The 71,333-nt window shown below is 42.7% G+C and overlaps 1 protein-coding gene across 2 annotated transcripts; it reads right to left on the bottom strand.

Moving 5' to 3' along the window:
- Positions 1-41,285: 41,285 nt before the first annotated feature.
- Positions 41,286-70,230, bottom strand: SOCS5 (suppressor of cytokine signaling 5). 2 transcript variants are annotated; one of them, XM_033144916.1, is made up of 2 exons: positions 69,970-70,230; positions 41,286-46,083 (listed from the first exon to the last, which is right to left on the bottom strand). In XM_033144916.1, the coding sequence occupies exon 2, from the start codon at positions 46,069-46,071 to the stop codon at positions 44,473-44,475; it is 1,599 nt and encodes a 532-aa protein (XP_033000807.1). In that variant the 5' UTR covers positions 46,072-46,083; positions 69,970-70,230; the 3' UTR covers positions 41,286-44,472. The 2 variants fall into 2 exon arrangements, with proteins under 2 accessions (XP_033000807.1, XP_033000806.1); XM_033144915.1 differs by having other exon boundaries at positions 70,006-70,230.
- Between the last annotated feature and the right edge of the window lie 1,103 nt (positions 70,231-71,333).

Below are 71,333 nucleotides of genomic sequence, written 5' to 3'. Positions count from 1 at the left end.
TCCACACTGTTGTGCCCGGTTGTGTTGCTCTGCAGTATCCCATAGCCTGCGTTTCTGGGAAAAACTTGTGTTGTGCAGACAGAGGAAAAACATCCATGCCTAACTGTGGCAACCTTCTGGGAGTGAGTGGGTGATGCACTGGTGGTGGGTGGGACCAGAGTCAAAAGGGGGTGGAGCAGTTAATGTAAATTTTACCTATCTACAGTAGGCAAGCTTCTAGTTAAACACCCCTCCCTCTCCTCTATCCTGGGGAGCAAGAGTCAGAGTTTAAGGACACGTTCCAGCAGTGCGAAATCATTCAAGGAGAGTGCAAAGCAGGGTGAATAGCAAGGGGGTCTAGTGAGGTGGGGTGGCCTGGGGAAAGCTTGGAGGGCCAGGACAGAGAGACCTGGAGGGCTAGATTTAGAGTCTTGCCCAGCCCTACTTGGAAATGAGAGTTTTTGTTGTTCTTCCACAATCAAGCCATATAGAAATGTAATGAATGAATGAATCAAATAAATCAGGCATATCCAAAGTCTGTTTTGGGGGCGTAATCTGGCCCGCCAGTCGGTTTAATCCGGCCCCTGTGGCAGTTTATTTCCTGGGGAAAAATCCTTAAAAAACCTCAACAACTCCAATCCTAAAAAAGGTGAACGACTTTGGTCACTTCATCAGATTTGGCCCTCTTTGAAAAAAGTTTGGAAACCACTGAAATAAATGAAACCTAGGATCCTCTGCATGCAAGGCAAGTGCTGGTTCTTAGAACACATTTGGAAGGTTAGGAACCAGATTTTTATCTCCATAGATGCACAAATCCCCATCGCTCTCACTTACAGTTCTGCTGCATTTAATCCAGGGCAATAGGAGTATAGCGTCTAGATCAAGGGAGGTAATAGTACCACTATATTCTGCTCTGGTCAGACCTCACCTGGAATACTGTGTCCAGTTCTGGGCACCACAGTTCAAGAAGGATACTGACAAGCTGGAACGTGTCCAGAAGAGGGCAACCAAAATGGTCAAAGGCCTGGAAACGATGCCTTATGAGGAACGGCTTAGGGAGCTGGGTATGTTTAGCCTGGAGAAGAGAAGGTTAAGGAGTGATCTGATAGCCATGTTCAAATATATAAAAGGATGTCATATAGAGAAGGGTGAAAGGTTGTTTTCTGCTGCTCCAGAGAAGCGGACACGGGGCAATAGATTCAAACTACAAGAAAGAAGATTCCACCTAAACATTAGGAAGAACTTCCTGACAGTGAGAGCTGTTCGACAGTGGAATTTGCTACCAAGGAGTGTGGTGGAGTCTCCTCCTTTGGAGGTCTTCAAGCAGAGGCTTGACAGCCACCTGTCAGGAATGCTTTGATGGTGTTTCCTGCTTGGCAGGGGGTTGGACTGGATGGCCCTTGTGGTCTCTTCCAACTCTATGATTCTATGATTCTATGATTCATTGCAGCCATTTTGCACCAGTATCCCTTTTCCCTTCCGTTTTTTGTTTGTTTGTTTTTAAGGATGTCCTGCATTTTACTGCCAAAGTCAAAAGGGTGTATTTAGCTATAAGGATCAGAAGAAAGCGCACATATTTCTCCCCAGACAAAACTAATCCTTTTGTTTGTATTGGTGATACTGGGTGAAACTTCTCAGCGTTCGACTGAATCGTGGCGGCTGCTAAACGGAAAGGCCAGAATGTCACTCTGACAAATTATGATAAGCGCCAGGTTTGTTAATGCATATGGAAAATTACCAAGGGCGCAGCAAATTCTTGAGTTTGGATAACTTTCCGGTGGGAGGGAGGCAAAGGAAGGGGAAGGGCGGTGGAAAACAGAGCAGTAAAATAATACTGATTGCACCGTGTACGGTTGCTGGCTCCACGTTTGCAAATGGACTTGGTTCCGGCTTTACTCAGGACTGTTTTGTTTGCCCTGCTTTTTCTGTGACATCCTCACTCTGACGCTGAAACAGAAAACTGCTGTGTGACTGTAGCTGCATCTACACACACACACACACACACACACACACACACACACACACACACAGCATCTGAGTGCACACACACTACACACTTAAATCACGTGACTTTCCACCCAAAGTATCCTGGGAACTGTAGTTTGTTAAGGGTCCTAGGCACTGTAGCTCTGTGTTCCTAATACGTACAGTTTCCTTTGGAAATACCAGAAGGGTATGCATGGAAATGACAGAGCTTGAATTTGACAACATTTATTCATTTATATTTGTTAAATGTATATCTTGCCCTTCCTCCCAAAGAGGCCAAGGGCAGCAACAGCAAGGGCTGAAACAGCAACAAAACTATTTAAAACATCTTAAAACAATTCCAGTGCAGATGCAGATTGGGAAAGATCTCAACTTTAAAAAAATAAATTTAAAAAATTGTTGGGAAAGGAAGGTCTTCAGTAGGTGCCAAAAGGATAACAGAGACGGCGCCTGTTTAATATACAATTCTGCTTCTACTGATGAAGTGCCTCTTGTCTCCTTCGTTCCATCACTTATTGCCTAATGGCTGCCCAACTTCCTGTGATGTGTTACTGTTTACAGTGTGCGCCTCTTTCTTATTTACTCGTTTATTACATTTCTTTCTAGCTTTTGTCCAAGAAACTCAAGACGGTGTATATGGTTCTTACGCTTTTCAATTTATCCTCACAACGGTCCTGCAAAGTAGGCTTGGGTGGGAGACAGTTGCTGGCCTGAGGTTCACCCAATGAACTTCATGGATGAGTAAAGATATGAACCCTGGTCTCCCAGGTCCTAGTCTGCCCGCCCCCCCCCCCCCGGCATGACACCACACTGGGTCTCCCTTTTCACTGGTGTAGAGAGCCTGAGATGGCAAGGAGCGCCAACCAGCTCACGGCTATATTCAATGTCTTTAGCAAAGGCTGCTGGGAGTCTTTGCTGACAAACGGCTACCTCTCCAGGCCAAGAGGCACGATGAAAAAAGTGTGCTCTTTCCATGGTCTAAAACGTTGCTGTATCATCCTTGTTGAACTTGGAGCGGTGCCACGAAATGAGACAACTTTTCCAGTGGCTAATTGACTTCATGAGGACTCCTGGAATAACACGAGCTGGCTGCAGTTGCCGAAAGTGACTTTACACTCGCAAAGTAATTACTCGGGTCACATGTTTTCCTTATGAATATAGGCATTGTTTTTTTTCGGATTCCCCCCTGCCTCATGCATATATGACAGCTAGCTCTGTAAAGGAGCTGCAGATTTGTGCCAGGCAAGGCATAGAATGGGCTTAATGCCTCTCTGTGCAATTTCTGATCATTTGATCTCAAAGAAATGGTGAATGAAAAGGAGGAAACCAGAGCAGCTGCAGATGTGATGGCTTAGTTGGGCTGGGTTGTGACCCAATAACTGGCCATGTGATGATACCCAGCCAAAGTGAATCATATTCAGCCTGCCTTGATTGAAGCCTGCATTTTTAACCCTCCCATTGGAACAAATAATACTTAAATGTACCTGCCTTTTGCTGGATTATGCCCACTGAACTACATGTTGTATCAAGGATGGAGAACCTGTGGCCTTCCAGATATTAGACTCCAGCCTCTGTTACTCCTGACAGTTGATCATCATGACAGGGGACGGTGTTGTCTGTGTTGTGCCCAGACTGATGTCACACAAATGCCACCCTTCCTTGAAAACTGGATCTCTCCCCCTTTGCCCAATTGAATGGGATGTAGTACTAAATGGGTTTGCGAAGAAAGGTCCCCTGCTCCTGTTGTGACTTTCTGTGTGAGTCCAATCCAAGCAAAATGGCTTCCTCCAAGAAGCCCTCCTCCAAGCAATGGTGAGTTTCAGGCAGAAAGTACTAAGTAGTTTCTTTGCGAAGGGAGCAAAGCACTTCCTCATACACTTTTCAGGGACAGAGAAAAAAAAAAGGCCTGAGTTTGAGCCACAAGGAGAGAGAGAAGCTGAGGGGAAATTCACATCAACAGGAAGACTGCTATTCATCAGCTAATAAAGTCCCAAACTGAGATCTTAAGTACATTGCAACTACAGCATTCCACCTCTGAGGTAGGGAGGCTAATGATGCAGTGTGGTGCAGTGGTTAGACATGCAAGGCCAGCATTCAAATTCCCACTCAGCTATGAAGCTCACTCGGTGACCTTGGCCCAGTTAACCATCTCTCAGCCTAACCTATCTACCTGTGGAGGACAAAAACTATGCGTACAAGATTGAGCTCCTTGGAAGAAAGGGGGGATATCAATTAAAAGAGGACAAAGTTTACAAAAATAAAAATGCAAATACCAATTTATTTGTATAGATACAAATTAATAGAGAATCACTTTAATTTGAATATAAATATGACACATCTTGCTATGGGGTGAGGGGGAGACTGTGACCCAGTGAGCTCTGTGCCTGCTTAGTCTGCTGTGTGGTGCTCACCATTGATGGTCAACCTCAACTTCCTCCTCTGCTTTCTTGTGGTTCTTTGTCTTTAAACCAGACTGTCAACTTTCAGGGAGCACTTCCCACATCAGCTTGGCTGTCAAGCAACCCTTTGCTATTGCAGAGCATTCCAGGGCTTGTCCTAGACCAGGGATGACAAGCTTATGGCCTTACAAATGTTGTTGGGCTCCAGCTCCCATCAGCCCCAACCAGCATAGACAGTCGTCAGGGATGCTGGACTTTGAAGTTCATCAGTATCTGAAGAGCCACAGGTTCCCTACCCCTGTTCTGGGCCATACACCAAGTTTGTTCTGGGCCCCACTTAGCACCTGTGTGAATCTAACCTGTTGTTGTTTAGTCAATTAGTCGTGTCTGACTCTTTGTGACCCCAAGGACCAGAGCATGCCAGGCACTCCTGTCTTCCACTACCTCCCGGGGTTTTGTCAAATTCATGTTGGTCACTTCTATAACACTGTCCAACCATCTCGTCCTCTGTCATCCCCTTCTCCTTGTGCCCTCAATCTTACCCAACATCAGAGTTTTTTTTCCTGAGAGTCTTCTCTTCTCATGAGGTGGCCAAAGTATTGGAGCCTCAGCTTCAGGATCTGTCCTTTCAGTGAGCACTCAGGGTTGATTTCCTTCAGAATGTATACATTTGATCTTTTTGCAGTCCATGGGAGATGGGCGGGGTAATAATAATAATAATAATAATAATAATAATAATAATTTATTATTATAAAACTCTCCCCTGAACTCCTTTGTGCAGGGCAACGTCAGCAGTGTGCGTCTGTGCATATAAGCTACCGGTCTGTTGTCGTTGTTTTGAGCATCAGCTGATGTTCTGTTCTGTACCAGACTGGAGTGCACGGGAGTTTATCAGCTAAGGATAGCACCTGTCCAGGATCACCTGGAGACATTCAGGACCATGGACAGATCATGTGACACCTGGTTTCAAGGTCAAGTTGAGGGGAAGGCCAGACACAGAGCTTTGAAGTGGTGCTCCAGCAATACTCTGGAGTCAGCCGTGAGCTTGTGTAGTACAGAGAAGCAAGTAACTTATCTCTTGCCTCCTCAAAGGGAAACCGCTGGTGCTTAAATTTTCAGGAGCATGTTTCAGTGGAGTTGGAAAGCTTCCTGCTGCCTCTGGGCATGTTAGTTCAGGTGATAAGTCCTAAGGGTCAGAGTAACAGGGCAGAGTTACTTCCTCAAGCAGAGTATGGAGGCAACACTGGCTGCAGGACATTCCTTTCTGTGAGACAATTGCCAGAGCATTTGCTTCAGGGATGGTCTCCAGGGATGGATCCTGAATGTAGCTTTCCCCATTCTCTGTATCATCAGACCCTCTCCTCTGAAAGCAGAGTGTCCTGGACCATAAGAACTTACTGGGATCCAGTGTGGTGTAGTGGTTAAGAGCAGTAGACTCGTAAACTGGTGAACTGGGTTCGCATCCCCACTCCTCCACATGCAGCTACTGGGTGACCTTGGGCTACTCACACTTCTTTGAAGTCTCTCAGCCTCACTCACATCACAGAGTGTTTGTTGTGGGGGAAGAAGGGAAAAGGAGATTGTTAGCCGCTTTGAGACTCCTTAGGATAGTGATAAAGTGGGATATCAAATCCAAACTACTACTCCTCCTCCTCCTCCTCCTCCTCCTCCTCCTCCTCCTCCTCCTCCTCTTCTTCTTCTTCTTCTTCTTCTTCTTCTTCTTCTTCTTCTTCTTCTTCTTCTTCCTGGAGAACCCTTCCAGTGCACCTCAGAGTCTTTTAGAACAGTCTGAAAACTATAGCAAAAGAATGGAAAATTAAGAACCTTAGAATGTGTGGCAGTTGCCCACAGGAATATGACAAGGAATGCCCACAGAATGATCCCCAACAATGCTGGTTTCAAGGTTTTGACCTCCTTGACCAAGGCAACATCACTCTTAATTTGGATACGGTTGGGTGTGTGAACTGAAAGTTATCTCACATCACTTTGCTCAGTGCAAAGTGAGCTCCATTAGTGGAATGGGTTCTTGGAGCCTGGGCAAATACCCAAAGTTACCTTCCTCTTGAGATAGCTCTGATTCAAGCTAGACAGCAACATAAAACATTCAGTTGTACCCTTACCCTTCAGGGCCTTCTCTGTGCTGGTTCCCAGGTTATAGAATGTTCTCCTCTCAGTGGTACATCTCGGACAATTATTGAAAAGCACATGATGATAGCGCAAGGCACAATATATTTGGGTGAGTGGCTGTTTTCCATCCTCCTGCTCTGTGTTACTATTCTGTAAGTTTTATTTTGGCTGGTTCTGAGGTTTTTAATTGTCTGATACTTTATCTTGCTTTTAATAGTGATGTTTTTCTAACCTGCCCTGGGACTATTCAGTGCATGCTACCTGTATAAATAAAGGAATAATATCCACAAAACTTGTAAAAAGTGCTGGTCAGGGTGGTTTTCTTCGCATCCTTTGTTTGCACATCAGAGGCTTGAAATGCAGCCCAGATTTCTTGAGATGGTTAACAGTGAGATTCTTAACAGGCAGAGCACCGTCCAAAGGCAAACCAACCTTTGCTCTTACGCCCACCAATGCAGCACATCCTCATTCCGTTCGCCTTTTCCCCTTTTGCAAAAATTCTTTAAATTCTTAAAATGCATCTTCAAGCTCCATCTCTGTCTCCTTTTTACTGAGAACCACACTGGATATGGAAACAGCTCGTCCATTTGCTCAGCTCTAAGCAGAGGTGCTGTGGGTTAAACCACAGAGCCTAGGGCTTGCTGATCAGAAGGTCGGCGGTTTGAATCCCCGTGATGGGGTGAGCTCCTGTTGCTCGGTCCCAGCTCCTGCCCACCTAGCAGTTCGAAAGCACATCAAAAGTGCAAGTAGATAAATAGGTACTGCTCTGGCGGGAAGGTAAACGGCGTTTCTGTGCGCTGCTCTGGTTTGCCAGAAGTGGCTTTGTCATTCTGGCCACATGACCTGGAAGCTGTACGCCGGCTCCCTCGGCCAGTAACGTGAGATGAGCGCCACAACTCCAGAGTCAGACACGACTGGACCTAATGGTCAGGGGTCCCTTTACCCTTTACCTTTTAAGCAGAGGTTGGATGGCCACCTGTCATGGAAGCTTTAGCTGAGATTCCTGCATTGCAGAGGGTTGGACAAGATGACCCTTGGGATTCCTTCCAACTCTACAATTCTATGGTTCTGTGAGGCATGGAGGCATGTCTTTTTCAGAGCAGATGGAGTGCACAAGGGTGAGTGTGATAAAATCCTCCCCCTGCCTCTTGCTCACCTCCTTACAGGCCATCTGTGGTGCCTTCCCCATACACTTTTCTCCTCTGTTAGGCTCCACTGCCAGACGTTGACTCAACTGAGAGAAAAGCAGTTTGGGGAAGAGGCTACAGGACCCTTCCTCAACCTGGTGCCCTCAGAAGCTTCAGACTACAACTCCCATCAGCCCCAGCCAGCATGGTCAATGGTCAGGGATGATGGGAGCACAGGGCAGGATTAACTATTAAGCAAAATAAGCACATGCTTAGGGCATCAAGGGAAGGAAGGCACCACAGAAAATTTCCATTGCCAGATTTTTAACATTAATGGTCACAAATTGCTCAGCTGAGCATTCATCTTCTCAGTTGAAGCATATTAAAAATCCCGACAGAACAACTGCACAACAAGGCAGGGCTGGGTGACTTATTTCTGCTAAGTACAGAAGCAGATATGTTACGTAGGATTCGTTTTGAGGATCTGATCAAAGACCTTGCAATTAGAAAAAGTAGGAGAAAATTCTTCAAATATAGTGGAAGCATACAAAAAGAGACATTGTTTTTCCATCTTACCGTAGGTTTTGTTTCATTTTGAAAAAAATATTATGATTTATTATTGTTTATAAAGTGGCACCTCGGTTTTCAAGCGTCTTGGAAGCCGAATGTTCCGGTTTTCGAATGCCGAAAACCCGGAAGTAATCGCTTTCATTTTTGAAAGCTTTTCAGAAGTCAAATGGCTTCCGCTGCGGTTCCCCCCCCATTTTCCCCATTGACTTGGCTGACCACCCTTTGCTCCTCGGTTGTCGAACCATTCGGAAGCCGAACGGTCTTCCAGAACGGATTACATTTGACAACTGAGGTAGGTACCACTGTCTTTTGAATTACAGTGGTACCTTGGTTTGCAACCATTTTGGATTACAACCGTTTTGGATTGCAACCGTTTTGGATTGCAACCACGTCAAACCCTGAAGTGTGTGTCCCTTTTTTTGGATTACAACCCTTTTTTTATTATTACAACCATTTATTTTTTTTAAGGCTCCACTGACGAAAGCGCACCTTGGGTTACAACCTGTTTTGGCTTACAACCGGACCTCCGGAATGGATTATGGTTGTAAACCACACACACACACACACACACACACACACACACACACACATGGGGGCACCAAAATCTTTTAAGTGCTTAGGGCTTCTAAAAGTCTTAATCTGGTCCTGTGGGAGTAGCAATCCAAAACTTTGGGAGGGCACCAATTTGCGAAAGGGGCATGTGAGGAGGTTGCAGCTGCCCTCACCTTTGTGCTTCTGGTCTTTTGCTCCAAAAATCATATTCATACATCTCTTCTTCTTATGTTCTTGGAGCATACCCAGTTTTAAACCAATGGGTTTGCTGCTGTCATGCCTAGTTTGGAAAAGAGCTTGAAATCTGACTTGCAGCCAACCACAGTCGGTTGATTGCCATCCTGGCCGGCATACAGCCCCGGTCTGCCTGCCCCATCTGCTTCTCATAAGCTTCCTGAATCCCCTTTGCAGCAAAGACAGCTCTGCACCTGAAGTTCTGGACGGACTTCAGTTGCATGGCTGTTCCAACCATCCGGTATTTTATTAGCCTTATTAAAGCATGAATGCCAATTAGGTTTCTCTTTTCTTTTCTTTTCGCTTTCTCCCATCCATCGGGAAACTATCGCGAGAGAAGGAGAGGGATGAAGTAGTCGAAGGACTTCAAATACATGTGTCCTAGTTAAACAAGACTTCCACTGTGATCTAATCAACTGCTCCAAAATGAAAATCATATATATTTTTATTTTTATTTAAAGCCAAGTTGCTAAAAGCCAGCTAAGTGTGGTGGCTAAGAAGGAAGGTGGCATTTAAAAAAAACAACAGCAGCAACAACAACAAAAACCCAACAAGTTCCATTTCTGAGTTTGGCCAAGGCTTTTGAACTTTTAGAAGACGTTGAAAACATTTTTGTATTTGCTTGTGTTTTCTCTTAACAACACTGAAAAGCAGTCTGTCAGACAGAATGCTAGAAAACTGTAATTAAAGTCATGAATAAATATGAGCTTGTGTTCCCTTCTTCCCCCACAAATTATTTCCAGGAATGTGAGCACAATTTGACTTAATAATTCAGAAGTACAATCTTCCCTGTGCCTAGAATGTGGTGTGTATGTGACGGAAAGGTGAAGACAGACCAACTTCTTAAATGAGATGGAAGTAGTCTGAGCACATTCATTTTCTGCCCTGAACAAAACTCTTTGAAGTTTCGAACTCAGAACCACATCCACAACCCTGTAGAATGTATGCCTGTCTTCACTCATAACCCTGATATATATTAATAGGGACATATCCAATCAGATGAAGGCTCTTGTTTTTTCAGTTTTACAAAGAACACTGAGATGGCCCTCAACAGGTGGGCAATTTTTAAGGAAACACATTTCGGTCCAAGCACACCTTAGAACAAAATAACGTGATTGGGAATCACCAATCATTAATCACACATTTGTGAGGATCATGGGCTGTAGGTTCTGTACATGTTTGCTGAAGTTCTTTTAATGTAAAGGTGACAAGCAGAAAGTTCACATTTGCAGGGAAACCAAACTGTTTGTTTGTACTACCAACCTTACTGTATGCTTGTGAAACATGGACCACTTATAAACGCCATTTCCAACTCCTCAAAAGATTCCATCAACACTGTCTCCAAATTTTTTTACACATCACTTGGGAAGGCAGGCAAACTAATGTCAGTGTACTGGAAGAAGCAAAGATCACCAGTGTCGAAGCAATGATTCTTCAACATCTACTTCGCTGGACTGGTCATGTTGTTTGGATGCCTGATTATCGTCTTCCATAGCAACTTCCCAACTTAAGAATAGAAAGCAAAATACTGGTGGAGAACAAAAGAAGTTTAAAGATGTTCTCAAGGCAAATCTTTTAAAAATGTAGTTTATGCACTGATACCTGGGAAACACTGGCTGCGAGTGTTCCAACTGGAGAACAGCCTTTACCAAAGGTGTCATGGACTTTGAAGAAGCAGGAACTCAGGGCGAAAAGGAAAAACAAACTAAGAGGAAGGTGCATTTGGCTAACCCTCACCGTGATCAACTCCCACCCGGAAACCTATGTCCCCACTGTGGAAGGACGTGTGGATCCAGAATTGGCCTCCACAGTCAGTTATGGACTCACTGTTAAGACCACATTCATGGAAGACAATCTTACTTGGCTATGAGTGATCACCAAAGAGGAAGAAGACAAGCAGAAAGTTCTCCAGATGTTATTGGAGTCCAACTCCTACTAGGCAGATCCAGCATAACAAATGGTGTTATGACTCTGGACCAGGACTTGTCAGAGACAGAGTCTTCCAGCAACTGCAGCCCAAGAAAGAGATGGATCTGCTCCCTGGTCTGTCCCTTGTGGGTCTGCAGACCCCTGAGTCTCCCTTACTCCCTTGATCTCTAACTCATGGGAAGCTGTCTTACATCAGTTGAGGCTACATACACATCTTCCCCAGTGTTGTCATCTCGGACTGGCAGTGGCTGTCCAGGGTCCCAGGCAGAATCTACTCCACCGCTTGTTACCTGTTCCTTTAGCAGAAGGTGCCTACATTGAACATGGAATCTTCTGCATGCAAGGTATGCGCTCTACCATTGAAATGTGGCTGCTCACCGTGGAAGGCATTTACTCAAATGAAGCTCCAGGATTTAGTCCTTGCAAGTGACTTCTGCGAAACCACTCATGTGGCTGAAAACTACATCATGAGATGATGCACAATGGATGAACATGCTGTCAGCCCAGCCATCCTTCTAAATTATTATTATTATTTACCGCTTTATCTACTTAGGTAGATTTCTTTCCCCTGGGAATGAATCACATCCTATTTTGTTCCCGATTTAAGTAACTCACAGGGATGGGGGGTTGGATTGTAAGATATCAGTGGTGTCCAGTTAAAAATGGGATATATGAACTGTTTCCCTCATTTTTTAAAAGTAAGTTCATCTGTAGTTTCAAAGGCATATTCATCTTCTGTAACTAAGACTCAGCTCCCATTGGAAGTGATGCAGTCCTAAAATAGACGTGGAGCAAAAGTTTTGCCATTTGAGATTTTTGCAAGGATAATATGCCTTCTGGAACATCTTCTGGCAGAAAGCCTCTCACAGCTAGGCCTTCACTAGCACAGGGGGGAAAGCATGTGCGCATTTCCTGAGGAGAAAATGTCATCTTTTCCCTGGAGGGACCAGTGCCATTTTTCATAGCGAAAAACAACTCTTGCCTTTTTTTCATTTTGTAAAAAATGTTAAGTTTTAACTTGCAGGTGTCTGCAAAAATGGAGTCTTACATTTGTGTGTGTCAGGCAGGATGCGAAGGGCTCTGTGTTAGTGGAGAGTTTTTTTTTAATATATAGATGCAATCACAACCAGATTTTTTTTTCAAAAAAATTGTAAACCTTGTTAAAGGTTCGACAGAATGAAGAATGAGGACAGAGGATAGGGTGGCAGGAATTGGTTGCCGGCACAGGTGTTGGTTTGGCTACGGGAGCAACCTGAAGAGGTACAAAATCATGGCAGGAAGCCTGCTGTGAAAAGGCACTCACTGTGGCCCCATCTGCACTAAACATTGAAAGCAGTATCACACCACTTTAAACAGACATGGCTCACCCCAAAGGAACATGGGAGCTGTATTTTGTTAAGGGTTTTGAGAGTTGTTTGGAGACACCCCTATTCCCTTCACACAACTACAATTCTCAGTGGTTTAACAGTCAATATGTATTCCCAGGGAACACTGAGAATTGTAGCTCTCTGAGCGGAATAGAAACCTCCTAACAACTCTCAGTTTACACAGAATTGTAGCAGTTGGAAGGGATCCCCAGGGTCATCTAGCCTAGTCCCCTGCAATGCCAGAATCACAGCTGAAGAATCCCTGACAGATGGCCATCCAACCTCTGCTTAGAAACCTCCAACGAGGGAGAGTCCATCACTTCCCAAGGTAGTCTGTTCCATTATCAAACAGCTCTTGCTATTAGAAAGGTCTTACTGATGTTTAGTCAGAATCTCCTTTCTTGTGATTTAAATGCAGTGGTTTGGCTTCTACCCTCTAGAGAAGCTATAAATAAGCTTACTGCATCTTCCCTGTGACAGCCCTTTAGATATTTGAAGATGGCATCATATCTTCTCTCACTCTTCTCTTTCCCAGATTAAACATACCCAGCTCCCTCAACCATTCCTCATAAGGCTTGGTTTCCAGACTCTTTATCATCTCTAGCTTATCAATATCCTTCTTAAACTATGGTGCCCAGAACTGGACACAGTAGTCCAGGTGGGATCTAACCAAGGCAAGATAGAACAGTATTATTACTTTCCTTTAATTGGATACTAGACTTCTGTTGATGTAGCCTAGAATTGCATTACCTCCCCCCCCAACTGCATCACACTGTTGACTCATGTCAAGATTGTGGTCTACTAAGACACCTAGATCCTTTTCAGATGTACTGCTGTTAAGCCCATGTGTTTCCCATCCTATATTTGTGCATATCATTATTCCTACCCAAGTGCAGAAGCTTACATTTGTCCCAACTGAAATTAATTTTGTTAGTTTGGGCCCAGTTCTCCAATCTGCTGAGGTCATTTTGAATCCTGATTCTATCTTCTGCATTACTAGCTACTCCTTGCAATTTGGTGTCATCTGCAAATTTGATTATTTGCAAATTTCCTTCATCCAGGTCATTTATAAAGATGTTGAATAGCACTGGGCTCAGGACAGGACCCTGCGGCACCTCACTTGCCACTTTGCCTCAGAGTGATGAGAAACCACTGGTGAGCACTCCTTCAGTTTGGTCAGTTGACCAGTTTCAAATCCCCTTAAGAATAACATTATTTAGCCTATAGTTTACCAGCTTCTCCACAAGGATATCATGGAGACTTTGCCAAAAGCCTTACTGAAATCAAGATCCACCATAAAGAAGGCTGATCGCCGAAGAATTGATGCTTTTGAATTATGGTGCTGGAGGAGACTCTTGAGAGTCCCATGGACTGCAAGAAGATCAAACCTATCCATTCTTAAAGAAATCAGCCCTGAGTGCTCACTAGAAGGACAGATCCTGAAGCTGAGGCTCCAGTACTTTGGCCACCTCATGAGAAGAGAAGACTCCCTAGAAAAGACCCTGATGTTGGGAAAGATGGAGGGCACAAGGAGAAGGGGACGACAGAGGATGAGATGGTTGGACAGTGTTCTTGAAGCTACTAACATGAGTTTGGCCAACCTGCGGGAGGCAGTGAAGGATAGGCGTGCCTGGCGTGCTCTGGTCCATGGGGTCACGAAGAGTTGGACACGACTGAACGACTGAACAACAACAATGCCCACAGCATCCCCCTGATCCACCAAGCTTGTCACTACCCAAAAAAGAAATGAGGTTCGTCTGACATTTCTTGTTTTTGGGAAACCCATCCTGGGTATTCGTAATCTCAGCATCCTTTTCTAAGTGCTCACAGACAGACTGTTTCATTATCTGTTCTAGGACCTTTCCTGGTATCAACGTCAAGCTGACTGGTCAGTAGGTAGAATATAGCCAACATTGAGAATAGAATATAGCCAGCTAGTAGTCTTTGAGGTGTAACTCCTCCTGCCCTGCACATTGTGTTAACTTCGCCAACATGGACATGTGAACAAATTAGTTCAGAGGCATTAATGATTGCTGGGGAATAAGTGGTTGTTGTTGTTGTTGTTGTTGTTCCACTTATATCCAGCCTTCCCCTTACCCAGGAGCTCATTGTGGTATGCCTGGTTCTGTTCCTCCCCATTTTATCCTCACAACAGCCCTGTGAAGTAGAATGAGAGACAATGGCTGACTCTGGGTCACCCAGTGGGCTTCATGGCTGAGTTCACATTTGAACCCAGGTCTCACAGATTTGAGTCAAGCACTCTAAACGCCGCACCACACTGGCTCTCCATATCCTTGCAAGCATTACCCAGCAAAACTTCCAGAAAATTCTTGAGGCACCATGAGAGGCTCCACCAGAGACTGTACCAGAGCTGGCTTTTATTTTCTCAGAAGATCTGATTGTTGTTTAAAAGCCCGTTTGTTTCCTGCCCATGGCAACGTTGCAAGAAGGCAAGAATCCCCCAGAGTCTTGTGGAGAACCAAGAGTGAAAAGAGGACAAATGGATCTGGGTGTGTGTTCAATTAAACCAAGGGTGGGGAACGTTTTTTCAGCCGGAGAGTCGCATTTTCTTCTGGGCAAGCATCTGACAACCACATGCCATTGGTGGGCGGGGCCAGAGGCAAAGTGGGTGGAGCAACAAATGCATATTTACACTTTGTACAGTAGACTAGTTTCTATGCACAAACCCTTCTGTATTCTCCATTGTCAGAGTACGGGGACATGTTCCAGCCAGGCAGAAACACTTGAGGTGTGAATCTGGGTCAGTGAGGCATGTGGCCTTGGGAGAGTTTAAAGCACATTTAAAGCAAGAGCCATGGCTTCCCCCAAGGAATTCTGGCAGCGGTAGTTTGTGAAGAGTGCTGAGCATTGTTAGGAAAGCCCTGTTCTCCTCCCAGAGCTACAGTCACCAGAGGCCCTTGTATACCTGAAGGAGCGTCTCCACCCTCATCGTTCAGCCTGGACAGTGAGGTCCAGCTCCTAGGGCCTTCTGGTGGTTCCCTCACTGGTGAGGTTACAGAGAACCAGGCAGAGGGCCTTCTTGGTAGTGGCACCCGCCCTGTGGAACACTCTCCCGTCAGATGTCAAGGAAATAATCAACTTTCTGATTTTCAAAAGATATTTGAAGGCAGCCTTGTATAGGGAAGTTTTAAATGTGCAATATTTTACTGTGTTTGATGTTTCAGTTTGTTGGAAGCCCCCCAGAGTGGTTGGGGCAACCCAGTCAGATGGGCAGTGTTGTAAGAATTTTAAGGGCTTTTATTTATATATAATAATTGTTATTAATGTACCAAAACAAATAAGGCAACATGTCTGAAAACCAGCACAGGAAGACAGGCCTGACTCCCAACTGGCCAAGTATTTCTTTGTCTCAGGAACAAAAGGGGGGGGTTGCCCCTCCAGCTACTCAGCAGCCCTCTGGCTGAGTGATAATCTCTGGCATCCTGATACCTGTGTCAGACAAAAAGGTGTGATTAACTTGGCTGGGATATAGGGAAATGTAAATATCTTTTGTTTCACTTGATGGGTTTTTTGTGGAGGGCAAGAGGCATGGGGGCAGGGTCCAACTTGCCACCAGACCCTCCCAATTTGTGATGTAATTCTAATGTATGGAGGGGTGGTCTTGAGCTGGAGGGGGGGAATTTCAAAAGTCTATATAGGAGCTTGCACACCTTTATTCGGGGTCTTTTGCTTGCAAGACACCCTGCTGCAGCAGTAATAAAATACAGGGCAATTGCCTTGCTTTGGGAGATTCTGTATCGTCTCTATTTTATTCATAAGTGCTCTTGAGAGGAGGGGAGCCCGACTAAGGCTCTCCCCCGGGTTCATGGACTCCCTTCTGGGGTTGAACCTAATTTTTATAACAGCAGCATATTATTATTATTATTATTATTATTATTATTATTATTATTATTAGCCCACCACTCTGGGAATTGTAGCACTGTGAGGGGCATGGGCCCTCCTATCAACTCTCTGCACCCTTAACAAACTACATCCCCCAGAATTCTTTGGGGGAAGCTATGACTGTTCAAAGTGCTATCATAGTCCTTTAAGTGCATAGTGTGAATGGAGCCATGGAGGTTCGCATTAGGTACTGAGGCCTGAGGTGCCCCACCCTTAAATTGAACGGAGCACCCACAGTCAAGTTAAGCAAGACAAGAAAAGTGGATTCAACCATAGACTCTCAGACGAGTCCCTTGCTGTGTCTGCTCTTAAGACATTTAAAGCTAACGAATGTAAAATGTAGCATGGCTTTTCTGCATGGCTGGATCTCTCGTCTTAATCAGCAGTGTCACCGCTGCCATCTGTGGGGAAGGCGCAGAAAGAAATCCATTCTGTCTTGATCACAGTCACTTGTGCCCAATAAAATTACTTACGTAAAAAAAAAAAATGCCCATAATGATGGCTAACTTTACTCAATTTCACATTCCACTGGGGTGCAATGGCAAGTGTGAGAGAGATGACACTGTCTCTCTCTGGAGGTGCAGAACCAGCAGGAAAGCCTATCCCTATCTTGCTTCTCCTGAAGCTTGCTTGCACAGGATTCGAAACACGACAGAGGGGATCAGGGACACTCCCTTTGCCCTTCCTAAAGGGTAGGAAAAACCCGCTACCCACTGTGCCCTTCCGAAATGACGAAACTGACTTCCAGTTAGGTGGCGGTCACTTATGTATTGCCCCCAAAGAGGAAACACATCACCAGAAAGGAGAGGAGACTGATTCTCATACAATGTATGTGCTGTAATTGACAGAATCGATGGTAACTCTCTTGTGACTTGTTTGCAAAGCGTTTTGAGGATAAAATTGCTTGCATCTGCTAGAACCTTGACTCCTTTCAAATAAAGGGCACTTTCTAATAGAGGACAGTCCTCTGTAACATGGCCAACCTCCTTCCCATGTCACCTTTGGCAAATTAAATCATTCTCTTCCTCACGTCTAGTACCCTAACAATTCCTTTGAGACAAAGGCACCAGATTTGGACAAAAAAGAAAACCCCACTTTCTCTTTTACCTGAGCTCTTGACTGACCAAAATGATCTAGAGGCTGCAGCAACTCTAGCTATGAGGAAACGTGACAGCATTTGAGATATTTTAGTTGTGGGGGTGGGGCAGTGGAGATGAGTAAGGTGTATAAAATTGTGATTGAGGTGTATAAAATTATGCATGATGTTTAGAAAGTGACCAGAGAGACATTTTTCTCCCTCTCTCGGAATACTACAGCCTGGGGTCATCCAATGAAGTTGGCAGATTCAGGGGAGATGAAAGGAAGCATGTTTCTCTTCACACAGCACAGTTACACTCTGAAGAAGAAGAATTCTGGATTTGATATCCCGCTTTATCACTACCCGAAGGAGTCTCAAAGCAGCTAACATTCTCCTTTCCCTTCCTCCCCCACAACAAACACTCTGTGAGGCGAGTGGGGCTGAGAGACTTCAGAGAAGTGTGACTAGCCCAAGGTCACCCAGCAGCTGCATGTGGAGGAGCGGAGACGCGAACCCAGTTCCCCAGATTACGAGTCTACCGCTCTTAACCACTACACCACACTGGCTCCTGGAAGAAGCGGCAGTGCCCACCAACTTGGACAGTGTTAAATTCGAGTTATGTGAGGGACTCAACCAACAACTCTCAGCACACTTAACAAACTACAGTTCCCAGGGTTCTTTTTAGAAGCCCGTGTGTAGCATGGGTTGCCAGCTTCCGGGGGCCACACAGAAGAGGGTGGGAGGGAGGGGAACAGACAGATTACACATGTGCTTTCAACTGCCTAATGGCGTCCACATCACCCAGGAAATTGCAGCCACAGAGATAAGAAAAGTAGAAACAAAATAAAAAATTATTTCCAGTAGCACCTTAGAGACCAACTAAGTTTGTTCTTGGTATGAGCTTTCGTGTGCATGCACACTATCTGAAGAAGTGTGCATGCACACGAAAGCTCATACCAAGAACAAACTTAGTTGGTCTCTAAGGTGCTACTGGAAATAATTTTTTATTTTGTTTTGACTATGGCAGACCAACACGGCTACCCACCTGTAACAAGAAAAGAAGAGTCATTTTGGAGTGTCTGAAGAGGTCACTTCCTGGTTCGCATGGAGAAGGCATTTTTAACAGAGCTCAGCAACGGAAGTGTGCAGCTGTATTGAGGCAGCACCAGGTGCTCACATTTTGTGCCCCCTAACAAATTTGTGCCCAGGGCAACCACCCCTGTGACCCCTCCCCCCAACACTACGCCACTGGGGGAAGCTATGATGACAATTAAAAGCAGTGTGAAGAGCACTTCAAGTGTACAATGTGGCAGATGTGGCCCACTGTGGCACAGCCCACTCAGATCCACCCTCCCATCTGCATAGCAGCTGTGGAGAACCCTGGGATGCACATGGGAATGGCAGTGAACACATGGGGCAGTGCACTGTAAGAATGAGCAATCCCCACCCCCATGTTATTGCATCTTGACTCCCTTTCCGCAGCCGTGCCTCCTACGCTGCCAGTTATTTGTATGAGGCCACAGGAATCTTCTTCTGTTCATGCACCCTCGGAGCTTGCCCTGCTACTATTCATAGGAATTTTCTTGGAAAACTCTCTGGTTAAGGTTAAGGCGCCCAACAAAGCAAAATGCAAGCGTTCATTTAGCAGCTGCATTATCTGAGGCCATCAGACATCAGCAGCCGGTTCAAGGAGTTATTCAAAACTCATCAGGATCATCAGCAACCTTAGGATGAGGACTGTTTGTCCTGCGGAGAGCAACATGAAAACAAAGCTCATGCATGTCTAAGAACATAAACACATGTAAATGATTTTGACCCATGAAGCGCGGCTTTTATTCCTGCAATGTCTTTAATTACGGATCTGTGAGAGACCTGCCCAAATGAGACAGATGAAGAGCTACATTCCTTGGCAAATGCACCCAATTAAGAAGAGGGAGATGAGTCACTGTCAAGTTTGACTCCCAAATGAGGACACAATGGTTGTATTGTTCACTGGCCGGAGACTCGCTAATTGCTACAAGAAAGAAGCCCCACAAACTTTTATTCACTCTATGGAGTCAGAGGACCACCCTGAATTACATGGGCTAGGAAAGGAGGAATGAGCACGGGCTCCTTCTGTAAACTGTATTAGGTTATGAACCACCACCAGCACCAACCTGGGGAACCTGAGGGCATGAGTGAAGCACTGAGATCAACCATCGCACCAACCACTGTCCCAATAGGTTATGTACTTTAAGTAAGGTCACTTCCAGATGACCTGTTTATAAAGTATTCATCCTGATTTGTTTGCACAATTTTTGCAGGGAGGTTAGGCAGCATCCTAGCAGTTTGAAAGCACATCAAAGTGCAAGTAGATAAATAGGTACTGCTCCGGCGAGAAGGTAAACAGCATTTCCCTGCTGTTATGTACTGAGTTGAATAGAATCCAAAATGCAGCAGTCTGATTGGTCCTAGAACAATAGGATTGAGATTGCAGCAGTCTGACTGGTCCCAGAACAATAGGATTGAGATTGCAGCAGTCTGATTGGTCCCAGAACAATAGGATTGAGATTGGAATAATCTGATTGGTCCGCAGGAGCCATCCAATCCAGCTCCAGGTAGAAGTAAATCCGCACTCCGATTGGCATACAGGAGTATCCCGGAATTAGCCAATCACGTGGGGCCCATTGTGTAAATAGTGTATATAAAGCAAACGTTTTGGGGCAACTGCATTCCTCACTACTATGAGCTGAATAAAGAACATGAAATTCACACTTGACTCCGAGTATATTTCACCTGCGCTGCTCTGGTTCGCCAGAAGCGGCTTTGTCATGCTGGCCACATGACCCAGAAGCTGTATGCCGGCTCCCTCGGCCAGTAAAGCGAGATGAGCGCCGCAACCCCAGAGTCATCCGCGACTGGACCTAATGGTCAGGGGTCCCTTTACCTTTTAGACAGCATCAGTCAAGGATTGGAGTAGCATGCAACATTCTGATCATTATTACTGAGGAACAAAACAAATAATTACACATGCTTGAGATGACTCGCAACTTACAAACAGTTTTTGGAGATTGCAACCAAGCACAGATATGGCTGGTTAAGATTTTTTTATTTATTTATCTGATTTCAAAGCATTTTACAAAAGACATAAGGCACATTTGGGACATACTCAAAATACAACAGCACAAATTAAAACCACAATTAAACAAAAAAAAACCAATACACCACTTTAAAAATAAAACACCAGCTGGGGTTACAAGAAGCCACATCTTTTCCATGACTGGGAATAGGTTCAACACATACAAAGGAGGAAAATGAGATTTATGCTTTCACGAAACAGATCCTTCGTTTTGGCAGGCAAATGCAGAAGGTGGGGAGGGAATCAGCATTCCCCTGCCAACTGAACGGGTTTTTCATCCATACCCAACTTTCTAGGATCTAGCTATATAAAATTAAGATTCCTCTAATTAATCATAACAGCTGGAACACGCCAACAGGCATCCAAAGTCCATTTCCCTCACATCAATCTCTGAGGAGGCAGCCAGTACCCTAAGGTGTTTCCAAGGCCCTGCCTACCACCTAGGGTTTCATAGGCCCTATTGGTTCCCATGGCAACGTATCACTGGTCTTTGCCTAAGAAAGAAATGGAACAGGCCAGACTAGGTTAGTCATGTATCTTACTTTACAGTCCTCTGTTTGAAGGGTTGCCAGTTCTCCATTTGATGGACTGGTGGGTCCAAGCCCCGTTTAAAGATGAAGAATAGTGCAAAAGGAGAGCAGAGGCCTTTCACAAGGTCACTTGGCATTGCAGGCCACAATCCAGAGAAAAATAAGCCACACTTAAGTTCCAGAGGGCCAGTTAGTTGTGACTTTAGCACAGGAACCCCCAAACTCGCCCCTCCAGATGTATTGGGACTACAACTCCCATCATCCCTGACCACTGGTCCTGTTAGCTAGGGATGGTGGGAGTTGTAGTCCCAAAACATCTGGAGGGCCGAGTTTGGGGGTGCCTGCTTTAGCATAACTAACTTTCTTTCGACTTTGGGCCACAAATTTCAAGCGGCGTTGCATCTAGACTGGGATATCGGAAAGGTAGGTCACATATTGCTTCAAGGGAAGTAATAGTACCACTATATTCTGCTCTGGTCAGACCTCACCTGGAATACTGTGTCCAGTTCTGGGCACCACAGTTCAAGAAGGACACTGACAAGCTGGAACATGTCCAGAAGAGGGCAACCAAAATGGTCAAAGGCCTGGAAACAATGCCTTATGAGGAACGGCTTAGGGAGCTGGGTATGTTTAGCCTGGAGAAGAGAAGGTTAAAGGGTGATATGATAGCCATGTTCAAATATATAAAAAGATGTCATATAGAGGAGGGTGAAAGGTTGTTTTCTGCTGCTCCAGAGAAGCGGACACGGAGCAATGGATTCAAACTACAAGAAAGAAGATTCCACCTAAACATTAGGAAGAACTTCCTGACAGTAAGAGCTGTTCGACAGTGGAATTTGCTGCCAAGGAGTGTGGTGGAGTCTCCTTCTTTGGAGGTCTTTAAGCAGAGGCTTGACAGCCATCTGTCAGGAATGCTTTGATGGTGTTTCCTGCTTGGCAGGGGGTTGGACTGGATGGCCCTTGTGGTCTCTTCCAACTCTATGATTCTATGATTCTATATTTAGCAGGACACAAATTAAATCAGGGGTTGGGCACCTGTGGACTACAATCCCCATCACCTCCAGCCAACATTGCTAATGGTCAGGGATGGGGGAGTTATAACCCAAGCATGTCTAGATGTCTGTCTTCATAGGGCAGTCAGGTACCATCTCAGTGACCTACCAGCACCTGGTGAAACAAATATAGTTTCACCTTATTCCTATTACCATTTGGGATACAAGCTAAGACACTTACAGAGCACACCTATCTGGAGAGCTCAAAGGCAGGGGTCAGCAAACTTTTTCAGCAGGGTGCCGGTCCACCGTCCCTCAAACCTTGTGGTGGGTGAGTGGGACTATATTTTTTTGGGGGGTGGGGAATGAACGAATTCCTATGCCCCACAAATAACCCAGAGATGCATTTTAAATAAAAGAACACATTCTACTCATGTAAAAACACACTGATTCCTGGACCGGATTTAGAAGGCGATTGGGCCGGATGCGGCCCTCGGGCCTTAGTTTGCCTACCCCTGCTCAAAGGGCTTTTGCAGCGGAGGTGGAAAATTCTGAGTGTGGAATCATCCAGCGCTTTCAGTGATGAAACAAAATACCGCACCACCAGTGATTGGAAAGGAAATGACTCTTCCTCTTTGTTGAGTCTGCCAGTCAAGTAGAGAGGAAATTAGGTCAGACCAAGAAGGAAAAGAGGCAAGTATTTGGAGATCTCTTGACCTTTAAAGAAACACACCAGCGGCATGAAAAGCTCACTCTGTTGCAGGAACAAGAGTTAGTTTAACTTCTGGCGCAGAAGGGACTTTCAGAATTGCTGCATGGACTGAAGTAACCTTCCTGGTGGCTGTTTAGAAGATGCATTCACTGTGTCCTTTTATTTTCTGGGTTTCAGGGTGCTGCTGTATGGAAGGAGCAGACCCACTTATTGTCTGAACCAAAGTTTAGTTACAGGAAGATGTCCCTATAAGATCAATACAAGCTTCCTATAGAGTTTGTATGTTCTTATAGGGACATCCAGGGTGCTTCCAGACAACCTGTTTCTTGATCCGTTTGCAGGGAGATTAGACGGTGTTGGCTATTTAATTGTAATTTATTCTGATTTGCTTGTGGGGAGGTTAGATGACACTATGTCAAACCCCAAGTGTCACCCCACAGATTCCACTGCATATTCCTGTCACTTTCCAGGTCACGAAATGTCTGATATTCTGGGGAAACAGGAATAGTGCAAGACCTCCCAACTGACTATAACTGCACAACCTGAATTTTCAGGTATGTGAGTAAATCCCACCTGAAAATAACTTAGGAGAAGCTTGACCATCAGATCCTTTAGGAGCAGCTTAACCATCAGATGCTAGCAAGTCACAGCACTTACAGTTTCTCTGCAGCTTGGAGAGCTCCATGTGCTGGTTTCAGGACACCAGGTTGCTATAAAATATATAGGAGCGGGACAAGTTTTACATTTAGGTTTCATAGCCACAGGAGTATAACCCTTGCACTTCTCTTGCAGAGCGAAAGGCTCAGAACTGCTGTTGAAACTATTTCCAGCAAAATCAGTCTGCATTTGTAGCCCAACGTGTCTTCTTAAATGCATCATGATTCATTCACTTTGGTTCAGGCAGACAGGTGTGTCGTGGAGCAGATGGGGTTTTGGCAATTAAAGAGACAGGAGCCCTGTTAAAATTATTCTCATCATCCTGAAGATATACTTAAAAGCAGACTTGTGCTTGAAACCATGATTCTGGAAATGATGCCTTATGAGCAACGGCTTAAGGAGCTGGGTATGTTTAGCCTGGAGAAGAGAAGGTTGAGGGGTGATATGTTAGCCATGTTCAAATATATAAAAGGATGTCATCTAGAGGAGGGAGAAAGGTTGTTTTCTGCTGCTCCAGAGAAGCGGACACGGGGCAATGGATTCAAACTACAGGAAAGAAGATTCCACCTAAACGTTAGGAAGAACTTCCTGGCAGTAAGAGCTGTTTGACAGTGGAATTTGCTGCCAAGGAGTGTGGTGGAGTCTCCTTCTTTGGAGGTCTTTAAGCGGAGGCTTGACAGCCATCTGTCAGGAATGCTTTGATGGTGTTTCCTGCTTGGCAGGGGGTTGGACTGGATGGCCCTTGTGGTCTCTTCCAACTCTCTCATGGTTCTATGATTCTATGATTCCATTGGTCTAAAAACATAAAATACACACGCGTGGCTATTAGATGTAAATTAACTTTGTTGCAAGGCCACGGCATATAATCATTAAAAGTTATATTAGTCAATATACTGTATGATCCTATGCGTATTTATTCAGAAGCAGATGTCATGGAAATCAGTGATGCTTTCTTAGTGGGAATAAGTGTGCAGTCTTAAAGAAGTTTTAACTGATTAAAATAGTGCACCACTTTAATTAAGGCAGCAGGTTTCACTTTTTAAAAATTGTTTTTAATGTGGCTACTTACAAAAAAAAAAAAACTACAGACGGCAATGACCATATTAAAAAGGAATTACCCCTTCTCTCATATAGCAGAGAATGCCTCTTCTAAGTTGGCTGTTATAACACATACATGTATTATATATTTTTTTAAAAAATATGTTTCATGCTTTGCTCATTTCCCTGTGTGAAAATTTAAAATAGATTAATCAACAAAAAATTAATCAATTAATCAACTCCAATTTCTTTAATTTCTGTGGATAATGACATTATATAGTTTAGTCACTAGGTGGCACTGGACTTAGCTGCATTGGGTGGAGTCAGGAATTTCCTGTTGCTGATTTCTTGCAGCTGGGGCAGATGAAGGTGTCTGGTTGTGCTGCTGCAGATGCACCATGGTGTTTATCTCTCTGCGCTGCTCGCAGCCATCATTCCTCCTCTGGTCACTGCTATGGATACATGACTTGCCTCCCTGTCTCCAGGCACTGCAGTCGTCTGGAAGGGATTCCCACACGGCGAGGTTGATGTTGCCAGCCTTCATGTCATGTCTGCAGACATTTTTGTAATGCAGAGTTGTTCTGCCAACAGGCCTGATGCCTGAAGCCAGTTACAGTCATACCTCGTGTTGCGTACGCTCCATGTTGCGTACGTTCGGGTTCCGCACCTCCACGACCCGGAAGTCCTCCACAGAGCGTGCGCGCAATGCATGGGTGCGCAGAAGCATTCTGCGCAGAAGTGCAAAAAACCATGAACTTCCAGGTTTTTTCTTTTTGTTGTTGTTCGTTCGTGTTAAGTACGCCCGGGTTGCGTGGCGCGACCCAGAAAGGATCGCATACGTAACACAGGGTACCACTGTATCTGTAAAGCACATCCTTGGGGATCCTGCCATCTTCCATTCTGTGGACATGACCAAGCCAGCGTAGATGTCGCTGAAACAGGAGTGCGAACACCCGGGGAATGAGGGCTTGGGAAAGCACATCTTGGTTTGAGACTCTACCTTGCCATGTGATGCCCCAAACAACACATCTATCCTTATTGGGGAAGACTCTGAGCTGCCACTGACCTGCCTACCTGCTCATTCTGCTCCCTAGGTGCTATGGGCTGATGGGCAATTTCTAAGCCCTTCTTGTTCTCCTTTCTTAGAGTCTTAGAGTTTCTTAATAGTCCTTTATCTATGGAGAGTCCTTCAAACAAGAGGACACCCTCAAAGTGAAGGCAGTCCTCTGACAGCCCTTCAAAGTAAAGGTAAAGTTTAAGGTAAAGCTGAAGGACCCCTGGACGGTTACCGGTAAGTCCAGTCCAAGGCGACTATGGGGTGCAGCGCTTATCTTGTTTTCAGGCCGAGGGAGCCGGTTTTTGTCCACAGACAGCTTTCCGGGTCATGTGGCCAGCAGGACTAAACCACTTCTGGCGCAACAGGACACCGTGACGGAAACCAGAGCGCATGGAAACACCGTTTACCTTCCCGCCGCAGCGGTACCTGTTTATCTACTTGCACCGGTGTGCTTTTGAACTGCTAGGTTGGCAGGAGCTGGGACAGAGCAACGGGAGCTCACTCCGTCGCAGGGATTCGAACCGCCGACCTTCCGATCGGCAAGCCCAAGAGGCTCAGTGGTTTAGACCACAGCACCACCCTACTGCATCTTCCACTTGTTTTACTCAGCTCATTTCTTCACCGACAGCAGGGAATGTCAGCTTCCAAGTGCCTGCATGTTGCACAGCAACAAGGACAATGATCTTCTAGCCATCAATCCTTCATGGAAAAAAAGAAAAAGCCAGCCATGTGTGTAGTCCATTAAAGCAATCCCGCTTTGCGGGTTTAATTCCAAGAAAATTTGGGCTTCAGGAAGACAACTCACTGTTTTCTCATAAATAAGCCACGTCACTTTTGTGCCAAGGCCTCCGGCCATCCCACCCCCTCCAATCTGTGTCCATTTTTTCACTCCTCTGGGGCACATTGAAATGAAAAGAGGGGGGGGGGGAGAGGCTTAAATTTAGATTCAGGCTTCTGCTGCCCGTCACCCCAAAGGAGGCCTTGTACAGAGCCGGTTTTGATGATGTGCATTCTTATCAGATGACAATCCCTCTATTGTCTTTCTGTTCAGAAAATAGAAGGCATCTCTTTTCCAAGTTTATCTGAAGGACAGCCTGATGAGACTTTTAGTCTCAGGGTCGTGGGTTTGAGCCCCATGTTGGGCCAAAGATTCCAGCATTGCGGGGTGTGTGTGTGTGTGTGTATTACATGACATTTGGGGTCCCTTCCAACTTTACAATTGCTGTATATGATTCTAGGCCAAATTCAGCCATGAAGTATACTGAATGACCTTAGGCTGTCTCTCAGCCCAACCTACCTTACAGGGCTGTTGTGAGGATAAAAAAGGAGAACAGGGAGAATCATGGATGCCACTTTGAGCAACTTGGAGGAAAATGCAATAAATAAAGGGATAGTTTTAAGGGGGGGGGGGAGAGAACTTCAAGGAGAAGACCTGATAAGAGGTTTATAAAATTATTCACGGTGTGGAAGACACATTTTGCTTAGCGTATTAAAAAGCCTTTTGATATCTGAAAATGTTTAAATGTGTGGCATGACTTTATCACTTGCATCAATAAAATGAAAAGAAAATACAGTAATATTTTCATCAAATTAAGCAAGGATTTGAAATGAATAATAATTCCAGTGATTCTGATTACATATGGTTTAATAGTGACTTTCCTTTTAGGAGGCTACTGGATTTACTAACACCACTACTGCTTGTCTCTCTAAGCTGTATGGGATATGGTTTCCATTTTTTATATCACAGAGCTTTTCTTTTTTCATAGGGAGTTGTTTCTTTTCTCTGTTTTTTAATATGTATCTCCTTTGATATACAAAAGGTAAAGGGACCCCTGACCATTAGGTCTAGTCGTGTCCAACTCGGGTTGCGGCGCTCATCTCGCTTTATTGGCCAAGGGAGCCAGCGTACAGCTTCCAGGTCATGTGTCCAGCATGACAAAGCCGCTTCTGGCAAACCAGAGCAGCTCACGGAAACACCGTTTACCTTCCCGCCGGAGCAGTACCTATTTATCTACTTGCACTTTGACATGCTTTCGAACTGCTAGGTGGGCAGGAGCTGGGACCGAACAACAGGAGCTCACCCAGTTGCGGGGATTTGAACCGCCAACCTTCTGATCAGCAAGCCCTAGGCTCTGTGGTTTAACCCACAGCGCCACCTGCGTCCTATTTGATATACAAAGCAAAGTGCAAATCAATAAAGATTTTTTTTTATGTCTATAAGGATTGCCTTTTTCAAAGGTTGTTATTTCCTATTCTTAAAAAAACAAACAAACAGAAAAAAACAGATGGGTCATCAGACCAACTGCAGCAGAGCCACTGCTAGTCAGGTGTAGACAATCGTTGGAGGGCCAATGGTCTGACTCAGTGTAATTCTGTTTCCTGTGCTTTTCTTCTTATACATGATGAAGCAGACTTACGGAGGGAACCTGAACAGTGAGCATAAAACCAAGATGGTAGCTGTGGGAAATTTCATGGTCTTGCTGGGAGCAAAGTGCATCGGGGTCACATATTGTTTGTTGGCTTGTTATGCAGCCTGGTCTCCACACTGCAGCAGCAGAGAAGATATAGAAGACCCACCCAATCTGGAAGAAGAGGAAACAGGCACTTAACAGGAGGAGGGATGAGACCTGCTCATTGGGTAGAAACAAGCTGGCTCTCTAAGACTAGCTTGTTCAAACAGTAAAGAGTATGTTTAGTGAAGTGTGTCTGCAAAATATTTATACCAAAATAGAAAAGGTGAGTTTGCAAAATAAATAGGAAGGCCAAGTCACCTGTCGTCGAAAGCCCATCCTTGCTGTTTATCAGAGGATGCAGCCACACTACCAAAAGTCTTTTGCAGGGAGAGCTGATGTTTCAATGGAGCAGGTGGGGGGGGGTCGCTTTGGACCTCCCCTTGTTGCTGAACTTCAACTCCCATCAGTCCTAGCAAGCATCTCGTTCCCTCCCTTAGTTCTTTGTGGGCAATCAGTTTGAAACATAGACCTAAGGGGAGGTGGACCCTGGATGAGAAACCTGACAAACTTCGGACAAATAGGCCAACAGCTATTGTGCCAGGTGATTTTAACCCTGGTTAGTACAAAACTGGCGAAGTCACATGTGAAACAATGGGAAGAACAACTTGGGTTTGTTCATTTCAACATCCCTGCCCCTGATCACAGCAATTGGGGCTGGTATCAGAAAGTAATTTGCAGTGATTAAGAAAGTCAGACCTTTCTCTAACTATGCAAGATCCCTCCCACCTCTCTGAGCTCGAATCATTTCCTCGGCCAGTGGTGTTGCTTCTTAAAGGGTCAAGGACAGCCATGCATTTTTGAGTAAATCTAAAGCCGCAGAGCCACTCCAAAGTGCAGAAGTCCCTGATCTGCCTTGAGATGCCTTGCTAATGGCAAGACCTGGCTTGGAAAAGCAAGAACCTTCTCTGAATCACCCCAATTTGCCTTTGTAATTTGGGGCACGCACAGAGCTGATGGCACAGCCTTAGCTTATCCCAGATGCTCTGAGCTGCCTTTTACCTTTTGCAGCAAAGACAGCACCGCACACTCCTCCCCACCGCAGGAGGTTGGGCTAGATAACTCTTGGCGACCCTTCCATCTCTACAATTCTATGAATTAATATATTTAGGACTTTTGTTACAGCAGTTCGCTCAGGTGTTCCAAAAGGAGCAATTGCAATTCAAGAATACACCTCATCAGTGCCGTTGATTTAAATGCTACTGACAAATCAAGAGACACATGCTGGACAAAAAAAAGCAACGACTGTCTCCAGCAAACGGCAAGATAAGATTTAAACCACACAAAAATCTAGGGGAAATCATCCAAAAAATAAAATTAAAATACATGAGGCAATCATGTACTCCATTTTTATTCCCTCTGAGTACTTCATAATCTTGTTTTTATAGCTTTGTCAAACAACCAAGTTTCCAATGGATTTTTACCACCTCCAAAGTACTGTGGTGGCTCCAAACTGAATTCTTCTTGGAAACCCAGAGATTAAGATGAATCCAAAATACATCCACGGACAAATTTATGGTGGAATTGAACTGTTTTATTTCACATTTGAACAAGGCGAACCACAGGTGGGTTCCTACAGCATATAAAATCTTTTGGCTGCTTTGATTTCTGACATTGTGTTGTTTGTTTTTCTTTTCTTGTGTTGGATCATCTGGATTCTCCCTTTTCTCTGATGTGCTGTATAACGGCTGCATTCCGTGGTGTGTCATAGTTACAAAGAAGGAGCGTTTCTTTTGTTTTGTATTAGTCGTTCAACTTTTAAGAAGAAAAACCATTAAAACAGTGCTGTTTTTTCGGGGGGGGGGGGAACGCAGGGGGATGCATACCCCGAAACATTTTGTGAATCTTTGTACTTTTGTCCATTTACTGTATTTATTTTTCCTGATTTGAACTATAAAATGGTGGTTTTCTTGAGACAAAAGGAGAGTACCCCCTCAACATTTTTTAAGGAAAAAAAGCACTGCATAAAAATATATTTAGCTTTGAATAAAACGAAGTAACGTGCTATGGTAAAAGGTTGGTTTTTTTCCATGTTCACTACTACACTTGGTGCAAATGTCGACTTCTGTGGTGTTATGTCACTCTGACCATGGAGCCATTATGGTTTGACCAGTTTCATAAATCCCACCATTGCAATCACAGAATCAGATGGTTGTAGGGACTCTGAAATCTCATCCAACCCAATCTTCTCTGCCCACCACAGCTGAATTCACGAAAAGACATCAGTTAGCCCCTTTGTTTCTTCTACTGCAACAGACCGACATGCCTAGCCTTCTTGAAATTCATCCAAAGCAGAAACAGGAGAACTGTCGGGTGTGGAAGAACAGCTCGACCCATTCCTCTGCCTTTCACAGCTCGTCCAGAGGTCTGCAAAACCGGCACAGGAAGTTTCCCAACAGCGCAGAGATAAGCTGTAACTTTTGCAAACGACTGCAAATCCCAGCACGGCTAAAGGCAAATAAATGGAGAAAGGGTAGGGCAGGGGACGGGGGGGGACGGGACGGGACAGAGATTGGCAACACACTGTGCCTGCCCAGCTTCCTTTCTTGGCCCAATATTCTACAGAAGGTCTGATGCTGCATTTCCCACCAGTTGCCACTTCTGAATAGTTTTCCAAAGCAGCTCCATATAACCCCCCCCCCCCAATTAAAAGTAGCCGGAGCCTTATTTTAAAATGTAAATAGTCTCCTAGAAATGCCTGCACCGCCCTTGTGATCTTACCTTTTACCAAGCCCCTTGAACCGAATACTGTACAATCTGACCTGCTCTTTCAGACCCTCGAGACTTCAATGTGGGCCTTTGTCATTCTTGCAAGAGAACCGGCTCTCCATCCCATGGGCTTACTTGCTTCTTCACTGCTGCCTGAACACAGTGACCTGGCAGAGACTTTTATAACCTGCATCCCAGGGTTTCTGACAAAACTCTTTGCTAAATGAGTGCAGAAGCCTTGCATTTGAGCAAGCTGGAGAGTCTCAGCGATCTAGGGAAAAGCTTGCCAAGTTCCTTGGAGAATGGTGTTAAGTGGAAGGAGAGGCTGAAAGCTGACAACCTACACATTGTCCACTTGCTTACGGGACATGTCAGCATTTGAACTCGGGTCATCCAGCTGCAAGCCTGCTGGGATGAAACTAGTCTCTTGTAATCAGCACCCTATTTGGTTCAACTCAAATGCGTTTCTGGACTGTGCTACAGCAAATGTTATGCGGTGTCAGTGACCAGGGCAGAAACTGACCATTAGGGCACAAAAAGTCACTGTGCATCCTAAAGGCCAAAGTTTACTTTATGATGATAGACATATCTCTTCAGGCCGGCTTAAAACAGCACATTATTTGCTTTCTATAAGGACGAGAATAAAGTTATTGCCAGGCATTCAGTTTTAATCAACAGCAGGTTATTAGTCTCCCGAGGAAGTAGCTTGGAGTGGTTTGGCTTTCAAGGCAGACTTTGTACCCACCTCCCTAGAAAGCTCCTGGCTTGCAGCTCCGCTCAAGGAGGCTAACTGGAAATCTCCGTTTATTAGTTTGCATTTTAAGCACCAAGCACATTTTCAATGTTGACTCTCTGGAATAAGGCTTAAAAAAAAAAAAAAAAAAAAACTGCAGTTAAGTGTTTCCAGATGTAGATTCATGTTCAGACTTTGAAGGAACACTGCAATCTTTGTCTAAGGCTGGGATGGGGTGCGAGGGAGAGACCAAAGATGAAAGCTTCTTCTTTTTGAAATGAAGCATACTGAAAAACCAAACTACGTAGAGGCTACAAAAGCATGTGTAGCTACGGCGGAGGATCTCGTATGGAATGTGTAGATATTCTGGACTTTAGGCCTGCAGATTTCTCTGTCTGGCCCTCAGAATTATCTCCAGGAAACATCTCCTTCCCAAGGCAACAATGTCACTGGCGCCTGCTTCAACCCCCGTGTTTTTGCCTTGCTGGAATCTGCTCTTTGTAGGAATGGATTTTGGCACTAGGAGTGGTTACATTGTTGTTATTTATCCCTCCTTGCTCATGTGAGTGAGATCGGTAGAATACCGTACTTTGCAGCTTTAAACTTGGAAGCTAAGACAAGGTTGGGTTAACCTACTAGAAACAATAAACCAGGATGCTTTAAGGCGGACTGAATTTTCCCTGGCGTTACCCCTTTTCTCCCCCTTAAAAATAACAATCACAAACACATTGTTTTGTGAAGAAGTAAAAGTAATGCTTAGTTACATAATCTAGGACTTGAAGCAGCCATTAGCAAAACGAGTTTATAACTACCATCTAAATTACAAAAGTACGAAATCTAAGTTAAAATGGTTTTGCACAAGAAAGCTAAAAACATCCAAGCCCGCGTCTCCTTGCTTCTGCAAAGTGCACAATTCATACCTCTCCCCAAATCGAGTCAACACTTCAGGCCACAGAAAGCAGAAGCGACAGATTTGTGCCAAAGTGAATGTGCTGCAAAGCACATTACACAGGAATATATTCCATAATTAAGGCCAACCCACACACTGATTGCTAGCTAATCTTGACCTTGGGGTAAAATATATATTCCTTTCCCAAATATGGAGAACAGTGAGGAATTTTTTATTTTTAAGCAGCAGCTCCTGGGGGAGAAAAATGAAGGTGGAATACACACCATTGCCAGAAAGACAGGAGGTATGTTGCAAACTATGATAGGGGTGTGTGTGTGTGTGTGTGTGTGTGTGTATCTCAAACTGAAGCACTTGCAGATAAACCAATCAGGAAGTGCACCAGAGAAGCTGATTGACCACTGTTATAGATGGTGGCATAGACTTTTCGCTGCCCTTGCCTCCAACAAACAGAAAACCAGCCACTAATCTGGGAAACACCACAGTGGTCTCAAGTTCCCACTATCTTGTATACCCGGCTGCAGACGGAACGCCCACGTCCACTCGCAAGTGCATTTATGCAAAGGCTGAAGCATGGCATGCATGGGGAAGAGTAGATAGAAAGTTTTTCTACCTCCCTCATTAATATGAGAATTCAGGGCCATGCAGCGTAGCCGACTGTTGGGAGATTTGGGAGAAGTATTTATTTATTTATTTTTTACACAGCTCAAGGAATTTGCTTCCACAAGATGTAATGGTTTCTCCCAACTTGAGAATGAAGAGAAATTGATGGCTACTTGCCACAAGGCTTTGTTGTTCTGTCTCAAGGGTCAGAGGCCATTTGCCCTACTAGTACCAATTGGCAGCCGCTGTTGCCATGAACACAACAGCACTCTCCCAGAAATCTTCATGGATTTGTTGTTGTTCAGTCGTGTCCGACTCTTCGTGACCCCATGGACCAGAGAACGCCAGGCACGCCTATCCTTCACTGCCTCCCGCAGTTTGGCCAAACTCATGTTAGTAGCTTCGAGACCACTGTCCAACCATCTCATCCTCTGTCGTCCCCTTCTCCTTGTGCCCTCCATCTTTCCCAACATCAGGGTCTTTTCCAGGGACTCTTCTCTTCTCATGAGGTGGCCAGAGTACTGGAGCCTCAACTTCAGGATCTGTCCTTCCAGTGAGCACTCAGGGCTGATTTCTTTAAGGATGGATAAGTTTGATCTTCTTGCAGTCCATGGGACTCTCAAGAGTCTCCTCCAGCACCATAATTCAAAAGCATCAATTCTTCGGCTATCAGCCTTCTTTATGGTCCAGCTCTCACTTCTATACATTACTACTGGGAAAACCATAGCTTTAACTATACGGACCTTTGTCGGCAAGGTGATGTCTTTGCTTTTTAAGATGCTGTCTATTTCCTCCATGAATATCCTTGGTCCTTTTTAAAACCATCCCAGTCGGCTTGTGGCAAAGCCTAGTTGGCTTTGAAGCGACTTTTAGAGGAATTCATGGAAGAGGAACGGTGGGAGATATTGTTGTTGTTTTGTTATTGCTATGTATTTTGTGGGGGTTTTTTGCTTTTTTAAAATGTAAACCGCCCTGTGATCTTGAAATGTAAATTTAATAAATAATAGCAGTCGCTGGAAACTGCAGGGAGAGCACTGTTGCCTTCGGATCCTGCTTGTGGGCTTTCCACAGGGATCTATGGTTGGCCTGATCCTGCAGCGCTATTCTTATGTTCATTTTTCAGCATCTTTTTAAATTGGCTGTACCAACTTGGCAGCCATGTACACGAGTCATCAGCTCTGTTCTACTCCTTAACAAGCTCTTCGGGCATCTCGTACTGAGCAAAGCAGTTAATGCATCTGCTGCCCCATAATTTATTTTTTATGAGTAGGGCTCATAATCGGTTGTTAATGATAAAGCAGGATATGATTTTTTTTCCTAGATCACTTTGGCAATCAAAGTAGGCCGGCTACTAAAGTTAATTCTTCCAAACAGAAATAGCAGGCTCAATCAGTGCATCACCTCACACATATTTTGCAATGAAATCCTTTGTATGTTCGCTGCAAAATAGTTTTATTGGGTTCAGTGGGGCTTTTTCATGATGAGGATTGCAGGCTCAGCTTAATTTAAAAGGGACAGCTGCTGCTGCTGCTCTACCTTTCAGAAAACCTGTTAGTAATAACTTGATTAATTTTCAGGAAACACGGCATTTTACGATCAGATCCCAAACTTTTAAGGGCTAGAGATCACTTTGTTTTAAAACTTGTTATGGACAGTGTTCTTGAAGCTACTAACATGAGTTTGGCCAAACTGCGAGAGGCAGTGAAGGATAGGCGTGCCTGGCGTACTCTGGTCCATGGGGTCACGAAGAGTCGGACACGACTGAACGACTGAACAACAACAACATGCACCTTAATACACCCAGGCAACAAAAGTTGATTAAACAAACTTGTTAAAAATGACATGAAATAAACAGAAAGATGCTGAACGAAGGATCAGTTGCTTATTGCCAAGAAGTTCCTACGTTCAGATGGAATCACTCAGTATCATCTACCAATTATGAAGTTCAGCTGCTGCTGATGGTAGCGGTAGCAGAGCAAAATGCCCTCTTCTACCCACAACCACGTGATTATCTAACTTTTAATTACGCTATTAAGTAATACCGTGAACTCTCTCAAGCCACTTTGCTACTGTGTTAAGGTCTTCACACCAAAGTAATCCTGGACAATTACTACAATGCGATAAGAATTCTCTCTCCAAAGTTGTGTTTTGATATATATTTTTTTGTTTATACCGTACATAATAAAGTGGCTCTCTCTCTACCAATGACATTTTGGCATAAAACATTGCCAGAAAGGAGCGACTGAGAATGTGAGCCAAAAAGGCCTTAGCTTGAAGCGCACCTCAGTCACCAAATCATTAGGTGGCCTTGCCCACAATTCTACTATTCATAGAATGGAAATCTCCTCCCGCAAAATACTTCCCCATCCTAGAGCCTAGCTTCCATACTGTGCTAGCACAGGGTACTGTCTTGGAGAGTGGTGAACTAGGAATTCAGATTGGAATCCATCTAACATCATGAACTTGGTAGTCTTTGGAAATCCCTCCATGCCATCCTTTCCCAAATCTGCACTATGGAAATAACACAATGTATGTGTGGTTTGAATAGACTTTTTAAAATGTGCTAGAATGGAACTATGTATTCAAAAATAAAGAGCAATGCCATCCATGGTATTGCTTGGAGGCCAATGCCGTGTCTGGCAAAAGTTAAGACTTAATACAAGCTGTCGCTATTAAATGGAGAAAGAGAAAAATGTCACCATTCAAAATTTACCTTTGACCAAAGGAAAAATAAAGAAATACAGGAGCAATAAAAAACCACAATTACTGCATCAACCTGCACACTCGAATAAAGCATACTGATAGTAAAATTGTCGTTGTGATAAGAGGTTCAAACAACTTTATTTTCATTTATTTGTTTATTAGGAAATGAGTTTCAATGCATAAGTAGCTTATCAGAGCCGCTGACGATTTCATAACGACGTTATTGCCAGAACTTCACAATAGAACTGCATAGTCTGGGTGGGTGAGTGAGTGAGTGTTTCTTCTTAACTTTTGCTTCTATAGATAGAAAAAAATATCCATTGTGTTTTAGCAATTATGCTTTCATAAGGCAAGCATTCCAATGCAACAGTGTAAAATCTCCTTTCCTGACATCATGTACAATAAAGATCACAGTTATTCCACAATAATGCACATCTTACACACCTCTAAACCTGCCTGAGATTGCAGTTCCCATGTGGTAAAACTGTACCAATCACGCTGTTCAAAACCCATCATGTTATAAACAGAGTTAAACTTGTTATAAGCAGATTGGCAGAACTTCCTCCCTCCCTCGGATGGCAGCATCCCCCCCCAAGCTCCCCAAAATTAGTGATTGGGGGGGGGGCGCTACCAACAGGAAGAAGTGGGGCAAGGAAGTCAGCTTTTGCTAGCCCTATTGTGCATGCTTAACGTATCTGAAGGAATAAGGATTCCACACCACTAGAGCAATATTACCTTATAGGGGGAGGAATCAAATCTCTGCAGAAATGAAGGGGTTTCTATTAATCTGAGCCCAAATTCTTACCTGCAGCAAGAAGCCAAAGTAGGTCTGCATTTTTAAAAAAAACAACCACCATTGTGCATATTGTACATATTTATCAAAAAGAATCAACAGAATGCGACATTAGCCTCAAATTGTGTTTTGTTTTTTAAATACAGTATGTGCAGTTCGGTGAGACATCCTACTTTATGGTATTCTTAAAGCCTTCTCAGGAGTTAGGTCACACTTGTTTCTACCTCTTTCTGACAGGGCGCAGAGAGAGGGAGCAGCAAACCTCCTTCCAAAAATCCGAGGAAAAGTTTTGCTAATGGTTTATTGTTCCAGAAGGAACACATTCATCCTGGCCCCTAAGTTACTGGAGACTAAGTAGTAATGCCCAATTTGCCCTGATTAACAAGGTGAGGTGTGATCCGCTTCAAGACCACAGAAGAAAACATTAACTACTTGTAGAAAGAAAAGTGTGCATAGCAGACCAAAACCAACTTCGAAGCTTTGCATGTAGAGAAGAGGCCTCCATTTTAGATTCCTTCTCACAAGATGGACAGCCTTCTGAGCACTGCCTTAATCGATTTCTGGTTATTCAAAATTTACAGTGTAGCACCAGAAATAAAGTCAACCAAAATGCAATTGGGCTTGTATATAGCTAAGCCAGTGTTTCTCAAACTTTCTGGACATGGCCCCCCCTTCTAAATCCTGACCTTTGAGTGCGCACACACATCCCACAGCTAAGCAAATGCCATCTTTGCATACAGCTGTGACTGCTGAGCTCTCCTCTTTTCCCCTACTAATGTCTGATTTCATTTTGTTGTTTGGGTGCTTGTTAAAACTCTATTGATTCACCAGGGCTTTTGGCACCATTTGAGATGTTTAGTGACATTGTTTATTAATTTTATTGGCTGTTTGGTCCTTTTAGCTTTATATTCACCGTTTCAAAGGTAAAGGGACCCTTGACTCTGGGGTTGCGGCGCTCATCTCGCTTTACTGGCTGAGGTAGTCAGCGTTTGTCCGCAGACAGCTTCCGGGTCATGTGACCAGCATGACTAAGCTGCTTCTGGCAAACCAGAGCAGCGCACGGAAACACCGTTTACCTTCCCGCCAGAGCGGTACCGATTTATCTACTTGCACTTGACGTGCTTTCAAACTGCTAAGCTTGGCAGGAGCAGGGACCGAGCAACGGGAGCTCACCCCATCGTGGGGATTCGAACCGCCAGCCTTCTGATCAACAAGCCCTAGGTTCTGTGGTTTAGACCTCAGCACCACCCGCGTTTCTTTTATGTTTATTACGACAGCTGTTTTTAAGCTACCGGGGGGGGGGGGAGTTGGAGATAGCAGAGAGGTGGTGCATGAATATTTTCAATAAAATAAAATAAAATAAAAATGATTTTTTGGTCGGGGCACTGGTCCATTATTAGAGAACTAAACAAGGCATCTCAAGACTCACACATAAAAGTTAGCCAGCCAGGAAAGGAGGCAGAGCAGTTGCTATGGTCAGAAGCATTCCTAGGTTTCCAATCTCTCTGTAGCTTCCAGAGTTTGCATGACAGTTTTGGCAGCAGCTGAGATGCTAAAACCTGTTGCCTGGAAGAAGGCGTCTGTCTGTTGCTCTGCATTCTGCAGGATCCTCGCCCCCTCCATGAACTCTGCCCTCCCACCACCAGGGGGCGCTCTCCCCACAGTTTGTGACTCACTGGGCTAAGCACAAGAGGGGTACTGCAGCAAGTACCGGTAAAATAGCAACAAATTCCTACACAAATTAAGTGCAATTATTTCCACTGAATGCGAATGAAACTTTTAACATGTTTCTTGTAGTACTAAAACCAAGTCCCTGATTTGAATCGTTTTGAAGGAATTCACACTAAACACACATTCACCAACAGAAAAAAAAACCCAACAATTGTAGAATTTAACATAAATTGACGGACCGTGAAAAAGCAGGGAAAGTACACTTGGGCACAATTTCATGCTGGTTACTTTTTTCCATTTTAATGTAAGCAGCTAGTTTTAGAGCAGTCCATAAACCCAAAGTTTGCATATTCAGTAATACAGACCCACACACAAACCCAACAGTTATAACATGCTTACATTTAACATTAGTGAAAAGTACTTACATGTTCAGAGCAAAAAGAAATTCCACATTGGAAATCTGACATTTGAAAGCACATTTGATACAATTAATGCAAAGTTGGATAATCCTAAATGCCTGGAAACCTCAAATTTGATGCTGGCTCCTATACATTTGTGTTCTCCTCAGCCCTAGCCTAATGAGTTTTCCAAACTAACCCTTTTAAAGTGCTCTCTGGGAGTCTAAATAAACTCCTTTCAATAGCTTTCCGGTGTATAACGATCTTTTGGTGTTGAAGTAGACAGACTGTGGACAATTCTGTATACTGAGACTACACTGCATTAAAAAAATAAATGAAAAACTGCTGCTAAATTATATACATTTTCATGATCTCTGGCATTGCATATTATACCCAAATAGCTTATGCTGAAGATACTTTGGTTCAATTGTTTTAGTTTGGAATATAAGCAGCAACATGTTCCTTCATCCTCTTTGGTAAAAAACAATCTGGCCAGGTTCAGACACTTAAAAGCAGCAATCCTTGTGAGCTACACAAGTTTCGCCACCCCAGTACAGTATCTAAAATACAGTGGGCACTTGACATGCACATCTTATCTATGCAGTGGCCTGATGCATGCTTTCTTTCCTCTCTGTTCTTCTCTGAAAGAAAAATTACACAAAATAGGATACCAGGCAAATAAATTTTTATATGTATTACTTGTCTCACAGGTTACATTAAGTACATGGAGAGAATATGGGCACATGCCTTTTCTATCACAGTGTGAGGAAGATTATGATAGGTGTCTGAACAAAAGCACACATTTAGGTGCATATAATACATTAGTAATACATAAGTGGGACGCGGGTGACACTGTGATCTAAAACACAGAGCCTAGGGCTTGCTGATCAGAAGGTCGGCGGTTTGAATCCCCGTGACGGGGTGAGCTCCTGTTGCTTGGTCCCAGCTCCTGCCCACCTATAAGTTGGAAAGCACATCAAAGTGCTTGTAGATAAATAGGTACCGCTTCTGGGTTGCCAGAAGCAGCTTAGTCATGCTGGCCACATGACCCGGAAGCTGTACATCGGCTCCCTCGGCCAATAAAGCGAGATGAGCGCCGCAACCCCAGAGTCATCCGCAACTGGACCTAATGGTCAGGGGTCCCTTTACCTTTAATACATTAGAAGTTGGTTAAAATGTGAATGGAAAAACATTATGTTGTGTCAAAATGTAGTATTTCAACAAGTGGACAATACTGAAATATTAACTCAATTTACAGTGCAACCCTATATATTAGGCATGTCCAACAGGTAGATTGTGATCCACCGGTAGATCACTGGACGTCTGTGGTAGATCACTGGCTCCCGCCCGAAGCAGCTCAACAACTTCGGCTCTCCTAAAAAAAGCTCAACATCTTTGCCTGCACCCCAAAAAAGGGGGTAGATCACTGCCAGTTTTTAACTCTGTGAGTAGATCGCAGTCTCTTGGGGGGTGGCCACTCCTGCTATATATGATCTCTCAAAAGTAAAACTCACCAAGTTCTGTTGGACTCCCAGGAAGGACATTAAAGGATTGTAGCCTAGCCGTCTACCATAAAAGATGTCTGGAACAGTATTTCAAAACCTTTTTTTTAACCACTTATTCTGTAGCATCTATTCAATCCATTCTTTGCAAACTCATTAGTGCAAAAATAAAAATTCAATTGTTTCGCCAGGCGCTGTGGAAGGGTATAAATATTGCCCTTTACCACTGCCACACATGGCAAATAGCTAACCAATTATATCCAGAAACATCACCTGATCTTAGGTCCACTTCAAAAATGACAAGCTATTATGTCATACTTTAAATATATTGCACAATAACTTATGACTCTATAATAAAAGCAATTTAAACAAAAAATGAATTGCATTTCATTCCAAGGTGCCAAAAAGCCTTTGAATGAATGCATCTTGTGAAGAATATATATTTAGCTTAATAAATGTATGAACAAACATAAGTATAACAGGCAAAACCTGTGTTTGTGTACATGAGATGTACACATTGTGTTTATATATGGGTTTTCCAAATATAATTGCCTTTTTGAAGTGCCTATATACTGCAGACCCACTATTAGAAAGCTACAGGTATTCTATGGTTATGCAATGAAAACCAAAGGCCACTTCAAGCATTACATCAGCCTTTCTCAACCTTGGGTCCCCAGATGTTTTTGGCTTACAACTCCCATCATCCCTAGGTAGCAGGACCAGTGGTCAGGGATGATGGGAGTTGTAGGCCAAAAACATCTGGGGACCCAAGGCTGAGAAAGGCTGCATTACATTGTTGTTTTTAAGATACACACCTTCGATAGAAGCACACATCAAAAAATGAAATCTGTGGGTGTAAAAAGCACACCCCATTCAGATCCACACTAGAGAGCTGGGATTTGCACCAGTTGTCAAGCGTATCCCATGGAAAACCCACAGTTGCCTTCATGCAATGTGTGAAATGGCCCCAAATGCTTGGAAACATCTGTACAGTGGTACCTCAGGTTACGTCCACTTCGGGTTGCGTTTTTTTGGGTCACGAACCCCGCAATCCCGGAATTGAATTTTGCCGTGCAGACGCTTCTGCGCATGTCCGTGCGGTCTGCACATGCACAGAAGCATTCTACACAGTTCGCACATGCGCAAAATGGATGCTCGGGTTACGTACTTTACGGGGTGCAAACAGCATCCCGGAACAGATCGGGCACGTAACCCGAGGTACCACTGTATTTGGGTGTTCTAGAGAATTTTATTTATGCTTAAATTTGGTGACATGTCAAGTAATCATTCAATTGCACATTTGTGCAAGCTAAACTAAATGTAAGATAAAGCTTTTTTTTAAAAAATGGTTAACTGCTACAAGAGAAGCTCTGCAAATATAAAAGAGCAAATATACAAGTATAACACTGAAAATACTGTACTTTATTAGCACAAAAAGCTGTAACAAGGCACAGCAAGCGGAGGAAAAACACACATTGATAAACTGGTTAGTGTTGGCATACAAGTATAACTCTTCTTGTATACGCAGCTTTGAAGTTTTCCTACCTCACAGTCACTGTCAACTGGTTAAGAACCTAGGGAGCACTAGTCATTGGTACAAGATACACAAGCAAAAAACAAGAGACTCTGTACTCCAACACAAATTTTAGTGCAAACACAACTAGGACAAAACAGGTTATGTTCTGTCCACGGTGGGAGGGGGGGACCAGAAGCAAAAGAGCAAGCTTCAAAAGTTTTTTGCTCAAGGAGAACACAATCTACAAGTTACCAAAAGAAGGTGCTACACCATTTACAAATACAACAGTACCTATATGAAGCCTGAAACTTTACGTATGATGCATTGAGTAGGGTGGAGGGAAAGAAGCGGAACAGAACATTATCTTTTCTGGATCAGCTTTAAGTTATAACTAAGCTAGATGACCATTAGTTTTTAGCAGACAGTTAAAAATACTGTTTTGAACCATTAAAAAAATCAGTTAATGCAAAGCTCCAATTACTACTGTCAGGTTTCGTATAGTTGAGTCAAGTTCATAATCACGACTTACCAGCAGCAGTTGACTTAAACTGCAATCCTACACACGCTTATCTAGTTTAGTCCCACTGAATTTAATGAATCTTACTTCTGTGAAAGCTTGCAGTGTTAGACAGAAGTTACTGAAGCGCTGTGTATACTAAACTTTATTTTTAAAGTTGCTTTTAAACTAGGGCTGCAATGCTTAAGACAACTGACTACAATCCATCTGATTAAGGTGACCCCAATTAATGGTATAGAAGATTTTTAGGAAATGTGCAAGTTTTAAGTACTTCTACAAACTGTGCAACATCTTAGAAGAGGAACTCATCCTTCTGCGCCATGTTGTAGGATTTTTTTTGGGAGGGGTGTTGCCAACTGGGTGCCTGAGGCAGCCTTCACTGGTGCCTCCAGACTGCCCCTACCCACAACTCTTTCTTTCTTACACAGGACTCTAGCCATCCTAGAAAAGAAGTTATGAAGCAGAAGGTGCAGGTGCTCTTCTAAGCAACTGACGTGAAATGAACCAGCCTGGCTGCTCCCACCTGCCAGTGTTTTTAAGTCAGTGAGTGTAGCCAGAGCTGTGCCTGATAAATGAGTTGTTTGGAGAGCAGGCAAAGGGTCCCATAGAGGTGCCGTTCCCTCTTCCCTTTAGTGCACTTTTCTTGTTACTGTCTTGTTTCCCAGTCCTTGGAAAGTCTGCAGCTGCATATGCTTTGCTGCCTGCCAGCCACGCGGAACAGTTGACAGGCTGCTACTTGAGAGGCTTTTGAAAATATGTTTGGAGTAGGGGAAGCAGCCCAGGAATTAATAGTTTTGCTGCCTGCTGGCCACATGAAACAGCCTGCAGATAGTTACTTAAGAAACTTTTTTGAAAATGTGGGGTGGGGGGAGCAAGATGGCAAGCCTCCCATTGTTGCCATACTTGTTTGCTGCCTGCCGGCACGTGGACCAGCCAGCTGCTTGAGGCCTCTGTTGAACTCAGGGAGGGTGTAAGGATATGGAAACCCTTTTTCTCCCTGCTACTTGCCCTACAGCAAGGATTGTCCCAAAGTTGTTTGAAGGGGAGAGCCCAGTACAGAAGCATCATAATGGTGTTGGTGATAATAATAATGATGATGCTAAGAATTTTCCTGGTTGTTTCCAAGTTGTTACATTCTTGAGGGGTGGGGTAATGCGGAGGCATCATTATTATCAACATCACCATCTTCACTATATTATTCCCAATTGTTTCCAAGTTGTTGTTTTTTGGGGAGGGAGTCATTTCAGAGGCATCAATGTTATTATCACTTTTTGCTCCTGCCTGGCCCACAGGGATTGCTCCCAGGTTGTCTGTAGAGAGGAGGGCTTAGTGCAAAGGCAAAAAATCATTATCATCGTATCCTCATACACCCCTAGTTTTGAGATGCTTGTAGATGAGTCAGCCTTAAAATCACACTACTACTCTGGTGAGTCCTTTCTGTATTTTCTGTGTTTTTCTATTATTTTCTTCTCCATAAAAATAGGGGGGAAATACTTGTGAGTCAGCATTATGTCTTTTTGTCTCTGACTATGCATATATATATATATATTTTTAAAACCTGAACTGATTTTCCCATATTTGAACTATTTTATGTTCCCGTTTCTTTTCTTTTTCTTCTCTTTTGAAGGTGGCAGCCATTATGTGTTAGGCTACACCCCCGGTGGCAGCCATTTTCTAACTGGTACCCTTGGCATCTTCTCAAAATTCAGAATGTGCCCCCAGATCCAAAAAGGTTGGTGACCACTGCTATAAGAGATGCCTCTTTCAAGGTATCACAGTAGGCACATGTAGGCATCATTATAAAATAAATAAAGTATGTGTTTACTTTTTCTTGCATATGATTACTATTTTAGTGATATGCACATTTATGCAAACTTAGTTGGCTGATTAATCTATTAGCACTCAAACAATCATACACTAAAGTATACTTAATTGGGATACAGCCCTTTTAAAAACCAAAGTTTGGTGCCGAGTAGATGCATATAAGTGCTCATTAATGTACGTGATCAATTCTTAGAAGTGCTAGGTGACAGCAGTTTCCCTTGTTGCTCATGATTTTTCATTTTAGAATAGCTTTAATGTGAAAATTGTCATGGGGGGGGGGAAACTGAACTTTAAAATGTACTAAGAAAGCAACTACACTGGAACACAATTGCTGGTGTTCAACATGTTAAAAAATGAAAAAAGGCAGCAACTCACTTTGTTGAAATTGAATGGAACTTAGAAAATACTCAATGGCCGCTTTACATATGGTGATAACTATAGAAATTGCGGGAGAAAATAGTGTATTTCAGAACTGGACAATTATAATCTGCAAGCCCGCGTTAAAAAATGTGTGAATTTGTGTTCAGTATATTGTTTCAAGAGATATTCACAACTAAGCTTGATTAATAGCAGGCAGCATCTGAACACACTCAAAAACACATTAAGCTTAAAGTACCACATTGCAAAAGAAGATGAAGAAGCTGAACACTGATGTGCTAACCACAGTTATACTGTATTTGCACAAAAAAGCACATATTTCTAGTGAGCTTACTGGGGACTCTGAACTCTGTTCACTTTGCCTTTATTGGTTCCCGCTCCAACCATCGCACTCGGACCTTTTGCTTATAGTGATATTCCTTTAGAAAGTCCTGCAACATTGATGGCAAAGGGAGACAATCAATCCCATCATACGAAGTGTACCTACAGATTACTGCCCGGCAGATATATTGCAAGCTGAAAGGGAAAGTTCTGTTTAGGGAGACTGTAAGCAAAGGTTCAAAAAACATGCAAGAACTAGGATCTTTGTAGTGTTCTAGAAGCCCTGTAACAGTTGAGGAGTGAAACACGCAGGGGTCATGAGCATCAAAACTAAAGTTGTGGTTCCATTGTTCAATGCGTGCATGCAGAGACCGGTTGTAGCGGCGGAAGCTCACAGAGAAGAGGTAGTCTTCTTGAGCAGAATCCCTGAGCAAAAAAGTGCCTTCGGGTTTTCCTTCCAGAAGTGCTTCTGCTTCGTAGCGGTCCATCACTCCCCAGTAACAAGGATTGCCAGTAATTTGCAGTAAGTCTGGGACAAGGCAGTGTATATAATCAATCTGAGTATGTACTTTCCAAGCTCCCTGTCTGCTGGTGTGGCTATGGCTCTCTCCTGATACCTGGCGCTGCTTTTGCCTACGCGACTGCAAGCAGAGAGTAGTTGTGTCTTCCTCCAGGTCGCAACTTCCCTGTGGCGTTGAACTACAGTCTCCAGTCATCTCAGACATGCCAGGGGCCAACTTTGGTCCCAGTTTATATAGCGGGTTAACTTGTGCAGTAGCTTCAAAAGTATGTATCTGAGCATTGGGAGGGGGATCAACCCCTTCTTCAATACTGAGCCTTCGTCTTTCTCTGAGCCTGTCCTCTTCATCTTCTGTAGAAGCCACAGAAGGATCAAATGCATCAAAGAGAGTTGAGTGCGGGCTCACTGGGGCTGTGTGCTGCTTAATTAGATGCCATTTTTGAGCCAGATCTGACCCAGGAGGGAAAGGACATTTCTCTAGCATTAGTTCAGAAAGATGGATCTTTCTTTTGTTAGAAAAGAGAGGTTTGGATGGTCTGCAGTACGTTCTCATAGGAAAACACAAGCCAACAGTATCCTGAAGTCTTTGTCGCAGAGAGCGACTCCCAATGGTCCTGCTTGAGACACTGTCCGTGTCATGAACAGAGCTCACGCCGTATCTTCTCTCTCTCCTTTGCAAGCGAGAACGGCCAAATCTTTTATCACTATCCAAAGAGCTCTGGGTTTTTGTAGAGCAGGAATGTTTCTTTTTCCCACCCCATGGTGCATGCCTTGAGTAGGAATCTCTTCGTGCAAGTCTAGCTCCTGTGGCAACACCCAAGTCGCACTCTCTCTCAATGCTTATTTCCACAATTTGTGGGATTTCTGCAGCACAGTTTTGATTTTTCCTTGCAGAGCTTTTTGAAGGGTTTAGACTCAGTTGTAAAGAAACATCTCTTAAAGGGCTGCTGGGTCGTTGCACAGCTGGATCAGGAACAAACACACTTTTATCTCTAACAGAAGAACAATTAGAGTTTACATCTACATTTTCACTTCTGCTTCCACCTTCAGAGTTGAAGAGATTCTGGCATCTGTACTTGAAACTGTTCCACATCTTCCCAACTTTACCCATGGATTAGGTTACCTAAATTTCAAACACAGGAAGACAATGTTTTAGTCAAGTCACCTGCTGAATAGAGAGGCGCAAAATGAGTTTCTGAACACTTATTAAGACAACTCATTAACAAAATGAGAAGCTAAGGGGGAAAGTTTATATTTTTATCCCTCCCCCTTATATACTCCAATGAAGCCCTCATGGTAGCTTGCAATAAAACAAATTGTTTAAATACTCTGCACCCAAAATATTTAGGATTTTCTATTTATAATGAACACTTCTGTTTTTATTATATTCTATGTAATGGAGTGCATAGGTTTCAGTTATAATTTTAGAAATAGGATAGGCTTTGGACAGGTGTATGTATAAGGTTGAAACTGGGGAAGAAACATTAGTGTCACCCTTTCCTTATTAAAATATTCATTTCATAGGCCTTCTTTTCTGCAAATAGATAGAAATACTACAAAATGTAGCATAACATGCATGCTCATATAACCTCCATAGTGAGGTTATTCAGCTACTGTTCCCAATTAAACTGGGAATTCATATTCATTTAGATTTCTCACCTTTAGTAAGGGATAAAGTTACACAACAAGATAAAAATTTTGGATTATCTGTAACTAGTACTTTTTAAAATTCAGCTTACTAGCTTTTTAGGTGTACACTAACAGAAAGTTTCATAGTAATGTACCACAAAAAATTATGTTTAAAAATAGGAGTCTTTCTGCAACACTGGACATTTGAGTAGAAAATATCAAAGCTATGAGAATGCGATGGCAGAGCTAAAAACAACAGGATCCATAATATTCTTGAAATTATTAGCAAATTCTGTGAAAAGATTCCTGTCAATCTGCAAGTACATTGAAGCAACAATTCTGAACGATGACCCACAAAGCAGTTGGTGATCTGAGTTGGCTGATCATTTGAGCTGGCTGCCTGCTTCTCCCCCAGCTGCTGCTCAACATCAAAATACTACTAAATATACATCCCTTTTCTAAGATTAGTTTTCCAGGTAAGCAATTTTTGTAGTTGCCATTAAAATGATATAACATTGTAATACAGCAGATTTTGTTCTTGACCCACTACACCATCAGGTTGTCCCACGCTTAACATTGTTATTTGACAGATGCTCATCTAGTATCTGTTTATAGTCATTTTATGCATTAGAGCAGTAGCGGGGAGCCTTCAGCCTAATTAGGCCCAGCAGGCATCCTAATTTGGGCCACAATCCTATTTTCCCCAAGTCACATCCATCAACCCCACATGACATCATATATGTAAAGATAAAGACACGGGTGGTGCACAGGAACCACAGGGAGCCTTAAAATGTGTTCCCAATTGCTCCTTGGCAAGCAAGGTTTGTATTTGGTACTTTTTAGATCTGGCACCAAATGCAAACCCCTTTTGGGTGGCATTGGTCCCACTCAGAAGCCCCCAATTAGAGCCATGTTGAAAGGGGGACTTGAAGTCAGTACTAATTGCAGGTTGATCACCAGTGACTTAATGTCCCACTGGGATTGGCTACACTCCAGGGTTCCCGATCAGAAACTCTTGAGTGCAGCCAAGCCTTGCCAAAAATGGAGGTTGAAGGACAGTGCTGATCAGCTGTAACTTCCAAGCGCCACTTCTATGGGCTGGGACCTTCCTTTGCAAAGCTGCTTGAATGCAAGCTGCACTGCAAAGGTAAAATTGATCACCTGATGCCTTGCCAGTCCTGGGATTCCTGCTCCCTGCCTTGCTGGACTTCTCCCACCCAGCCTGAGAGGGCGGGGCCCTGACTGACTCCAGTCACAAAAGCTGAGGCTGCTGAACAGGTTTGGGGTATTGCTTGGGGGCTTGTGTTACTGTTATGGGTATTAATACTTTGTATCTTTATTTTCAGATCTTTTATGATTTGTGTGAAAATTGACTGGTTGTGTACTTTTTGATGTGTTTTATTTATAAATGACTTTTGTTGTGTTTGTGATTATGTAAATATTTTCAAGTTGTAAGCAGCCTTGAGCATCGCTTTAACTATGGAAAGGCAGCATACAAATAAATGATGATGGCGGTGGTGGTGATGTCAGGGGATTCACAGGTGGGCAACCCTGCCAACATGTCAAAGTGGTTTAGAGAAGGTAGGGGAAGCACAGTATGTCAGCCAGACGTCTGCATCAGTGTATCATGCATGCCATTTTTGTGTGGTTGGGATCCACGGAGAACAAATTACCGGTAACTGGGGAGCCACATTGGGTGGGCAAATGGCACAAACGCTGCTGCTTTGACAGGGTTTTCTCCTTGAATCCTTGAATTTCTATTTAGTACTTTAAAGGATGAAAAAATATGATTTGTAAATGAAATCTATAACTGTACGCTATACAAATATAATAGTATTAAATGCAATGAGGATAATTGGAGGTATGAGAATTTGTCAGTAAAAAGAAAAAGGATAGTAGTATGTAAATGTATATGTTTATTTTGTGTGTTTGTGTATTTGTGTATTTGTATTTTTTTTAAATAATAAAGAGAGATATTTTTAAAAAGACAGGGTTTTCTATCTACCCCATACTTCCTCTTAAAATGAAAACTAGAGCTGAATGTTTCTAGTTTCTGCAACTGTAAATTGTGATCAACCTTCCATTAAGGTATTGGCTGAGCAGGCAGCTTCCCCCTAGCAACAGGGCCATTTCAAAGACAAACTCTTATTGAGTCAGTCTAATCAATACCATTGTGATTCACCATTCATCCTCCCTCCCCAGCACTTAATCAGTTTCTCCTTGTTACTTGTGAGCAGTGCATATGTTGTGATTTATTAGTTGCCTGTTCCCTAAAAGGTCTCCAAGCAACTTAAATTCAAAACAATAATTATCAATACATTCAACTATTTAATAAGTATATAATAGATTGATTATCATACAAACACCTAGAATACATACACAGACATACAAAAATGGTTCCCCACTACAACCACATTAGGCTTTGACAGCACACTAAGAGTAGTTATTTGATGACTAAGATAATGATGCTGCAAAGTGAACAGATTTCCAAAGTTCACAGAATTCAGCCCAATAGAAAAACACAGGAAGAAAATGGATACTATGGGCTCAGCTTGGAAACAATGAATTTGAAATAAAACTGAAACTGTAAAGGCATAATATACTTTGACAGAGCACAGCCTGAAAAGACATTGGTGCCCAATATGCTATGTCAACTGGCAGGGGTCCACAATTCACAGGGGCCACTAGCCACCAACCACAAACGTAAGCCCTAGTCTTCCACCTAACCTTGAAGCTGGGGGTTATTCACATAACTGTGCTATGCATTGGAAGCACAGCACAGTCATTATGGGGCCAATCTGTCTTACTCCATAGTTAAAAAGAAAGGTCCTACAGGACCCTGGAGTTTCTCTTTCCGTTTCTAAGGAGATCTAAGAGTCTATGAAGCAAAGCACAGAAACATGCCACTACCTATAACCAAGCTTTCTTTCCACTATGAATGAATTTACCCCATAATCTCTACCAAACTTGTTGTTAAGGCATTATACTTATTAAGGAGAAAGGTGAAAGGTAAAGGACCCCTGGAAGGTTAAGTCCAGTCCAAGGCGACTATGGGGTTGTGGCACTCATCTCGCTTTCGGGCCGAGGGAGCCGGCGTTTGTCCACAGACAGCTTTCTGGGTCATGTGGTGAGCATGACTAAACTGCTTTTGGTGTAATGGAACACCATGACAAGTGCCAGACTACACGGAAACGCCATTTACCTTCCCGCCACAACGGTACCTATTTATCTACTTGCACTAGTGTGCTTTTGAACTGCTAGGTTGGCAAAAGCTGGGACAGAGCAATGGAAGCTCACCCCATTGTGCGGATTTGAACCGCTGACCTTGCAATCAGCAAGTCCAAGAGGCTCAGCGGTTTAGACCACAGCGCCACCCGTGTTCCTATTATTATTTGCAGGACCTGAAATAGAGAAATGTGGGAGGATTAAAATCTTCACAGACACAATGTGGCCCAACCAAGAAAGGTTTAGACCCTCCTAGGATTTCAGTTCCTGCCTAACAAGGGCTCAAAATTTGCTTTACTTAAAGAGTACAAGTTTTCTGTTATGAATATTCCCAGGTATTTCAGCTTTTGAGCCCCCACAATACTTTGTATGAAAACTTGAGACTGTGTGAGGACCCCAGTATACATAATTTCATATTACATACATTTTCTTTTATTTGACCGTCAGTCAGAAAAAAATACATTTGTACAGAATTAAAAACCTCTGAAGGAACTTTGAAGAGAAAAAGGGAAAAACAACCCACAATGGAATGGAGCTAAACAGATAGCCCCATATTGATACAATCAATTAAAATCTTACGACGCTTAAAAGCTAAAAAAAGAAATTTAGCCACCTGGGAGGCTGTATTTCTTGTGGCATTGTTCAGTAAGTTTAAAACCTGTCTTTCTCTGGATAGAAAGCTAAATTGACGTACAAGTGGAGCTATAAGGTTTTGCCTGAGTTCTACATAGAGAGGACAAGTCAGAAGAATATGTTTGGTAGACTCAACCATGCCCATAGTACAATGACAGGTTCTCTGGATGTGTGGAACTCCCTTGTACCTTCCCCGCAATACCGCAGAATCAAGGGCGTTTAGTCTAGCTGCTGTAAGGAGTCTGCGGTATTCCACGTAGTGGATTTCTGTGAGATAAGGGGCTGGTGTCATTTGATATATCTGGTCCCCTAGAAACATCCCTGTGCTCTGTCCTCTTGTCTGGCAATATCACTCAATCTCCGGAAGATTGCAGTTCTAGCTTGATTGTATGTCATAGACTCCAGGTAGAGGTGTGACAATCCACAGGACTGAACCTCTTTTATGACCTCCCTTTCCCACAATGACTGGAAATCATCCCTCAATGTCAAGGGGGCAATGCCCACTGGCTTAAAACAAAGCTTGAGCCATAGCCAAAGCCTCGTCTTCAAGGCCACATATCGTAGAGCTTGCCAGCCGACCTCAAGTCTCATAGCCGCGCCGGCCACCAAGGGGGGGATCCTAAGGATGGCTCTAAGAAAGTGCCCACCAAAAGAAGAGGGAGGACTTTCATTTGGAAAAGTCTCAAGGCAACTTTCACTGATTGAGCCTGGCTTTTAGCATATAGAGATCTAATCTGTGTACCGGCTTTAGATGCATTAGCAGTTATATAGTCTCTATGGGCCAGAAAAGATCTGTTTGATTGAATTATTTGTCCCAGATATTTAAAGCAGTTAACCTGCTCTAGGGAAATCCCGTTCATCGACCATAGGTGGAGTTTCAGTCGGGCGGAGAAGACCATAATCTTGGTCTTGGTATAGTTTGGTTGAAGCTCATGTTGTTCACAGTATTCATAGAACTTGTAGCATTCTCCTCAGCCCAATAGGGGATCTAGCTAGGAGTGCGGCATCATCCGCATACAGAACATAATTTCATATTTGGTTTCATTATGTGTAGGCCTGCCACTGTCAAAATTATTCAATTCTTAGATAATTTCACGTAATGCCAATTCTGGTTTTGATAACATGAGAGCTATGTCACTGGCAAAGAAAGGATAAAAGTATGCATTGTACGTTGTTGTTTTTTACACTTTTTACATTCGCGCGGGTGGCGCTGGGGAGGTGGCACTGTGGGTTAAACCACATAGCCTAGGGCTTGCCAATCAGAGGGTCAGTGGTTCGAAACCCCGCGACGGGGTGAGCTCCCATTGCTTGGTCCCTGCTCCTGCCAACCTAGCAGTTTGAAAGCATGTCAAAGTGCAAGTACCTGTAGATAAATAGGTACCAAGCTCCAGCGGGAAGGTAAATAGTGTTTCCATGCGCTGCTCTGGTTTGCCAGAAGCAGCTTAATCATGCTGGCCACATGACCTGGAAGCTGGCTCCCTTGGCCAATAAAGCGAGATGTGCACCGCAACCCCTAAGTCATCCACGACTGGACCTAATGGTCAGGGGTCCCTTTACCTTTTTACATTCACATTGTTTCTACCGGTAATTACTATTACCAATGTTTCAATAGACAAGGCAAATGAAAGTGGGGACAAAGGGCATATTTAACCAGTTTGTTAAAATGCCTGTATACAGCTTAGCATACTGGTTTAACAGGCTAATTGGACAATATGATTCCACTAGGTCAAGGTTTTTCCTCAACTTTCAGTAGTACTGTTGTTTTAGATTGATGCCTGGAATGCAGTGGAAGTTCCCCTGAAAGAAGTTCATTCAACAACTGGCTAGATGGGGATATACCCGGTAATTCATTGTAAAAATGTTTAAAGAATGCTCCTGTAAAACCGTCACCTCCCAGTACTTTGTATCCTTTTAGTTTTTTAAAATAGTCATTTGCACTTCCTCCAATTCAATAGATTTATTCAAAGACTACATTTCTAACTGTAGTAAACGAAGTTTAGTTTAATATTCATTGATAGCAAACAAAGATGCTGACAGTGGACTGTATAAGTCCAAATAAGATGTCTTAAATAATTCAGATGTGTCTTTTTCTTAGTATTGAAAAATGCCAAATATTTGTGTAGCACTCTTCTAAGGGCAACCTTTTTAAAAAATCTGATCAGCTTGCATTTTAGAGTTTTTGTTTCCAAAGTTACAGTATTTTTGTTTTAGATATAAAATGTTAACCTCTACCCTAAAGGACTCTAGAGCAGACAATTTGGCTTCCACTTTTTCTCCACTTACCTCCCAAAATTGGGAGCTTTACAACAATTCTGTGAGTTAAGTCAATATTGTGAAACACCCCCTGCCCCCACTGTTTATGGGGGAAATAAGACTGAGAACGTGCCCATGGCCACCTAGTAAGTTCATGGCAGAAGCAAAATTCAAGTATGAGTCTTGATTCAAGCTCAGTTCCTTTGCCACTAAACTAGTAGTTCAGTAGTAGACCAATACACTCATTACATTTCATAATTTCAAGCACTGTTAGAAACTCATATATAAGCTAATCGCCAAATGGCACCTTAAACCCATATTATGTTTGCCACAATGGTATGTCTAGGCACCCTTTTTGCAGTGGCAGTTATTATTAATTTATTTTCTGTACTGCTTTATATTTTAAAGAAAAAAATTCAAAGTGGTTTACAAAACATTAGAACATCAAATAAAACAATCCAGAATAAAACAAATGCAAACTGCAAGGAAAATATTTCAGATCCTTCTCTAAGTGGCATTTTGCTTTCCTCATATTTATTTACCTACTTAATTTATACAGCTGCCCCATAGCAGAAGAACCCTAGAAGCAAGTGTGATTTAGTGATTAGAATAATAACATTTAATATAACCAAAATAAAAGTAACATAATGACTCGTATCACTTATGTGAATGTAGTCAATAAATATCTGAACTGTGAAAATAAAACACAACTTTCATTCGTCTCACAAAAGCATTTGCCCTAACCTCACAGCTGTGACTTTCACTAACATAACTGTGCGTGTGGGACCTGCAATTAATGTTGCAGTGCGGAAGGCAGCTTTGCAGGATTTTAATCAGTCATGTCATTTTCCAGAATAATCCATTGAATCCCCACCCACACTGTTTTTCCATTTTCCCTTCCTCCCCAGACACTCAGTATTGTGTTGCAAATGAACATACTCAGTCTTCACTGAATTCTCCTCCATGTCTTTCCCCCTTTTGTTTTTCACTTCTGAAAAAACACAGGCCCCTCCCAAATCCACTGATACCTTCCTTGTATGTGGATGCTGCTACACAAGGATTCATACTCAAAGGATGAATTCACTATTATGTATCTTATACTTTGGCAATCACTCGTAGTCGAGTAAGATTGTCTTCCATGAACACGGTCTTAACAGTGAGTCCGTAAGTGACTGAGGAGGCCAATTCTGAATCCACACATCCTTCCACAGTGAGGACATTGGTGGAGGAGGGAGTTGATCATGGTGAGGGTTTGCCAAACGTGCCTTCCTCTTAGCACATTTCTCCCTTTCGTCCTGAGTTCAAGTGTCTTCAAAATCCATGACGCCTTTGGTAAAGGCTGTTCTCCAATTGGAGTACTCGCAGGCCAATGTTTCCCAATTGTCTGTGTTTAGATTACATTTATATGTATGTATGTATGTATGTATGTATGTATGTATGTATGTGTGTATATATATATATATATATATATATACACACACACACACACACACACACACACACACACACACACAGTGCCCCACATTTATTTATAAAAAATATTTATATACCGTTGTATCATAATAATATATCACAGTGGTTTGCAACAATATAAAAACACAAAGCCAAATTATAAAATCATTAAAAATTAAAAAAATTAAAAACAAGTTAAAAACGAAAAGAAATTGAAAACAAACATAAATGGACCATTGTGTGTGGGGGGGGAGGTGTAGTATTAATTGCCTGCACAGGCATAGCAGAATATAAAGGTTTTCAGCAGGCTTTTAAAAGTTGGCACAGAATGTGCCTGCTGAATCTGCAGGAGGCACAGGGGCAGAGAGTGGAAAAAAGTTATTTTCTTTTGCCACACCCACACAAAGTAAGGGAAGAACTGCTCATCACCTCCCTCCAATAAGTCCCCTAGAGCTGTCTCCTACACGGAGACAGGGATCATGGCCAGCACATAGAAACCCTACAACATGCTATCCTTACCTGATAAAACGGACTATGGTAGTGTAAATAAGGATATGTATCCTATCAGCCTGATGCATAGGCATCAATTACAGTTCTGGGAACAGATGCAACCTGGCTTCTGCTGTCCCACAAAGCATTGGCGCTGCATGTTCATCAGAAAAGAAAGACCAAATATTGGCAACTTCTGGCTTTTTTTTTTTTTTTAAAGGCAAGATTTTGGCCACTGAAAGTTTACCACTTTGTTTACTATCAGTCAACAGGTGGCCATTTTTCTAAAATGATCAATGTTCTAGATGTGTGATCACTGAAATTACACCACTGCAGAGACGTAACAACAATTATATGAAGAATAAGCAGGGAAGAAAAGGGCAGCCAGCACAGGGTGAGGGGAGGAACTCTCTCAGACAAGAATATTATTACTTCAATAATTTAGCATTAACTTTTTGGGGGGGAAACAGTATTTTCCACACAGAGTCTACTGTGATCAGAGCTGTAAGTGCCAATATGACAATGCTTTAATTCTTTGTCAGATACCATCTTTCAACAAAGTTCCTCACCTGTGATGTAATTTCAGAAAATAATAAAACAATTATTCTTAAGATCTTTTCCAAAAAGCAATGTTTTTTTTTATTTCTATAAGGAAAGTTTTCCTTGAATTCCACTACTAAATAAAAACTGATTATCAGCCTGTATCTATTGGATGAGCTGCAATGATGTCACAGAAGCGAGAAATAGCTACAACTGTTGTTTCAATCTATAAGAATGAGAACTCAGTAAGTGCTATGTGCACTCAAAGCAATGTTTCAGAATTCTATGCTAGGGGTTGAATTCTATCAACCAAGATAGAAACCTGACAACTGTGAATAGCCTTTTAGTGCCTATGTGACCTCTTCCCAAAAGCTATCAGGACAAATGTTGATAACAGAACTAGCAGAAGCTATTTAAAACAAAAAAAATAAAAAATTCTTTCCAGTAGCACCTTAGAGACCAACTAAGTTTGTTCAACTAAGCTATTTATTTATTTATTTATTTATTTATTTATTTATCTAAAATATTTAAAGCCAGACTCTTAATCCAAGAATTCAGAAGGTAGCTGACAGAATCACAACTATCTTCAATCAGCCCCCTCCCCCACTTGAAGGTTTTCTGCTTCCATGGAAGTGCATACACCTCAAGTTATATTCTGCTCTGGACGAGAAAGCTGTGCATGAGTCACTGAAATAATGTTTTTTGTACTGCTATATTTAAGTTTCCTAGGTTGTAATCTGCTATGGTTAAAATAAAAAACAGGTGGGCAGAGTCAAGAGGGTCATTCAGCCTGCAAGCAAAGCATAGCAGAACTCTTGATGACCTCTTTATTGAGAGCAATAATTTGAGAGCAAGTATGTTCTAGTTCACTCATCTACTACTTGACAATAAAGTGCAATCAGGCTGCAATCCTATGCATACTTAACTGGGAGCAAGCCCCACTGATAATAGTTGAACTGCTGAGAAACAAGTATAGGATTGCACAGCAAGAATGTTCATTCGAGTACTTTGTTGTTGTTTTTAAAAAAAGCCTCCCAAATACAGTACCTATAGTGCATCCGCTAGCTTCATAACATACAATATACCAACTACTGTAGTTTAAAAACAAACAAACAAAATGGACATATCCACATCAGTAGAAAATGGGAAAGTTTATAATCAAGGCAAAACAACATGAAATTTGTTCCAATTGCCTTAGGCAGCAGACTCACATTGTCTCCTAGTGCCAGGCAGGGGAGAAATCAAGGAGCTATCAATTAGCTGCTGAAAAGGTCAACTACTTAAAACAGAGTATAGCTGGAAAGATACCATCTAAGATAACTTTCAAACCAATCTGAAAAATTGCCCTGAGACTACAAGTGATGAGCAACCCCACATTCATCTTCATGACTTATTTATTTTATAAGCAAATAGCAGTAAGAGGAGGTTGGAATCAGGAGCAGAGTACGGATGGGGAGGAGCTGTGAAGTTCTTTTTTTGCTTGCTGGTTTAAGAAATCACTACCCTTCTGGCTTCTGCCTCACTTTCAAGGAGGAGGAAGAGGAAAGAATACAGACACCCCTAATATTTTTGCTCACAAGAAGAACGGGGGCTATGGAGCTAATTCTGAGAAGAAAAACGCTTGCAATGGAAAGTATTAAACAGTCTTGTCACCCTCAACTTTCAAAATTCTGCATCTCTCTCTCTCTCTCTCTCTCTAAAAAGGATTCCTCCACCCAATAGGTAAAGGTAAAGGACCCCTGGACGGTTAAGGCCGGTCAAAGGCTCGCTTTGCAAGTTGAGGGAGCCGGTGTTTGTCCACAGACAGCTCTCCGGATCCATCTACTTGTACTGGTGTGCTTTCAAACTGCTAGGTTGGCAGAAGCTGGGACAGAGCAACGGGAGCTCACCATTGTCACACAAATTTGAATGGCCAACCTTCTGATTGGCAAGCCCAAGAGGCTCAGTGGTTTAGACCACAGTGCCACCCGCATCCCTCCCAATAGAAATGCGCATCACATGTAGCTTGCCTTTGTTGTTGTTCAGTCATTCAGTCGTGTCTGACTCTTCGTGACCCCATGGACCAGAGCATGCCAGGCACGCCTATCCTTCACTGCCTCTCTTTAAGCTTGCCTTAAACTAGTCTTTTTATACTGTAATGCTATACCTAATTAACAGGAAGTAAGCCTCACTGGACACAATGGGTTTACCTCCAAGAAGACACTAGGATGGCTGGGTGAGGTCTTTTGGAAGGAGGGTTAAGAAAACTTTGAAGACTGAATGCCATTCAGTGCAGATGTCAGTACCATTAAATTCATGTAAGAGCATACCAACTGCAACCAGAGAGTACTTACTTAATGAGACCATCAGATTAATGGAGTGAGGGCGGGCATTGATCAGGTTTTTTTAAAGTGCCCCATGGGAAGTACTGGGATAAACTATAAACACATCCTCCCACAGTTTCTGGGCGGAATTGATCACGGTGTGGATTTGCCAAGCGTGCCTTCCTCTTAGCACGTTTCTCCCTTGAGTCCTGAGTTCAAGTGTCTTCAAAGCCCATGACACCTTTGGTAAAGGCTGTTCTCCAATTGGAGCGCTCGCAGGCAAGTGTTTCCCAATTGTTGGTGTTTATACTTCATTTTTTAAAGATTTGCCTTGAGACAGTCTTTAAACCTTTTGTTGACCACCAGCATTACGCTTTCCATTTTTAAGTTCGGAATAGAGTAGTTGCTTTGGAAGACGATCATCAGGCATCCGCACAACATGACTAGTCCAACCAAGTTGATGTTGAAGAATCATTGCTTCAACACTGGTGATCTTTGCTTCTTCCAGTACACTGGTATTAGTTCACCTGTCTTCCCAAGTGATGTGCAATTTTTTTCGGAGACATCGTTGATGGAATCTTTCGATGAGTTGGAGATGGCGTTTATAAGTGGTCCATGTTTCACAAGCATACAGTAAGGTTGGTAGTACAATAGCTTTGTAAACAAGCATTTTGGTTTCCCTGCCAATGTCCTGGTCCTCAAACACTCTGCATTTCAATCAGGAGAAAGCCGCACTTGCAGAGCTCAGGCGATGCTGGATTTCAGCATCAATGTTGGCCCTTGTGGAAAGATAACTGCCCAGGTAGGAGAAGTGATCAACATTTTCCAACCTTACACCAGTGAGTTGGATTTGTGGTGCTGCAGAGGGGTTATTCATGTTCCAAAGTTGAATTGTCTTTTATGACCGCTGGGTGATGACCCTACTGGCCACGGTAATTCAGTCATGGAAAAAGGGAGTCAGACTATGTTTAGGGCACCTTTTCTAGGGGCGAGCTGAGTGGATCCTAAAAAGGGCTGCTCAGTCATGGATACAGCTACCGAGCTGCTCAACTGCCTCGTTCCTTAAGTCAGAACGACTGAATCAGTATCTACCACCCATGTGGCGGTTCATGACTAGGGGCTTCCAGATTTCACGATCCTGCCCCCATTACCATTTGCCAATCGCCATGGGACTTTTGGGGTTTGGGTTTGGGTTGGGTTTTTGGAAGACACCTGTGTGTGAATTTGTTTATGTGTGTAGATCAGTGCACGCTGACCAACACACAGTCTTCGCAGTAAGGTTCTGTTCCGATGGCATGAGTAGTCACGACAACCAGTAAATTCTTATCTGCTGCAGACTTCATCCACCTTCACAGCCGTTGTAACATACCGCTTGTTCTCATCCACCTGTTCTGCCATTGAGGAGTTCTTGGATCATTCTTTGTCTAGCTCCTTTCCTTTGACCTTACCGCCTTGGGTGACCCTGCTGGGAGTACGAGATTCCCAACGGCTTTGCTCACAAGGGTCATAGGAACATGCAAGCCCACTCACCACGACAAGGTGATGATCCAGTGAGTGAATACCCTATCAGTGGTTCCCCTGTAGATCAGAAGCACAACTCGTGTCATTAAGAAGTCATGCCTTAGGCATAGTGGGCCCCACTCTATAAACTCCCTTCCATTAGGAATCAGGCAGAGATGGTCTGTGTTAAGTTTCAGATACCAGGCTAAACCCATTTTATTTCACAAGGAGTTTTTACTATGATTTTCTCTTTCATGATGCTAGATATGCAAAAAATGAGTATGGGTATTCAAAGACAGACTTGCTAGTAAAACTTGGTGATCCAGCAACTTTTGTGATCATATGGAAGACTTGTGAAAAGCCTACAATTTTTAGTCTAGTGGCTTTTGTGGAGTGAAACAAACTGTAGACTTGGGGGGGGGGGAAATATTAGCCCACTATAGAACTGGCAGAGGTGATTTCAGAACCACTGGCAGTAATCTTTGAGAATTCCTGGAGAACAGGCGAAGTGCCAGCAGACTGGAGGAGGGCAAATGTTGTCCCTATTTTCTAAAAGGGGGAAAGAGAGGACCCAAACAATTACCACCCAGTCAGCCTGACATCAATACCAGGAAAGATTCTAGAGCAGATCATTAAGCAATCGGTCTGTGAGCAACTAGAAAGGAATGCTGTGATAACTAAAAGTCAGCATGGGTTTCTGAAAAATAAGTCATGTCAGACTAACCTGATCTCATTTTTTGACAGAATTACAAGCCTGGTAGATGAAGGGAATGCTGTGGATATAGCCTATCTTGATTTCAGCAAGGCCTTTGACAAGGTGCCCCATGATGTTCTTGTAAAGAAGCTGGTAAAATGTGGGCTAGACAATGCTACCATTCAGTGGATTTGTAACTGGCTGACTGACCGAACCCAAAGGGTGCTCATCAATGGCTCCTCTTCATCCTGGAGAGATGTGACTAGTGGGGTGCCACAGGGTTCTGTCTTGGGCCCAGTCTTATTCAACATCTTCATCAATGACTTGGATGATGGGCTTGAGGGCATCCTGATCAAGTTTGCAGATGACACCAAATTGGGAGGGGTGGCTAATACCCCAGAGGACAGGATCACACTTCAAAATGACCTTAACAGATTAGACAACTGGGGGCCAAAGCAAACAAGATGAATTTTAACAAGGAGAAATGTAAAGTACTACACTTGGGCAAAAAAAAATGAAAGGCACAAATACAGGATGGGTGACACCTGGCTTGAGAGCAGTACATGTGAAAAGGATCTAGGAGTCTTGGTAGACCACAAACTTGACATGAGTCAACAGTGTGATGCAGCAGCTAAAAAAGCCAATGCAATTCTGGGCTGCATCAATAGGAGTATAGCGTCTAGATCAAGGGAAGTAATAGTACCACTATATTCTGCTCTGGTCAGACCTCACCTGGAATACTATGTCCAGTTCTGGGCACCACAGTTCAAGAAGGATACTGACAAGCTGGAACGTGTCCAGAAGAGGGCAACCAAAATGGTCAAAGGCCTGGAAACAATGCCTTATGAGGAATGGCTTAGGGAGCTGGGTATGTTTAGCCTAGAGAAGGTTAAGGGGTTATATGATAGCCATGTTCAAATATATAAAAGGATGTCATATAGAGGAGGGGGTTGTTTTCTGCTGCTCCAGAGAAGCGGACACGGAGCAATGGATTCAAACTACAAGAAAGACGATTCCACCTAAACATTAGGAAGAACTTCCTGACAGTGAGAGCTGTTCGGCAGTGGAATTTGCTACCAAGGAGTGTGGTGGAGTCTCCTTCTTTGGAGGTCTTCAAACAGGTTTGACAGCCATCTGTCAGCAATGTTTTGATGGTGTTTCCTGCTTGGCAGGGGGTTGGACTGGATGGCCCTTGTGGTCTCTTCCAACTCTATGATTCTATGATTCTATTTTTACTAGCCTGCCTGCCCACAGTTTACCTGTATTAGTCATTTGTGGGCTGAAAGCAAAAATATTATGCTTTTCTAAAGCTTAATTCTTACTTATCACAGCATGATGGCCAGACTACTGCCTATTTAGAAGCCTACTGGTAATTTATAGTTTAAGCCTTGCACCCCCAATCCTATACATGTTTACAGAGAAATCCGACAGGATCCCACTCCCAGGCTAGTGCTTATAAGTATTTTTCAAACACATAAATGTGAAAAGCTTTCAAACAGCTGCTTCCAAATCAGTCAACTATTTTCATTTTTTAAAAACCCACTACCCGATCATGAAAAAATTCATAGTTTTGGAGGAGGGGTTCCTTATCAAAAACTGCATTACAGTATTTTAAATTTGACAGAAGATAAATTTTCTTCTTAAGAATATATTTTGGCACTGTAGTGAATCAACAGCATTTACATGGGGACAAGATTTCTGGAAGAACTCACCTGCTGGGAGAATACCCGTATAGTTTACTTGATTAAACCAGCTAAGATTACATTAGAACTTGCTACTGATTCTATCATACTCTGTGTATAGAAAGAGATGCTGCACTTCTTAATATAATTGAACTAGAGTTATTTACGGTACCTAAAATTTCTTTTTTAAAGATCAGACATACATCTATTTATTACTGATTTATTGTTTATATGGCTCCCTTTAACAAAACTTTCTGGGCAGCTTGTAACAAAAATAATCACATGAAAATAAAAATCTATGCCCAGAATGCAGATAAGAAAGCTTTGCTAAGGAGCATTATGGAAATTTAAAACCAAGCAAACCAGAGCAATTTGCCCTGAGAAGTTATAGACGCCCTTTCTCTTGAGGTTTCTAAGAGCATATTGGGTTTTAATCTGTTAAAGTATGGCTTAAACCTCCATTCTTATTGCAAAGAGTTGAATAGATGACCTGGAAATATGGGGTTTTACATGGTTTCATTCAAATACTGTACTGAAGCTGCTGTTCAATTAAGTAGAATAGTTTTCTTATGTAGCTAGAAATTTACTTGAACACTGGGACCAGTAACAGTACACACTATTGTTAGTTAATATATTTGAAAGTGCTGAGCAACTCAAATGAAAACCTTATATTAAAGCTGGATGTTTAACTTTCATTTTTCCATTCCCTCAATTCCCCTTCTATGTTCTCATCCCCTCAGTCCCTTTACTTTCCCCCCCACCCACCCCTTTTCTTTCTTTTCACATTTGCTGCGTGAGCAGCTTTCTCGGTCATGCCGGAGCCAAAAATTTCTAAATTGCCCAAAGGTTATAGAGTGGCACAGCCTCTTTTGGGCATCGGTACATAAGATATATATTAAAAACTGCAGTGGACTTGGCACACCAGAATTCCAGGTTGACCCAAAATATAGCATTTGTCACCCTGAGTTTTAATCAGAGTAAACCTAGTGGACCTAACTTAGTAATGTTCATTAATTTCAGTGGTCTATTCTGAGCAAAACGTAAGTTGAATACTACCCTCCAGACTACTGCTGCAGTCACTGCATTACTAAAATTAAAATGTATTCAATTCAAAATAAATCACTTTTTAAAGAACATACATCTTCTATAAGTGACTTAATTTAGGCCTAGCGCTCAACTGAGTTAATAACCATTACTACCAAAATGAAGCCTGTACATAAAATATTAATTGGTGTTACTTGGCAACTATGCATTACATAACAGTTACCCATAAAGAGAGACTCGGTTAAATAAACTGAAGACCTATCCCATAGAAGTCAAGAATACTGGACCAGCTCTTCCATTTTGATTGGAAGAGTCATTCCACGCCAAATCACCTGATTTTAATAGTCAACCGTGCTCTCACGACTCAGATTTTCTTCCTTTTTTGTAGATACCTATGAGATAAGCTCAAAATAATATTTTAAGATTTTTTGGTCCAAAACTGGGCACAGGAGAATTTGTTGAAAATTTTGATTTTCATGTGATTTAGGCTAATTGAATTTCTGCGGTGTAGAAAAAACCTCCTGTTTCACTTATTTTTCAACTAATTGGGCTTATTTTGGTATCAAAATAAAGCTAATTGTGGTCTCTTTCAAAATAAGGTATAAAAATGGTCTTAAGTGCCACAGAAAAGGGTCACTGACCATTCAAAGTGAATTTTTGTCATTTTATTCCCGGTAGGTTTGATAAGCCATAGCACGCAAACCACAACTAACACATGTTTAATACTTTTGTTGTAGAATTGGCTAACCATGTACTTGTTATGTTTTAAAAATAAGAAGGGTGTTTTTGTGGTTATAAAATAGATTTTGAAGTACATTTTTTACAATTTTTATTTATTTATTTTTGTACAGGTTTAAGGTCTCTTTGAGCCTGAAATAACTCACACATTCTTGAGAATAGTTTAAATTGTACCCCTTATGTTACAATGTCATCTGATATATTTTAAAAATTAAGTTTTATTGATTATTTAATAAAAACAAAATACGTCTCAGAGCCCTTGTTCATTTTATTGTGTAAAACACTCCTGCAATGATATGGTCAAAGCTATTTTATTTCCCATACATGTAATATGGTCAATGATGCTGGTGATATATAATATTGGATTTTACAATTTAATATTCAACCAAATAACACAATGTAACGTTTGTCATATAAACAAAAAAGAAAAATAAACAAACCTCCCCATGACTTCCATCAACTTCCCCTTCTGGTTCTTTAAATATGACTTCTGCTTAATTTTTGTCATATTTTTATGATCATATACCTCAATATACTTAAATTCTTTTCATTTTTATACCAAATTTTCTTTCATAATTACATCTTGCACTGAATTACATTCCATATTATTATTTCCTGACCTTTAAACTTATTTTCTTACTTGTAAGTGTTTAATCAAACCCTGCCAGTGAGTCTATTTCTTTACAATATTTCTGTAGATACATCATAAATGGTTCCCAGTCTTTTTTAAAGTCTTCATTATCATTGTCTGAGTTTTCCCGTGAGTTTCCCCATTTCTGCATATTCTATGTATAAATTTTTATTGCGGTCCAAAGACCTGTAGAACAATTTCAGAACAAAATACAATTGAGACAGCCAACCATGCAAGATAGAGAAACCGAGGTGGTCATTTTGTTTCATCTCAAACATGATGATCTTTGATTCTTATAACTTCTGAAAGAAACTTTGCCACGCCAGTGTAATATCATTAGACCTATCATCCAAAATATAATTAATATGGACCAAAAAAATCTTAAAAGATTATTTTGAGCTTAGCTCATAGGTATCTACACATAATTTTTTTTGAAGAAAATCTGAGTTGTGAGAGCCCATGGCACCAGGTGATTTGTCGTGGAATGACCTGGAAGAAAGAACTGTAACAACCAGTCCTAATGAATCCAATTACTTGGGTTGTCCAACAGTCACTGGAAAAGCTGCCTGCTTCATATAGTATTACCAAGGCAGTCTAAATGTTTGTTAGTTTCAGCATCTTTTTTAAAATAAGGAAAATACAATTTAAAGATGCAGGTTTGCCATGTTGCACCTATTTAGGCATAACAATTTCAATGGCACTAACAACTAACCAAGCATGACCGGATGTTCCTGCCTTTATTTTCGATAATCCAAACTTCTGATTACTCAGTAGTGTAAGTCAAACCAAAAAGTATAAAACACTGTTTGAAATGCCAACAGAGGTCAACTAAACAAGTAGGACAAGTAATAGTGAATGTTTGTTTTAAAAAAGGTAGGAAAAGAGAAAGTTGCAAGGCCATTTCCAAAGCCAAAAAAGGACATGGAGGAAAGCATCCAGAATAGGAATGAAAAAAGACAACACAAAGTGGTTTGAGGCTTTGCTTCATGGCAAGTGACAAAAATATGAGCATATACGGTGCCATGTTATCTGGCCCTGTAAAATAGGCATTTTAGGTAAATTAACACAAAATCCACATACCTGTTTTAGAGGGAAATGCTTTACTCAATGGAATTTGCTTCAAAGTGTGCACTGGATTTGTGGCTTTAAACTATCAGCAGTTTACTTTTTAGAAGGCCTTACAGCTTGATCCAAATGCAAAGTCAGAATGAGCATGAACAGAAATACTGGCCTTAGGACTTCAAAATTAACATTTTGGTTTGGAAATTTATGCTGCGGCTCAAGATGATAATGTGTGGTATATGTCCCTGCTCAATGAGTACAAATGTTCTAGACCCTAATATGAAATTGTTTTCTAAACATCTCTCTTTAATAGGACTTTTAACAGAATAGTCCTAGTCATATCTACTCAGAAGTAATCCATGGGACTAACTCCCAGATAAATGGGGTTAGCATTGCAGCATAACTTTCTAGGAAGAAGTATGGTTAGGAGCCACAAACTCACACAGAATTTAAAGTAACAATGCAGAGTAAATAGTTTAGAGACGCCTTTCTCAACACAGTGCCATTCAGATATTCTGAACTACAGTTGCCATCATCCCTGGCCATTGGCCACACTGGCTGGAATTGAGCCTGGAGCATTTGGAAGACACTGCATTGGAGAAGGGTGATTTAGAGAATCAGCATTGATTCTGCTTCTTTTAAAATACACAGTCTACTTCTGACAAACTGAGGATCATGAAATAAGACAATTCAGCAGTGAAGGACTTAGGAACGAGCAAAGTAGAAATGTAGCAAGTGCACCCAAGCCAGCTGTCGGTGCAACTTCTGCAACCCAAACGTCTGCTAATAACAAACTGCTGATTACCAGGTAAATGTAAATGTAAATCCCACACTGGCTTTAAGCACTATTATCAAAGTTTGTAACTACTCTCAGGATCACATTTTGTGTCCAATTAGTGGCTAGTGTGTTGGCTGTGGGTTCAAATCCCTTCTCAGCCATGAAGAGACATGAACTTTGCTTGCCACATACTGATAAAAGACATCAACAGATCTAACCCAAAATGTTGTTACAAGGCTGACTAGGCTTAAAATATTAGGTGGGCTATAGAAAGGATTTAATAGCAAAGTTTCAATGTTACAGCTGAACTAAACCTGAAACTTTCAGTCAGAATGTTTTGATGAGAACAGCCAAACACTGACAACTCATAGTTGGTCTCTAAGGTGCTACTGGAAGGATTTTTTTATTTTTTATTTTGCTTTGACTAACAACTCATGTCCTTTAAATTTCTATCCAGCTAGCACAAAACTACCCAAAACTATTAACAGAATAGTTTTAGTATTTGGAGTGAAAATCGGTTACATGACCATAAAAGGACAGCAGTGTAGACTTACTTGCCTGACCTCAATAAATTTAAATACAGTATATCAAGTGCCAAGCCACTGAACACATCTCTTCCTCAGAATTACCTGGCCTTCTAGGAAATACTGTTTTTAATTCTGAAAGGAAAATAATCTGAAACACTTTGCATACAACTTGTCGAATGTTATATAAAACAACTGCATTGAATTCTCTACAATGTTTCTAGGACTAATTCAGCACTAGTCTCCAGCTACATACATGTGGTAAACAGAGAGAACAAAGGGAAACAATGTGATTTCTACTGTGTTAAGTATTCATAAGGCTCCCAGCAACCTAGTTAATTTAGAGAATGCCCAGCTCTATTCCCCTTTGGCAGCTTTAATGAAAAACTATGTCAATACTAAACACTCACAAATTGAAAGATATTCACAGGAAGGTGGTCTACAACACGTTTCACTATGACAGATTCCTCCTCTTCTTCAGGGGGTCTTCATTCAAGAATATGTAATGTCCTAAATTTATTGTGACACACTGGTGTATATAAAAAATTAAGGATATTAGAAGTGTTCCACAAATCTACAGATATTACTGTCTATGAGCAACTTTCGTTTGCAATTTATGAAATTTTGTAGAACATTCCAGCACTCACACGAAGAATTTCGTGACTGAAGTCTTAGTGACTAAAAAGCCGGATGTGTTTTTGCACAAATGGGCATTTCCTCCGGGCACTTCCACATTGCTCTATTTCACTGTCCTACAGGTGACCCAGAATGAACAATTTATTTTGCATGGTAATCTGCAAGAAAAGCAATCATCATGCTCCTCATTAAGAGTTCAGGTTGTCTTGAGGTTAAAGCATTTCCTGGATATTTTTATCCTAGAAATATCATGCATAATGTTCCCTTCTGATTATGCCTGTGAAGCCATCTTGTGTGAAAGAGACCTAAAACCAAAGTCAGTATTGTATGCATATACACTACAAAGATAAAATTGAACTAGGAAAGCTATTTTGCTTGACTAAACACTGTGTCTTAAGGCAAAGGTTTTATAATGGAACGTATTTCCTGACACAACATTTTTACTTATTTCTTTCTTAAGGCCAATGTACACTTAAACCCTAGAAAGTCACTGCTAGTCAGCAGCAGACAATAGTCAGTGAGATGGACAAATGCTCTGATAGTTTAAGGCAGGTTCATGTGTCCATATGCAAGTGTGTCACAATGAAATCAATGAACCTGCTTCCGAGTAAATATATTGGTTTATAAGGCTCTGAGCAATTAGATCTAGACATCAGGCATAATCATATACAGTACATAACTGGTTTCCAAACCCAAGGCTGCAATTCTATTTTTAGTTGTGTTGTGTTTTACATCATTATTTTATGTTTGCAATATTTTAATGCATTCTGAAATACCTTGGAAGAAGGCCTATGAATAAAAAAATAACTGATTGATTAAATGGGGGGGGGGCGGAGAGAACACACCTACCGGTACTTCAGAAGGTTTATTTTTACTAAAAAATAAGACGTATCCAATACACACACCTGGCAACATGACCAAGAGTACTTCAGATTAAACATTTATTTTTGCTGCAAGTGCTGTGGCATTTAGAAGACATAATCAAACAGAAGAATTATATTCTCCTATCACATAGTTAGTAAACTGGTTATAAATTTGTATTTCATCACACTTTATTGCTCATGTTAAACTGAGATTACTGTACATGCTAACTCACTTTAAAAGTTCACATAATACTGGGTAGAGTTATTTATTTATGTTTTAATTCATATACCACCCTATACACAGAGGTCTCAGGGCGGTTTACAGAATAAAATCATAATATAAAACCATGAAATACATAATCAAAAGAAAAACACCAACAACCCAGTAACCCCCCTACAAAAAAAACCACATTTTAAAAGGGCATAGTACAAAAAAGTTGCATTAAGCATTAATATAGCAGTCTTTAATACAGCACCATGTACAAAGAACTTGAACACAACAACTCTGTCATTCTCACAATACTACCCTACTCTGAGGTATGGTGTGCTATCAATCTTACAGATAATGGGACAGATTGAACGAAGTGACTTATCCAAGACTGCTTCTAGCAGGACAAATTTTGTACAGGCAGTACTATAATACAAACTGCATGTATTATACCCATAATACAATACTGTATTTATACATGTATTATACCCATAATACTATAATACAAACTGCATGTATTATACCCATTCCCTCCACCCTTCTGAGTAATACCCCTCCCCACCCTCTCACTATATACAGGTATAAGGGTCTGGTGACTTCTGTTTCAGTGTATCTGAAGAAGTGTGCATGCACATGAAAGCTCACACCAAGAACAAACTTAGTTGGTCTCTAAGGTGCTACTGGAAGGATTTTTATTTTTATTTTTTATTGTTTTGACTACGGCAGACCAACACGGCTACCTACCTGCATGTAGTGGTGTGCAACAATCACAGACCCATGCCATTGAAAATGGCTGCAGCCTCCCCATTCAAGTTCATACACATCCAGTTTGTTATATTTAATCACTGTATACACACATTTCTATATGCACATTTCTCCCTACACCGCAGGGCTTAGGGGCACAAAATCCATCACATCTGAAGTCACCTTCAGTCTATCCATGGCTGAGAAGAATACAATAGAAGACCAATCCTGTCAAGCACAGAACCACAATAGGGAGCAACTAGATCTCAGTGCCAAAGCCCATGCTTTTTGTGTACAGTACTAAAGTGCTGGCTAAATAATCTCAGCAAACCTGGGAAAGGGACAAATTCTCCAAGCTGCTGCTAGACTAAATAAGAAATCTGGGCTTGACAGGGTAATAGCTTTAACCAGTATAAACCAGCTCCTTACATTTGGGTGGATTTTTCATTCCTTTGTACTATCTACTCATTACAACCATTTCTTACATACCCTACTACTTGATAACAATATTATATATTGAGTTATCAGTTGCAATGATTGTTAACTCATCTAATGCAGTATCTGAACAAGTCAATAAGGCTTGGGGTGATTTTAAGTAAAGAACAGGCTACTATTAACGATGGAATGGGCACCTATCCACTGCAGGACCCACCCCTGGAACAACCATAACCACCTCTGGGGAAAGCGTGCTACCAGCTCTGAAGAAACTGGCTGGAGTACACTTGCCGATATTGAATTTCAAAGCAAGGAAAACCTGGACATTTATAGGAGAGTCCTAAGAAAACCGTACTAACGAGTCCTGCTTAAATCTTGACATGCATCTGACTGCAACTCACTCCCACACCAACCGCGCAGATCAAGGCTTCAGAGGCCACAAAAATAACGGCCACCCCCACCTACCACCAATAAATATAATACAAAAACGGACTCGTCAGTCAGCAAAACGGAGGAAAGGATATTTGTGCAGTTCCGCCCACCCCAGCTTACGTCTTCCTCCAGCCCCTTCGTGCTCAAGACCAGAGGCAGCAAGGCGGCAATTTCACATTAAGCCCCCTCCTCACCTTTCAAACTTGCAAAACGAATGAATGAAAGGCGGCGTTCTGCAGTATAAAGTTTATCTTTCATGGCCACGGTACAGTCAGGAGAATTATGCCCCTTAAGCTGCAAAGCCTTTGCATTTTTTAATTTGGGGGGGCGGGCGGGGGCATGTTTTGCCCACTTCCCTCCCGTCCCGTTACCATTTCCCTGCGGGGGCGGGAAGTGGCAGCCCAGGCATGTCGCCCTCTCAAAGGCAGGGCCTTGCTGAGGGGAAGGGTGGGTTGTTGGGCCGGCCGGTCAGGCCTCCCCGCTCCCTCTTCTCCTCTCTCGGCGACCCCCCTACCTTCGCCCTCGGTCTAGTCCGCCCAGCCGGGCTCACCTACTAAGCGGCGGCTCAGGGCCGTTGGAGGCGGCCGCGGAGGCTGGCGGTGCTGGAAGGCCGGCGCATCTCTCTGCCTCCTCCTCAGCGCCGCGCCGGCTCCCTCCTGGGTCCTAGCATCACCCCGGAGCGCGCTCGGCCTGTCGCAGAGGCGGCAGCGGCGGCGGCAGCAGAGCGGAGCCCCCTCCCCTCACGCGGCCTGCGAAACGGCTCTTGCCTCAGGCCCAGCCAGGCAGCCACCGAGCGAGCGAGCGAGCGAGCCGAGAGACACTGTAGAGGAGGAGGAGGATGGGGCTGGGGAGACGGGGGGGCGGGCGAAAGGGTGGAGTGACGGCGCCGAAGCCAATCGCAACGAAAGGGCAGCCTCGCGTCCCCCGGCCAACCGTTAAGCTCGGCTGAGGCGGGGAGCAGGCCTGGAGAGAAACGTAGCAACGCGGCCTTCTCGATGTCCCCTTGATTAGAAGCGAGGCAGCCAATCCCCGATCGTGGGAATAAGTAATATGCAAACCACGCCCACTCCTCCCTCCCTCCCTTTCTCTCTCTCTTAATCGTGCTCTCTCTCTCCCCCACTGACCATGTAGGCTGAGGGCAGATTGCCCGGGCAGTAAGACGGGTGTCGCTTCAGCGCCCATTTTGGAATGGGGCACGGCTGACCGGAAGGACGGTGATATTTTTATTTTTTTAGGAGAAACGGTTTCCTTCATGCACGGATGGTTACGAAGGAGTAAGCCTCGTAAATGACTTGTTTAATAAACCTGAAAGCGTAACACTGCCCTCTTGGAGGGGCCCGGGAAGTCTTGCAGAAATCGTTGGCATATCCCATGGTGCACTGCGACGGGGAAAGTGAAATGAAACGATTCCGGCGATAGTTTTTTCCCCCCAGTTCTTGGCAGCGGGAAGACCGCGTTTTGTGGGAACGGGGTCTTGCTTTATTAAGGGGACGACTACGTGGTAAACGAGCAGTTACCGTGCGAAACTGCCATAATGCAATGTTTCCCAAACTTGGGTCTCCAAATGATTTCGGACTACAACTCCCATCATCCCTCGCTAGCAGGTCCAGTAGTCAGGGATGATGGGAATTGTAGTCCAAAAAATCTGGATAACCCAAGTTCGGGAAACGCTGCACAAGCGACCTTCATTCTTAGGGAGACACCCGCAAATATCTACTGGGGTAGTTGGCAAATGGGATGGAGGACATTCCTTTGTAGGACTTCCCCAATTTTTGGAAGCCAGAGAGTGGGCCATGCCTTGTTCTAACAGGAAATAGAAGTTTATTAACATGTAGTAAGAAAGCGGTGGTATCAATCCGTGCTCCTGGAAACACACAA

This window comes from Lacerta agilis, chromosome 3 (assembly GCF_009819535.1).
Source record: "Lacerta agilis isolate rLacAgi1 chromosome 3, rLacAgi1.pri, whole genome shotgun sequence".
NCBI classification, from domain to species: domain Eukaryota; kingdom Metazoa; phylum Chordata; class Lepidosauria; order Squamata; family Lacertidae; genus Lacerta; species Lacerta agilis.
Note: the sequence above shows the minus strand (reverse complement) of the source record. Positions and strands in the feature narration are given on the sequence as shown.

Excerpts from the sequence above, each read along its gene's own strand:
- SOCS5 (XM_033144916.1), bottom strand. The coding sequence starts at position 46,071 with ATGGGTAAAGTTGGGAAGATGTGGAACAGTTTCAAGTACAGATGCCAG.